Genomic DNA, 72,089 nt, shown 5'->3' on the forward strand with positions numbered 1-72,089 from the left:
TTGATGCATTTACTTCATTCCTACATTACTGCCAATGATTAGCTAGTTTCATGTTTTCAGTGCTGGCTGTCATGGCTTTTTAGAGGTCAATTTCCATTATACGACTTGGGCAAACACTGTCCACCATTGTCGTGGTTAAAATCCAAGTGAAGCACAAAATACAGAAACATATTTTCTGCTATTTGCAGGTTTAATGAACTCTCTTGAATGCCGAATGCTACACACCTAAAATCAAAAAGGTACTTCAAAGATGCTTGTATGATTGTAACAGTTACACTAGATGTCCAAAGGTTTGTGGACACCTTTTCTAATGAATGCATTCAGCTACTTGAAAGACATGAAGCTATTAGCACCATGCTGCCTAATGCCAGGCGTGGGCTAGAGGGGTATAAATCCCTCCAGCACTGAGGAGCTGTGGAGAACGGTGTTCTCTGGAATGATGGTGGAGGAGCTCCATCCAATATTTTTGTTTGGGATGAGTTGGGAGATTTCATCCAACATCCTGACCTCACTAACACTCTTGTGAATACAATCAAATTCTCACAGCCTTCCTAGAAAGCCTTCTTCTCTGGACAGTAGAGACAGACTCTTTTAATGCCTTTGATTTCAGAAGAAACAGTGAATGAGCAGGTGTCCCAATACTTTTGTCAATTAATGTACCTTACACTTAAAGCATTTAGGAGCTTCCGTTTCCATTCCATACACATTACAGTAAAAGATTTGAGATGTTTCCACACAGCAAGACCAAGACCACTCAGACGTCTGCGGTCAAACTAGATGTTTTATTTCTATTAAAATCTGGACGCAAAAATTGTTCACAAACGTACACCAGACATTCGTTTTTAAAGCTTTAAAAGAGGGGGAAGAGGAGGAGGAGGAGGAACAGTGGGAGAAATTAACAGAATTAAACAGAATACTGAATAGGAATGCCTGAGCAAACATCAGGGCTGTTACACACTGAGGCACCGTCCACGTAAAGAGTAACGGCAGAGGGGGAAACAGCAGAACACTCAGAATGAGCTTTACACAGAACACTACCTAACGCCTTCACCTTCCACACGAACGTTCACCAAACGTAAACATCAGCTCGGACACGTCTCACACACTCACTGCAGCATTTGGGAGCCGTTCAGCCACACTCTTAAAAATAAAAGCCACTCTTTGGAGAGATTCTAGAGAAAAAACACGGTTCCCTTAAAACCTGAATATTTCCAGTGACCTCATCATCAATTCTGCATAAACAATAAAATTGATGAATTTCTTTAGAAGAAAAACTCCCAAATGTTCGGAGCAGCAAAAAGCAGAAGCTGAAAACCAAGAAATCTGAGTTTATAAAGGAGAACACTGCCATAGTTAGTCAGCTATTAAAAACAATGAGAGCTACCTTAAAAAATCTAGCTCCCATACACACACACACAACCATACACACACACTCTCATTCACGGGTTTGAGTTTTTGGGGTTTTATTTGTAGGTTTTAAAACATCTGGCCTCATTTTGACCTCAGAAAAGACCCTCCAACATTCAAATTCTGCACTTAAAAATAGAGGTGCTGCAAAGGGTTCTTCCCACAGTATCATCAGTTCACTAATAGGCGGACCGCAGCCCAGGTCCGAACCCAGGCGCTGTCCCAGTCCTATCCACCTACTGAGAAAAAAGGTAGGTGGATAGGACTCTAATGCAGCCTCACCGTTCTTCAGCCAATCACCAACCTCTGCTTATCCTCCCCACCGCCACTGGTCTGGGCCTGATGGCTGCCTGGTTAAAAAGGCTAACTAACCCTAACCCCACCTCCTTTGGCCGGATCTGTAAAAGTCCCGAAGTTGTGACAATGACAGTGGGGCCTACACTGTTTCTAACTCATCCAGTTTAGTGTGAAAACTGACCATAAATACTGCTAAAATGTACTGAATTGTAATTGTGCTGTAATTTGTTTGGAAGTTTAGCAGTTAAACTCTATAAAATGTTGAAATAGCTACTAGCTACTTCTAATATACAGGAAATGACACTAAAGTTTAAAGCAAATGAGACATAATGAGGTTCTGGAGAAAATTTTCTCTAACTGGTCCTTACTGAATTTTAATTGGATGAACCGATTTTGCTTCCACAAAGAACTTTTACATTACATTGACGCTCTTATCCAGAGTGACTTACAAGGTTAGTCGTATTACAGAGTCTGGCCCAAGGTTAGTTGTATTACAGAGTCGGGCCAATGTAGTGTTAGGAGTCGTACCCAAGGATTCTTATTGATGTAGCACAGGACAGTCACCCAGACCAGGAATCGAACCCCAGTCTCCCACATGGTGTGGTAGCTCAGTGGTAGGTAGTGGTGTTACCTGTTGTGCCACACCAACCACGTTAACACACATCTCAATGGCTCCTAATGGAAGTAATCTGGTTCTTCTATGGCAGGGGAATTGAACTCAGATTTAATAAGAACCAGTTAGAGAACCTTGCATTGTGGTTCATGGCATCACTTAAAGAACCCTTTGTAGCACCTTTACAATATTTCAAGAGCGTAGAAGTGTATGTCCAAGACAAGAACCCTGCAGGACCTTCATTTTTAAGAGTGTTCCTCCACACATCAGACATGTACTCCTCAGAAGCACACTGCAGAGGACTGCTCTACTGCCTGTACATTGCATAGATGAGTTCGTTTACATTTTCTAGCTCCGCCCACCAAAAACAAACACACACACACACACACACACACACACACACACACACACACACACACACACACACACCCATGCCATGTGGCTATGACGCTTTGGCCCTGCTGTGTTTCTCCACACACACACACACACACTGCATATGAAGTATGGGATATGAGCTGTAATGTACAAGTGAGTCAGGAGGGAGAGCTGGACGACAAACTCGTAGAAGTTTAACCCGTAGGAGTTATTGCCGTTATTGCTGGCGTGGATTTTCCAATACTGATTATTGATTGATTAATAGAGGCGGGGAGATCCTGCTGCGAAACTGAGAGACTACACTGCAGCTGTGTTTGTAAGTAGATGCTGTTTGATCACCATAACACACGACCTGGAGTGTCCGACTGCTTTAATACAACAGTTTGTGAAATAAATAAATAATGTCAGAAACAAATATTAATTATTATAAAAATTCTATTATTTTAGTAAATATATTTTATATATAAATATATAATTTTATTTTTTTTAAATATTATATTATACACATTAATTATAAATAAATGTTATCTAGCATTTCCATCCTCTGAATTATAGCTAGCTCCTTCTCCAGACCAGCTAATTAAACCCTGTTTCCCACTCTCTCACTTTCTTCTCCGTTTGTTTGTTTGTTGTTGTTTATTTGTCTTAATCATCTTAATCCATTGGTTTGGTTTGAGCTCATCCTTGTTTTTTCTTCTGCTCAGGGCTTTACGTTACTTCTAGGTTCAGTATATATGACTTACAGTCTTAGCTCAGAACGCCAAGCGCTAGAATGCTTACCTGCATAATAATAACATGATCGCATAACATGATCCGAGTCTGATGAAGAGTTCTGGTTGTGAGTTCAGCCTTAATTTGCTTAAGAAAAATAATGACCTTCACATTTCTGCCACCTTCTGCCAGTGGTTAACCCTCTGGGGTCTATGAGCTTCGTCAGTGCAGTAAATATGATGTTTATATTAATATATTTGTGAAATATACAGTTCAGACAGTTCTGGATCTGTAGAGGCCACCCTCTTCCATGGCACCTCAATGCCAGATTGTACGAGACTATGAAGAAAGGTTAAGAATTTGTAGTCAATTTTTCTGCCCAATTATCAAACCCTGGCATTAGTACTATCACATGTGATGCTCCCGACACTCCGCTGACACATCTGCTACCAGCCACTGCCTCTTTTCCAACCGCCACCGATGCACCGGCATGGAGGAACCCAGCTCCGAGGCATCACTGAGCTGATGTGGAGACAGCAAGGCCGATTGTACTCCCCAGCCTCCCCAGTCATAGTGGCAGCTATTTGGGGTTTAGGGTCAGAGCATCACATGGGGTCTCATTACAGAGAGAGATGAGACTGTTCTGGACATGTTGATAAAATATCTGGGTATTATGGTAAACGCAAGTACCTTTAAAGGTGAATATGCTAAAATTGAGAAAATGCTCTTGACCCCAGAGGGTTATTATCAATATCAAAATAAATATAAATAATAAAATAAATATAAATAATAAAATAAATATAAATAATAAAAAAGCCACAGAAGTGCAGATTTGAAGCAGTCGAATGCAAATCTCCAATTATACAATAAGTTCCCTGTGGAGGAATTATTAATAATGTGAATTTGTAATTGGGTGTTTCTGCATTTTTACAGTACGAGGTTTTTGTTTGCGAATGAAGCAGAAATACAGAAACTCTCTATCTGGCAATAAGCATTTTTTATTAATTAATGTCATTATTAATGTTATTTTGAACTTAGATAAATTTAGATACTTCCCTTTTTAGCCTCTGTGTCTGAAAGGGGTGTGTCCAGAGTGTGATGCTCATATGACGCACAAACCTACTCTTTCCTGATTGGCTAGACGCAGAACGGCGGCCGTATTTATTTGTACAAAGCTGAAATCTGGAAACCTTTTCGCTGCGAGGCGAGGATGCTCTCAATGCAGCACAGGCGGCAGCTCTCTCCTTTGAAATGAACAGGATGCAGCAAGGCGAAGTGGCCTTTTATCATAAAAGTAAAAAAAAAAATTATTACTGTCATAAAATTTAAATAAATGTTTTCATACGCAAAACCTTTATTGCTCAATTAAAGCTTATATCAGTTACAAAGCAAATTCTGGGCTTCGCTCATACTCTAATGTTTTGATCTTCAAATGCACAAAAATAAATTACAACATTTTAAATTTAAAACTTTTAAATATTATATCATAACCAGAATATAAATACTGAAACCATAAATCTTTACCATGACACCCCATTACCCAATGACCTACATTCTCTTAACTTTAAAAAAAGCTGCTTCCAGTGAAACGGCCAAGAGCAGCTGGACAGAGGTGTGAGGACTGTAATGTAGGAGCCCCTGGATTTACAGATGAGCAAAGTTAATATGATGTTTTTTCAATATTGTTGTTATATGTCCTTTTTTTCAAAAAAACAGTTTGTGCTTTGATTCATATTTCATATCCTGTTAAATTACGTTTACGTTTACGGCATTTAGCTGACGCTCTTATCCAGAGCGACTTACAAGGTGACTCCTATTACACAGGTGGGCCACTGTAGTGTTAGGAGTCTTGCCCAGGGACTCTTATTGGTGTAGCACAGCATAGTCACCCAGACCGGGAATCGAACCCTGGTCTCCCACATGATATAATAGCTCACTGGCAGCAAGTGTTTTTATCTGTTGCGCCACACCAACCACCATATACAATATATTGGACATAAAGGTTCATAAACAATTGGAGAACATGGCAATATTTTATCATATTGTGATACAAAATATACTTTTTTTTTACTAAGCTTAAATATTACTGATCAACTGCACATTCCATTACAAACAGTGTAATTAGCCCTGTTTAATTAGTATTGGCAACTTTTTTATATATAAAAATCTCAAAAATCTAAATAGTAAGTATAGAAAAGTAGTTGGATAGCAGTTATTTAAATCTGCTGCTACTGGTGCAGTTGTTGATCTGTGTGTTAAAATATTGTAATAAATATTGTGCATCAATAAAATGTCTTTAAATGTCTTGATAAACTATTTCTAGCAAATTGTCCAGCTCTAATATAATCAGTAAACCAGTGAAAACAGAATGCAGGGAAGGATGTGGATATGTAAGACATTTTGTCACTGTTTTAATAATCTTAATAATAACTGACCGTAGCTGCAGAAATACCCAATTACAAAAAGCATAATCTTCTCGACTTCTAAGGGTTAAATTCAAATTATTTTCCAACTGTGGCAGAAAATACTGGAGAGGATTAGTGAACACAGCGTTGTGTCTGACAATAAATGGTGTAGTTATCCTCAGTGAACCCTGACGGAAGTGCACTACAAATGCAGACGATGTTTTAAAGTATTTCAGAACAGGTTAACGAACTAATATAAGTAATAATACTATCCACTAATGCATCAGTCGAGGGTGTTGGTGCGACAGTTTAGACGACCTGTTAGACAGAACACTTTTAGTGCAATACCTTCTAATAACACTGAACACACTGAACACCATACACACATAAATAATTAATAACCAAAAAAATCTAAATGATGACGTAAGGTGTGGGGCTCAGAGGGTGTCAGGTGTTAGTGAGCGGGAGGAGGAATGAAAAGAACACGATTATGATGGATATGGAGACAGGGAGGAGGAGGAGGAGGAAGAGAAGAGGGAAGGAGAGGGAGACAGGCCAAGCTTTCAGCCACCACTTTCCTCTTTGGGGCTTGCTGTCCGAGGCGGCCGGGGTCTCTACCGCGTTGCAGCGACAAATCACCAGCGGCCTTACCTGAGAAACACTCTCCTGATGGAGGAGGAGGAGAAAGAGACAGAAGGAGAGGAAAATTACAGCTGATGTTGTAGGTCAGCCACTTTACTCAGCTTTTTATTTATCTGTGCTCTGCAAAAAATATTCTCAGCAAGGGAAATCCTCTTAACTCCAGTCTAAATATCTGATATTTCTCATTTTTATATTGTTGGGTAATATTATAGGATTATTCGACTTATTTGCCCCCGTAATTTAATCTGAGTTATCTGCCTTAAAACCAGTAAGTAAAACTAAATTACAAATGAGGTCATTAATCTTATAATTACAAAAATATTTCTATTATAATCTCAAAATGAGAATTAGCAGATATTTAGACTGTTCAATTAGAGGATTTCACAAGTCAAATTTCTCATAGTTTGAAGTGTGTGATGCTTGGTGGTGATGTGTGTAAATCTGATTATCTGATATATGAATTTGCCATTCACTGTATGACGCTTCCAAAATATCCAGTAATACTTCATAATATGTACTTATTATAATGTCATAAAAAATTATCAAATAATAAAATATTATAAAAAAATATTATTTGTATAGCAAAGCAGCTTTACGAGAACCCAGACATAAGATAAAAAAATAAAAATTAAAAGACAAATAAGATAAAAAAGATTAAAAAAAAAGATAAAAGATGTTATACATCCCAAATAAACCCGACTAAGACCACAAATTGCAGAAAGAAACCCTTGGATTTATAAAGGGGACCCATCCTCCTCTGGTCAAAACTACTAATAAATAACTAATAAGTGGTGTAACACCACATAAGTCCATTCAAGTGTACCGATATGATCATTAATATGCTGAGCAGTAGTGATAGAAATAATAACAAAATAACAAACAGACAATTTACAGTTAATTCGAGTCCATTTAAATAGAAGCTTCAGTCTAGTCTGTTTCAGTAAAAAAAGGCCTTGATTAAGTTGTAAGAGCTTCAGTAAAAAATAAAAAGCATAGACCCTCATTTGTATAGCAATAGCTGGCACTGGCTCCAGCTCCACCTGCTAATCCATTTCACTGTGGCCAGTGTGGACGTGGGCGCGGTCCAGCTGCTCTGTATATCTAATGTAAATGCAGTGAGTGTGTGAGGAGTCGAGCACCTCCAGTATGGTTCTGTTGTGTGTGCGATGGGGACTCAGCCTCAGGCTCCAGCGGTGGGTCCGATAGCTCCGCCCTCCGTCGTCCTCACTCTCTGTTGTGTCCTGCCGTGTGATTCGCTGCCGCTTCCGCTTCCGAGAGCTTATTCGCTGAAGCGATCCTGCCACCTGTAGTCTGGAGTAGAGTGACTTGCTTGAACTCTCTGACATGAGGATGATGTAACACAACATAATCAGAATCAGAACCAGAATCGGATTAACTGGCAAAGTATGTGGACACACACGAGGAATTGTGTGACAATGTGTATATAATCACACAAACTGCACAAAATATACAGTATACACAGTATACACAGTATGTATGTAATAGGAAAATATTGATATATCAAACTTTTGCGATATTATGTTTTACAATACTGTATCGATTCTCAAAAACACAGTATTGATTTTTTTTTAACAATTTTAATAAAATTAAAGGTCTGGTATTATATATACTTACATATACTTATATATAAACAATTTATTAATTATAGAGAAAAACACGAGTAGTAATGATCTAGCAGATATTAATGGTGAGCTGTATCTGAGGGTGATGCCATGAGGAAAGAAACTGTGCCAGGAGTCAGACATGGTTCATATTAGAGCTAATAGAACGGGACTGTGCTGGAAACAAACCTGTGTATCATTTCTTCAATTATTTTTTAAGATCAGTGCAGTGAGTTAGTGTCAGTGCAGTTATAAAGCATGTGTTTCTAATAAAATGGCAGCTTATTATATATTACTGTGCAGAATATTTGCATTAGAGCATCAGGTACCTGCTGTCTGTATCCTCTATGTCTGCATCTGCATCACTCTCTCCTTGAGGATCAGACTGCACACACTCCTCCTGCAAACATGAGTCATAGACATGAGCAAAGATACACACACATTTTCTCCACTCTCTTTCTCTTACCCACACACACACACACACACACACACACACACACACACATCCACTCACATCCACAGAAGCACTCAGAAAAAATCACTCTCATTCCTCATAAACTCACACCTACCTACCTCTGTACCATAGCCCTCAGAGTATCTGGCCACTATCGCCCTGTTTTTGCCACATTCGCTGCACTTCAGCCCGCTGTCCTACACCAGTAAGAGGCACAGAGAGACCGGTCAGAGTTGCACCCCAGAGCAGCTTTACTCATCACTTGCACAAGACTTTTGCACAGCATTTTAATTTTGTTTTCCATTGATGCATATTACACAATTGCAATACTACAATACTACTAATATAATAGCATTAAATAGTCCATCCTAGCAGAGCACCCTCTGGCTTCTTTCTCTGGTATTGGTACTCGGATTGGAGTGGTACTGCAACATACAGTATTACAGTACTTAGATCAGATCTGTATTGGCCAATATTCAGTATTAAGGTACTTGGATTGGATCTGTATTGGCCCATACTCAGTATTAAGGTAATAGAGTTGGATCGGTACTTGGATCTGATCCATATCAGCTAATACTCAGCATTAAGGTACTTGGATCTGATCTGTATTGGCCAATATTTAGTATTAAATTACTTGGATTGGATCCGTATTGGTCAATACTTCTGGATTGGATATATTGGTATTGGCAGATACTCAACATCAAGGTACTCAGAAGGGATTAGTACCAGCCAATATTCAGTATTAAGGTACTTGGATTGGATCGGGATTGGCCAATACTCAGCTTTAAGGTATTTTGATCGGATCTGTATTGGCCTATACTCAACATTGAGGTACTCGAAATGGAAGTGTCAGACAATATTCAGCATTAAGGTACTTGGTTTGGCTCGGTATTGGCCGATACTCAGCTTAAAGGTATTTGGATCAGATTGGCATTAGCCGATACTCCGTATAAAAGGTACTTCGGTCAGATTTGCATTGGCCGATACTCAGCTTTAAGGTTTTTTGATCGGATCAGTATTGGCCGATACTCAGCATTAAGGTACTTGGATTGAATCTGTATCAGTCATTACAGGTCCGATCCAAGAACCGTAATACTGAGTATTGGCCAATACTCAACATTATAATACCCAGAAGGGATCTGTATCAGGCAATACTCAGTATTACGGTTCATGGATCGGATCAGTATTGGCCGATACTCAGCATTAAGGTACTTGGATCAGATCTGTATCCACCAAATTGCAATATTAAGGTACTCGGATTGGATCGGTATTCGCTGATACTCAACATTGAGGTACTCGAAATGGATAAGTGTCAGACAATATTCAGCATTAAGGTACTTGGTTTGGCTCGGTATTGGCCGATACTCAGCTTCAAGGTATTTGGATCGGATTGGTATTGGCTGATACTCATGAGCATTAAGCTACTCAGATTGGATCGGGAGTAAAAACTGGGACATCCTTTGTACTGTAAGTATCGACTAATTGCTGATGGGACTGACTGTAGCAGCTCAGACCTAGTGGTTTAGTACCAATCTAATCTACAGTACCTGCACGATAACATGCATGTATTTTGGATTCGGTATATCCAGAACCACTACTGTTGGAGTTACAGGTGACATGTTGGCACGTCGTTCCATTAAAACACTCACCGTCTGCGGATGCTGCTTGCAGTAGGGTCCCTTCTCACACAAACACACTCCGTCAACCTTCCTACACTCCGCGGCCATCTCATCCTACAGAGAGAGAGAGCCATAGAGAGAGGCTGACTTCTTCATGCTCACATGCATTTCCAGTACTGACTAATCAGCCCACATTCAGGTGCACACCCACACACACACACACACACACCCCCACACACACCTCTGTACCTCACAGTCATTGTCTGAGTTTTCAGAGAACGGGCTGTTGGAGTCTCTCCGCCGCACCACCTTCATCCTTGCCCTCCTCACTCCAGCATACAACCTGGACATGGTTCAGACATAGGGGTACGCAGGGGTCACTCCTCCATAGGGTTATGTGGGCTGACCAAGTTACATCAAAGCCATAATGTCCAGCTCACTATAGGCCTTAAACGGTCAGTTTAAGTTAAGTAAAAAAAAAAGAAGCCCATTAACTTACAGGTGGACCTCTTAAAGTCAAGGGCAGGGGGCTTGGTGATGGAGAAAGGTGACCAAGACAAGGGTCCAGTGGTTCCAACTCTGTCCCAAGCCAGAGCCAAACAGCTGCTGATTACGTAACAGCCTGTCACCGCGCACTACTTTTATAATGTTGATTTCTCGCCCGTGTAAAATCCCCCAAACAAACATCTCACCGCAGTTACCAGCAGAAACATCCACATCATCAAGCAGTTACATAATTAAAGGCATGAAGCACCGACACGAGCTAAGAGAGGGGCAGAAAGCCCGCCGCTGCCTCGTTCCCCTGCGCTTACCTTCACCGGGGAAACCCCATCATTTCGGCTTTTATCTGCCCGCTAAAGCAACAAATTCACTCCTACTGTCAGTGGAGTCGATTTCGAGCCGATAAATAAATAAATTAATTAAATAAATAAAAAATCACGACGGATTTGCTGTGCTTGGATTGAAAACGGAAGCCAGCGAGAGCTGGGTATTGTAGTCCGGTACGCCAACGAGGCGGGGGCGCGCACGCAGTAGATTGAACGTGAACGCGTGTGTGGGCGGGGAGACGATGACAGACGTGGCGATCAGCCAATCAGCGCACGATTATGTTCTGTTTTGAAAAACAGGGGTTTTTGTATGTAGTTTTTTTTGTATTAGAGAAATTAATAAACACGTAACGTTTACGTATATATATATATAATAAATATACATTTATTTATTTATTTATTAAATATTTAGTAAATAATATAATTTTTAATTAAATATTTGGTAAATAAATATACATTTATTTCTTTATTAAATATTGATTAAATAAATACACATTTGTTTATTTATTAAATATTTATTTTAAAAATATACATTTATTTATTTAATAAATATACATACATTTATTTATTTAATAAATATACATACATTTATTTATCGTAAATAAATAATGCGATAAATAAATGTACATTTACAATTAAGGCATTTAGCAGACACTTACTTTACTTTGTATGGACTAGGATCCAAAAATACCTGTTAGCTTAGATACTACTAAAAAAGTAAAGGTGCACGTATTTGTCACTGTACAGCGAAATGTGTCCTCCGCATTTAACCCATCTGGTAGTGAACACACTCACACACACACACGTGTTAGGGGCAGTGAGTACACACACACACACCCAGAGCGGTGGGCAGCCAACTCCAGCGCCCGGGGAGCAGAGAGGGTAAAGGGCCTTGCTCAAGGGCCCAACAGTGGCAGCTTAAATACAGAAGTCAGTTTGGAGACACAATACTCAGCACCACACTTCACTAATTCCCACTAATAAATATTTAAACCACTTTTAATTTAATAGAAAAGTAAAGCTATATTTATAAACGCTATAGAGCTTGCAAATAAACATTTAATGCACAGTTAAAGTGCAGGAATAAGGAATAAGTTCCTTAATACAAACAGTTACACTGTTTCATTAATTTTTTCAAGTGTTTATTTTTTGTACTTTTTTATTACAGATATTCATTAAATAAAGCCTGCAAGTTTGCAAGCTTTTGGAGATTAAAGCTAATTCAGTAATGAATAAAGATGTAATTAATGGGTATATTCTCATTAATGTTATATTTAAACCTAGATCAGTTTGTAGAGTAATCCAGAACCAGCAGCACATTCAGTGCATTACTCATTCCACCGCAGATGCACCACAGCGGGTTATTCCTACCTGAGGCCATCAAACTCTATAACTCCAGCCCAGGGCCGCCCCAAGCCTTTATTGGGCCCTGAGCAGATTTTCATTTGGGGACCCCCATACCACCACCTCAGTACCAGATGCTTCATCATTTCATAGGGAGAGAGATATTGCGCAATACGCTGAAGCACCCGGGCCTTTATCCACCACCCAAACAGCAGATAACAGTGGCAGCAGCCAACAGCTGGAATTGATTAAGCTAGTATTGATCCAGCTATGAAAATCACTGTTACCTGTATAATACCATTTCAATTTATTATTCAATGCTATTTTTAAAATATTTATTTTTTATCATAATATCTGGGTGCTAATATCTGGTTATTTATTGTACAATTGTACTGTTTATAATAATAGTAATGTAATTCATTTTAATATGTGTGAAATAGCTTTATGCAGTTTGTTCCATATTTGTCAATTTACTATATTCATATAATTTATTACATGTACATATTTACATTTTTTCACTTTTTGTTTGAAATGTATATATATATATATAATATTTTATTTATTAATTGTATATAAAAATATATTTTTTATTAATGAATTGTATTTATTAATTTTACATTTTATATGACAATTCTGATTCTTTAAGAAATTAGGAAGTTTCTAAGAGAACTGCTCGTAGGATTTCTATACGCTAATCAAAAGAGTAAATCAACACCCTGTGTGGCTGTAAGAGAGCTTCAGGAAGATCATCAGACTCTGGAGTGGTGGTGCACAGATACCTGCACTAACGTGACCCTCACATAAGAGACATCAGAAGAAGACCTTCCCTGCATCCTCACCCCAAATCCAAGGTTTGCAGGAAGTCTAAAATACTAAACTTTTTGGCCACAATGCGAGGAGGCATGTCTAGAGCTGCTTGATCTGGTTGGTTCACGGTTCCAGTGTTTGAACTCCAGCAGGTTCTATGGAAAGATGTCTGGAACGCCACCGTCTTACGGCAGGGCTAGATAACCTGCTTTCTGATGTGTAGTGCCACACAAACCCCCAGAGGAGGAGAGAGAAGCACGTTTAGCAGATCCTAATCAGAACTGTCTGAAGCGTCTGGCTCTAACAGACGCTGGGCTCTCCACCTCCCAGAGCCAGCGGCTAATTAAGCATCATCATACACAATTATGGCCTGGGCAGATCCAAATGAGCGATTCCTATCAGCCCTCCTGGGTTTACAAGCAAATTCCAACATCTTTAGGAGGGCAGACGCATTAGAAAAGCCAGACAGAGATAAACTACAAAGTAAAAGTCCCTCGCATTCAAAAGACTGCAGTCTAGACACTACAGGCCTGTGCTGCTACTGGGTTATGCACAGTATTTCATCTGCATGCAATTTTTCTGCATATTCCTCCCAATAAAACCCATTAATTATGTTTATGTGAGTTTATGTACCTCTCTTTACCCCTTAGAATTCAACAGGCTTTTTTTTATCACTGTGACTTTAAGGCTGATATATATGTAAATGACCTCTGTTCTGATTAGTTGCCCTCTGCTGTACTTCAGTCAGTGAGGTAAATCGGGTTTACTGTGATACAGGCCCTTAAGCAAGCTTTGCAGACTGTAGGCCTGTTGAGCCCGTCCATATGGTTTGGCTCCTCTTTGCAATTGTGGTGAACCATGTCGAGCTAATAGCACCTAACAGATGGGCTCTCTTTCAAGGCTCCTACGCCGCACAGTCTACAGCGATGTATGGATGTCATTATAGAGCGAATTAGTCAATTTTATAGTGTTGTGCTTCATTTGGACGCAATAACATGGAGAACAGACTGAAAGGTCTGTTTAACCAAGCTCCAGAGGCCAACTGAGATGTATACAGCTCTTGGATCATGATATGGGAACAGCAGCCCAGCAGCAAACAATAAACAGCCCATCTGTTTAATTATATACTGTATAATCATCCATTACTGCAAAAAACTAGTGGAAACTAGTGAATTCAGCCTATGTTTGATATATGATATGCATAAAATCCCTGCTATGAGACTGAGATATGATTATTAAGATTAATATCCTGTATTTGACTTGTTTTAAGTCATTTATTATATATTATATATATTATATTGGTAGATAATTGGCCTTTTTAACTCTGCAAGATCTTCAAAGCTGGTATCTGTGGTATCTGGCACCAAGATGTTCCAGCAGATCCAAGAAAACAGGACCCATCGGACTGGGCCACCTTCTTCCATCACTCTGAGATCCATTGTAGATGCTTTCAGCGGTGGACAGGGGTTAGCATGGGTACTTTGGGGTTCTGTCCAGATGGGATAGTCTTCATAACCCTTGAACACAGATGAGCCTTAGGTGCATCAGGTTGGTGGTCTGTCCCTCCTCGGACCATCGTTAGTAGGTACATAGCACGGCTGACTAGGAGCCTCCCGCAAGCCTTGGAGCCACTTGGGGACGCTCCAACAGTCCACAAGAACCGACTGTTCAGTGACCATCTAACAGAGATTCCAGATCTTCACATGCAGCACTGTTATACCATAAGCCACCTTATTCAATTCATCTGGGAGTGGTCATAATGTTGTGGCTCATTGGTGTATATACACCTAGTTTACCACCCCATACCACCCCATCAAGATATATTATATGTATTATTATTGATGGACAATCAGGATGGATGGAATATATATATATATATATATATATATCCTCTAGCCCACGCCTGGCATTAGGCAGCATGGTGCCAATAGGTTCATACTTAGTCCTATTCTATTGGCAGTACTTCTTCTTTATAGGCACTAGACAAGCTGTGTGTGTGTGTGTGTTCGCATTTGAACATCTGTATCAGCAATGTATGCAGCTTAAAGTAGCTGAATGTGCCGATTAGAAGGGGTGTCCACAAATATTTGGACATCTAGTGTATACTGCATATATATCAATGGGATTATTTGATGAATGTAATAATATAATCAGATAAACACTGAGTTCCCGTCAGCGTGTATCGTTTTGAGAATGGGACTTCCATGTCTTTCAGCAGACAGGAATACAGAGAAAGGAGGGCATCATGAATCAGGTTGAAGAGAGAGAGAGAGAGAGAGAGAGAGAGAGGAGGGGGTGTGTATACTCAGGCAGCAATATAAACAGGAGATGCTGGTGTGATAAGGAAATTAAGGAAAAGGGTGCAACTCAAATAAACATGGACTTATACAAACACATACACAAACACACAGAGCTGCTGGTCAGAGCAACCATTTAGAAGGTCAATCACATACTGCACAGTTGGAGACAGAGTAGCCCTTCTTTTTCTCTTACACACACACACACACTGGAGGACTGTTGAAGATCTTCGGAGCCGAGGAACCCGACAAACTCTGAAAAGCAAAGCCAAGCCAAGTCAAGCCTGGAGAACTTCTTCAGAAAGGACATGACACCAGAGAAGACAACGAGCAAGCAAGGTTTCTGATGGAAGCCTGTTTCTGCTAACAGCAGCCTGGAAAGAACTTCAGATCTTCAGAGAACTTCAGAGATCTTCAGAGATCTTCAGAGCTTCAGCTTGTGCAGTCAGACAGAGGTTCGTTTGTGCCTTGGGACATCTAACTTGAACTGAGGGCATTTCTGGGGCATATGTACATATGGTGAGCAGAATCCACAGGGCAGGGTCTGAAGCTTCCTATGAAGTCTAGATGAATGGACAAACAGAATGCTTGATGAAGAACTTCAAACGTTCCAATTGAATTGAGTCTGGCATCAGAACGTTCCACCAGTAACTGTGGGCACCATCAAATGCTGAAGGTCTCCCACAACCATTTCCATCCTATTTCTATTTCACGCTTGACACATCCTGCCAAGAAGAGCCAATGAAACAACCAGAATGCTCCCCGCTGGACCAGTCCTGGACCTCATGTCTGAAGCGTACCCCCTGTTTGCAGATAAACACTCTAGATTTCTCCGACCTGTGGGATGAAGAAGATCTAGACCTGGGCATTGCTGATGATGACTCTTCCAGGTGCAAGTCATCACGCCAACCACCCAACGTGAATTCTCCAAAACCTCCACCAGCCCCACCTTTGGCCCCTCCTCTTCTTCTGGCCAGTCCAGTACCTCTTGAGTCAAGCCGCCGGACCTTAAGGCTTCACTGGAGGGAGCTGTTGAGCCTGCAGCCGCTGCCTAGAGTCGGCCGCTTTGGGCAGCAGTCTATTTGGGCTGGTTTGGAACCAGTGCATCTCGATACCAACAGGCTGGAGTACTTGTTTGAGAGCAAGAGCAGCAGCACCAAGGCGCTGTCTTGTCTGACGGGCGGAAAAAAGGTGAGGAGAGTGATCCAGTGGTTCTTGTCTCTTGTCCTGGAGCACCCCTCGAATACCCCTCCACTGCATATTGTGGTGTTTATCAGGCCTGTTGCCTTGCTATTTGTCCTCAGGGATGTTCCTGAAGCCACATTAAGGGTTGTTCAATTATTATATTAGCTCATATGAAGTTATCAGATTAGATTGCTTAGGGGTCGAGTGATCTAAGAGTGGCGGTTTATAAATCATAGCAATAAAACATTTGTAATCATAATATTAATTGGCTATATTTGGATGGCTTGTTTTTTTTAAGGTAGCAAACTATGTCACTGCTGATTTTACTTGCACTGCTAGCTTGCTAATTAGCAGGCTAAAGGCTACACGGCTACACAGTCTAACCACTGTCTAAGTGGCTCTATCATCAGGAGATCACAGCCAGTCCATAGTGATGCCACAGCCATCTGTAAGTGTATGTATAACACCCCTTCTGATGAACGCATTCACCTACCAATTGCTGACACAGACATGCAAATGCTTCTCTCCCTGTAGAGAAGAAGTACTGCCAATAGAATAGGACTCTCTGGAGCAGATAAATAAACACGATGAACCAATTGGCTCCATGCTGCCCAATGCCAGGTGTGGGCTAGAGGGGTATAAAGCCCCCCAGCATTGAGGAGCTGTGGAGCAGTGGAATGATGGATGGTGGTGGTGCTCCATCCAGTACTTTAGTTTGGGATTTGGGGAGTTAAGGGGTGAGGTTGGGTGGTGATCATGCAGTGGAGAGATAACGTTACCCATCCAGAGCTTAGCGTAGTGCAGCATGATCTGCTCAGGTGTGGACCTTACTGTCAACCTTAACAACTCTCTTTCCGCTTGTAGCAAAAGCAGCAATGTGTTTCTGTCCTGACGCTGAAGCGCAGCAACATCATCACCATAGTCCTGAGCAGCCTGCCTCCACCCCACCTGCTCCCACCAGCCATCTACAGCATGGACTCCAGTGTGCTGGACAGGGAGGACGTACAGGTAGATCCTTCATGCTTCATCTTCTGAATCCAGTGATCATAAACAGCATTTCTATTTCTGACACTAGCAATCCAAGATTAGGAGTCCCGCCTTATGACTGATGTCAGGTCTGTGCCTCTTCTCATGCAGAGGCTTCAGTCGCTGATTCCCTCAGAGGAGGAGCTGAATTCAATAAAGCAGGCCAAAGGTCAAGCACCCCACTGTCCTCTGGCTCCAGCTGAGCAATGCCTCGTCATTCTGGGCAGCGTCACTCACCTGAGCTCCAGGCTTCAACTCTGGGCCTTTGCACTGGACTACGACACACTGGAGAGGGTAAGGAGGAGAGGGTGTATGAAGGGTGCAAATTTCACAATTCCCCATCACTGTAAAGGCAGCCATTACAGCTGATCTCTTTAATGTTAGACATCACTGAGCTGGATCTCAGGGTCTCAGCTGCCTCATGTCTCTGTATGAGCCCAGGGTTAAAGCTCAGACGGAAACCAAGTATATTAAGCTGACTTAACGGTTTCGCTGCTTTGATGACAGTGTTTGTTGTTACGCTACTTGGCTTCATGCTTTGCTTGGATGTTTGGGAAAACAGGAAATTGCGGAGCCTCTCTTTCATCTAAAGCAAGCAATGGAGCAACTAGCAGCCAATCAGACATTCCGCTGCATACTTGCAACAGTGCTGGCCATCGGGAACTTTCTAAATGGATGCAAAGTAAGTTCCTCTTTTGATATTGTTTAAAATGTACATTCATATTACTTCATATATAATATTTACATAATATACAATTCTATTTAAAAAAATTTTTTAGAGCATTTGGAGAATATATTGTTTAAGCAACACATACTGTACATATTAGGATGAAATATTTACCAATATATTTCGCAATATATATAAAGCAATGCTCCCATTGGACCACATACACACACACACTTAAACTACACACACATGTTCAGGGAACAGAGGTCCCTCAACGTAAAAATACAATGTGAAATACCCAGGTACCTGGGTTTCATATAAAATAAATGGTATGGATTAAAGACGTGTCTGTGATATTAATTTTGTTAATGTTCTTTTTTTTGTATTGTATTGACCTTGAGCAAAAAAGAAGGAGGGGCTAGGAGATATAGGGGGACTCCAGCCTCAGAGGGGGGTTCATTTGTTTGGGTTCAGTCTGTGTGGCTTTGCAGGCCGCAGATCTTGAGGGCTGACCTTGAGACCTTTCATATCCTTTATCTCACTATACCTCTGTCCTCTGCCTGCAATCAAACCCTCACAGCAATGTCCCAACATCTAGTGTGAAGTCCTCCCAGCAGAGCAGAGGCTGTAAATATGGATTTGATAGCACATGCACTGTTCTGTTATTCTCGTGTCTCCTCAGGCTCGGGGCTTTGAGCTGAGTTACCTGGGGAAACTCTCTCAGGTGCGAGACACACACAGCCGCCAGCCGCTGCTGCACCACGTGTGTGTGTTACTGCTCCAGCTGTACCCGCAGTCCTCAGATCTGTACTCCGACATCACAGCTGTGACCCGGGCCAGCAAGGTACTGATCAGAGTGTGGCTATATTAGCAGAGGAAAGGCACACACACACACACACACACACACAGATAATACTGGAATATTAGAACTGTTTGATATTGTATATTATTATTATTATTATTATTATTATACTGTAATTATCCAGCCCATCTTTACTGTCCTCCTCAGTTATGGGGTGCTTTAATATGATGGATAATACACAAATATTACAAAACACACAAAACACATGTAGCTGAGACTCAGGGGAGGGAGACGTGTGATATGGGCCCTCACGGATATTACACATCATTATTGTTATTATTAAATCCAGTCTAGCATTAATGAGCCTCATCAATAAGCAGCCTGCATCGCTCTGTCAGTGCGATTACTCACAGGTCCAGTCCAATCTCGATCAGCTGGAGTCCCTCTGCAAAGCATCATGGGAGCAGCTGCGTCTGCTGGAGAAGGACGGCGAGAAGAAGGGAGGAAGAGTGGAGAGGACAGGTGCAGGAGAGGGATCCCTCCGCCAGAGACTGCCTCACTTTCTGAAGGAGTGCGGGGAGAGGCTGAAGGTGCTCCGAGCGGTCCATCGGAGGGTCATCAACAGGTAGCCAAACCTCAGGTCCATCTCGGCCTAATGACTGATATACTATGTAAGCTGGAGCAGATAGACATGATGAGCCTATTGGGACCATGCTGCCTAATGCCAGGGGTGGGCTAGAGGGGTGTAAAGCCCCCCAGCATTGAGCTGTGGAGCAGTGGAAGAACTGTGTACTGTGGAGTGATGGTGGAGGAGCTCCATCACTGGGATAATGAGGTGGGGTGGTGATCAATCATCCAACATCCTGACCTCACTAACACTCTTGTCGCTGAATGCAATCAAATGCACAGCAATCCTCACAGCAATGCTTCTCCAAAATCTAGTAGAAAGCCTTCTTCTCTGGACAGTAGAGATAGATACTCCAATAAAAGCAGGATAAACCCTTTTCAATAGCCTTGATTTCAGAGAAACAATCGAAGAGCAGGTGTCCCAATACTTTTGTCCGTCTCACAGAAGCGTAAGGAAGACGCCCTGGTTGATATTTGGGCTGTTGTGTGTATCCCCACTCTCTCTCCCCCAGGTTTCACTCGTTCCTGCTGTACCTGGGCTACTCTCGCTCCATGGTCAGGGAGACGACTGCGGACGCCTTCTGCAAGACGGTCAGTGATTTTGCTCTGGAGTACAGGGCGACCCGGCACACCCTCCTCCAGCAGAGAGAGAGGGAGCAAGAAAGGGAGAAGGAGCGAGAGAAGGACCCAGAGAGGGGACGAGATGCCCCCAAACTCAAAGCCCAGGCTCTGCAAAGCCAATCTCAGGTGAAGTGCAGGACGTTTCATTTGGTTATCAGAGCAGCTCAGTGTGGGGTACCTTAGATTTTACGCTGGAGCTACGAGTAATAAAAGCGTAGGCCTGTAGATACACCAGTCACCCCTCACAGCCCCAATGCTAACATTATCCTCACAGCCCCAGTGCTAACATTATCCTTACAGCCCCAGTGCTAACATTATCCTCCCTCACAGCCCCAGTGCTAACATTATCCTTACAGCCCCAATGCTAACATTATCCTCACAGCCCCAATGCTAACATTATCCTCACAGCCCCAGTGCTAACATTATCCTCCCTCACAGCCCCAGTGCTAACATTATCCTTACAGCCCCAATGCTAACATTATCCTCACAGCCCCAATGCTAACATTATCCTCACAGCCCCAGTGCTAACATTATCCTCACAGCCCCAGTGCTAACATTATCCTCCCTCACAGCCCCAGTGCTAACATTATCCTCACAGCCCCAGTGCTAACATTATCCTCACAGCCCCAGTGCTAACATTATCCTCACAGCCCCAGTGCTAACATTATCCTCCCTCACAGCCCCAGTGCTAACATTATCCTCACAGCCCCAATGCTAACATTATCCTCCCTCACAGCCCCAGTGCTAACATTATCCTCCCTCACAGCCCCAGTGCTAACATTAACCTCACAGCCCCAATGCTAACATTATCCTCACAGCCCCAATGCTAACATTATCCTCACAGCCCCAATGCTAACATTATCCTCACAGCTCCAGTGCTAACATTATCCTCACAGCCCCAGTGCTAACATTATCCTCACAGCCCCAGTGCTAACATTAGCCTCACAGCCCCAGTGCTAACATTAGCCTCACAGCCCCAGTGCTAACATTATCCTCACAGCCCCAATGCTAACATTATCCTCACAGCCCCAGTGCTAACATTATCCTCACAGCCCCAATGCTAACATTATCCTCACAGCCCCAGTGCTAACATTATCCTCACAGCCCCAATGCTAACATTATGCTCACAGCCCCAGTGCTAACATTATCCTCACAGCCCCAATGCTAACATTATACTCACAGCCCCAGTGCTAACATTATCCTCACTGCTCCAATGCTAACATTATCCTCACAGCCCCAAAGCTAACATTATCCTCACAGCCCCAATGCTAACATTATCCTCCCTCACAGCCCCAATGCTAACATTATCCTCACAGCCCCAGTGCTAACATTATCCTCACAGCCCCAGTGCTAACATTATCCTCCCTCACAGCCCCAATGCTAACATTATCCTCACAGCCTCAATGCTAACATTATCCTCACAGCCCCAATGCTAACATTATCCTCACAGCCCCAATGCTAACATTATCCTCACAGCCCCAGTGCTAACATTATCCTCACAGCCCCAATGCTAACATTATCCTCACTGCTCCAATGCTAACATTATCCTCACAGCCCCAATGCTAACATTATCCTCACTGCTCCAATGCTAACATTATCCTCACAGCCCCAATGCTAACATTATCCTCCCTCACAGCCCCAATGCTAATATTATCCTCACAGCCCCAGTGCTAACATTATCCTCACAGCCCCAGTGCTAACATTATCCTCACAGCCCCAATGGTAACATTATCCTCCCTCACAGCCCCAATGCTAACATTATCCTCACAGCCCCAATGCTAACATTATCCTCCCTCACAGCCCCAATGCTAACATTATCCTCACAGCCCCAGTGCTAACATTATCCTCACAGCCCCAGTGCTAACATTATCCTCCCTCACAGCCCCAATGCTAACATTAGCCTCACAGCCCCAGTGCTAACATTATCCTCACAGCCCCAGTGCTAACATTAGCCTCACAGCCCCAGTGCTAACATTATCCTCCCTCACAGCCCCACTGCTAACATTATCCTCACAGCCCCAGTGCTAACATTAGCCTCACAGCCCCAGTGCTAACATTATCCTCCCTCACAGCCCCAATGCTAACATTATCCTCACAGCCCCAATGCTAACATTATCCTCACTGCTCCAATGCTAACATCCTCACAGCCCCAATGCTAACATTATCCTCCCTCACAGCCCCAGTGCTAACATTATCCTCACAGCCCCAGTGCTAACATTATCCTCCCAGCCCCAATGCTAACATTATCCTCCCTCACAGCCCCAATGCTAATATTATCCTCACAGCCCCAATGCTAACATTATCCTCCCTCACAGCCCCAATGCTAACATTATCCTCACAGCCCCAGTGCTAACATTATCCTCACAGCCCCAGTGCTAACATTATCCTCCCTCACAGCCCCAATGCTAACATTATCCTCACAGCCCCAATGCTAACATTATTCCCACTGCCCCAGTGCTAACATTATCCTCACAGCCCAGTGCTAACATTATCCTCACAGCCCCAATGCTAACATTATCCTCACAGCCCCAATGCTAACATTATCCTCACAGCCCCAATGCTAACATTATCCTCACAGCCCCAGTGCTAACATTATCCTTACAGCCCCAATGCTAACATTATCCCCACAGCCCCAATGCTAACATTATCCTCACAGCCCAGTGCTAACATTATCCTCCCTCACAGCCCCAATGCTAATATTATCCTCACAGCCCCAATGCTAACATTATCCTCCCTCACAGCCCCAATGCTAACATTATCCTCACAGCCCCAGTGCTAACATTATCCTCACAGCCCCAGTGCTAACATTATCCTCCCTCACAGCCCCAATGCTAACATTATCCTCACAGCCCCAATGCTAACATTATTCCCACTGCCCCAGTGCTAACATTATCCTCACAGCCCAGTGCTAACATTATCCTCACAGCCCCAATGCTAACATTATCCTCACAGCCCCAATGCTAACATTATCCTCACAGCCCCAATGCTAACATTATCCTCACAGCCCCAGTGCTAACATTATCCTTACAGCCCCAATGCTAACATTATCCCCACAGCCCCAATGCTAACATTATCCTCACAGCCCAGTGCTAACATTATCCTCACAGCCCCAATGCTAACATTATCCTCACTGCTCCAATGCTAACATTATCCTCACAGCCCCAGTGCTAACATTATCCTCACAGCCCCAGTGCTAACATTATCCTCACAGCCCCAGTGCTAACATTAGCCTCACAGCCCCAATGCTAACGTTAGCCTCGCAGCTCCAGTGCTAACATTATCCTCACAGCCCCAGTGCTAACATTATCCTCACTGCTCCAATGCTAACATTATCCTCACAGCCCCAATGCTAACATTATCCTCACAGCCCCAGTGCTAACATTATCCTCACAGCCCCAGTGCTAACATTAGCCTCACAGCCCCAATGCTAACGTTAGCCTCGCAGCTCCAGTGCTAACATTATCCTCACAGCCCCAGTGCTAACATTATCCTCACTTCTCCAATGCTAACATTATCCTCACAGCCCCAATGCTAACATTATCCTCACAGCCCCAATGCTAACATTATCCTCACAGCCCCAGTGCTAACATTATCCTCACAGCCCCAGTGCTAACATTATCCTCACTGCTCCAATGCTAACATTATCCTCACAGCCCCAATGCTAACATTATCCTCACTGCTCCAATGCTAACATTATCCTCACAGCCCCAATGCTAACATTATCCTCCCTCACAGCCCCAATGCTAACATTATCCTCACAGCCCCAGTGCTAACATTATCCTCACAGCCCCAGTGCTAACATTATCCTCCCTCACAGCCCCAATGCTAACATTATCCTCACAGCCTCAATGCTAACATTATCCTCACAGCCCCAATGCTAACATTATCCTCACAGCCCCAGTGCTAACATTATCCTCACAGCCCCAATGCTAACATTATCCTCACTGCTCCAATGCTAACATTATCCTCACAGCCCCAATGCTAACATTATCCTCACTGCTCCAATGCTAACATTATCCTCACAGCCCCAATGCTAACATTATCCTCCCTCACAGCCCCAATGCTAATATTATCCTCACAGCCCCAGTGCTAACATTATCCTCACAGCCCCAGTGCTAACATTATCCTCACAGCCCCAATGGTAACATTATCCTCCCTCACAGCCCCAATGCTAACATTATCCTCACAGCCCCAATGCTAACATTATCCTCCCTCACAGCCCCAATGCTAACATTATCCTCACAGCCCCAGTGCTAACATTATCCTCACAGCCCCAGTGCTAACATTATCCTCCCTCACAGCCCCAATGCTAACATTAGCCTCACAGCCCCAGTGCTAACATTATCCTCACAGCCCCAGTGCTAACATTATCCTCACAGCCCCAATGCTAACATTATCCTCACAGCCCCAGTGCTAACATTATCCTCACAGCCCCAATGCTAACATTATCCTCCCTCACAGCCCCAATGCTAACATTATCCTCACAGCCCCAGTGCTAACATTAGCCTCACAGCCCCAGTGCTAACATGATCCTCACAGCCCCAATGCTAACATTATCCTCACAGCTCCAGTGCTAACATGATCCTCACAGCCCCAGTGCTAACATTATCCTCACAGCTCCAGTGCTAACATTATCCTCACAGCCCCAGTGCTAACATTAGCCTCACAGCCCCAGTGCTAACATTAGCCTCACAGCCCCAGTGCTAACATTATCCTCACAGCCCCAATGCTAACATTATCCTCACAGCCCCAGTGCTAACATTATCCTCACAGCCCCAATGCTAACATTATCCTCACAGCCCCAGTGCTAACATTATCCTCACAGCCCCAATGCTAACATTATCCTCACAGCCCCAGTGCTAACATTATCCTCACAGCCCCAATGCTAACATTATGCTCACAGCCCCAGTGCTAACATTATCCTCACAGCCCCAATGCTAACATTATGCTCACAGCCCCAGTGCTAACATTATCCTCACTGCTCCAATGCTAACATTATCCTCACAGCCCCAAAGCTAACATTATCCTCACAGCCCCAATGCTAACATTATCCTCCCTCACAGCCCCAATGCTAACATTATCCTCACAGCCCCAGTGCTAACATTATCCTCACAGCCCCAGTGCTAACATTATCCTCCCTCACAGCCCCAATGCTAACATTATCCTCACAGCCTCAATGCTAACATTATCCTCACAGCCCCAATGCTAACATTATCCTCACAGCCCCAATGCTAACATTATCCTCACAGCCCCAGTGCTAACATTAGCCTCACAGCCCCAGTGCTAACATTATCCTCCCTCACAGCCCCAGTGCTAACATTATCCTCACAGCCCCAGTGCTAACATTATCCTCACAGCCCCAGTGCTAACATTATGCTCACAGCCCCAGTGCTAACATTATCCTCACAGCCCCAATGCTAACATTATCCTCACTGCTCCAATGCTAACATTATCCTCACAGCCCCAATGCTAACATTATCCTCACTGCTCCAATGCTAACATTATCCTCACAGCCCCAATGCTAACATTATCCTCCCTCACAGCCCCAATGCTAATATTATCCTCACAGCCCCACTGCTAACATTATCCTCACAGCCCCAATGCTAATATTATCCTCACAGCCCCAATGCTAACATTATCCTCCCTCACAGCCCCAATGCTAACATTATCCTCACAGCCCCAATGCTAACATTATCCTCCCTCACAGCCCCAATGCTAACATTATCCTCACAGCCCCAGTGCTAACATTATCCTCACAGCCCCAGTGCTAACATTATCCTCCCTCACAGCCCCAATGCTAACATTATCCTCACAGCCCCAATGCTAACATTATCCTCACAGCCCCAGTGCTAACATTATCCTCACAGCCCCAGTGCTAACATTATCCTCACTGCTCCAATGCTAACATTATCCTCACAGCCCCAATGCTAACATTATCCTCACTGCTCCAATGCTAACATCCTCACAGCCCCAATGCTAACATTATCCTCCCTCACAGCCCCAGTGCTAACATTATCCTCACAGCCCCAGTGCTAACATTATCCTCACAGCCCCAATGCTAACATTATCCTCCCTCACAGCCCCAATGCTAACATTATCCTCACAGCCCCAATGCTAACATTATCCTCCCTCACAGCCCCAATGCTAACATTATCCTCACAGCCCCAGTGCTAACATTATCCTCACAGCCCCAGTGCTAACATTATCCTCCCTCACAGCCCCAATGCTAACATTATCCTCACAGCCCCAATGCTAACATTATCCCCACAGCCCCAGTGCTAACATTATCCTCACAGCCCAGTGCTAACATTATCCTCACAGCCCCAATGCTAACATTATCCTCACAGCCCCAATGCTAACATTATCCTCACAGCCCCAATGCTAACATTATCCTCACAGCCCCAGTGCTAACATTATCCTTACAGCCCCAATGCTAACATTATCCCCACAGCCCCAATGCTAACATTATCCTCACAGCCCCAGTGCTAACATTATCCTCACAGCCCCAGTGCTAACATTATCCTCCCTCACAGCCCCAATGCTAACATTATCCTCACAGCCCCAATGCTAACATTATTCCCACTGCCCCAGTGCTAACATTATCCTCACAGCCCAGTGCTAACATTATCCTCACAGCCCCAATGCTAACATTATCCTCACAGCCCCAATGCTAACATTATCCTCACAGCCCCAATGCTAACATTATCCTCACAGCCCCAGTGCTAACATTATCCTTACAGCCCCAATGCTAACATTATCCCCACAGCCCCAATGCTAACATTATCCTCACAGCCCAGTGCTAACATTATCCTCACAGCCCCAATGCTAACATTATCCTCACTGCTCCAATGCTAACATTATCCTCACAGCCCCAGTGCTAACATTATCCTCACAGCCCCAGTGCTAACATTATCCTCACAGCCCCAGTGCTAACATTAGCCTCACAGCCCCAATGCTAACGTTAGCCTCGCAGCTCCAGTGCTAACATTATCCTCACAGCCCCAGTGCTAACATTATCCTCACTGCTCCAATGCTAACATTATCCTCACAGCCCCAGTGCTAACATTATCCTCACAGCCCCAGTGCTAACATTAGCCTCACAGCCCCAATGCTAACGTTAGCCTCGCAGCTCCAGTGCTAACATTATCCTCACAGCCCCAGTGCTAACATTATCCTCACTGCTCCAATGCTAACATTATCCTCACAGCCCCAATGCTAACATTATCCTCACAGCCCCAATGCTAACATTATCCTCACAGCCCCAGTGCTAACATTATCCTCACAGCCCCAGTGCTAACATTATCCTCACTGCTCCAATGCTAACATTATCCTCACAGCCCCAATGCTAACATTATCCTCACTGCTCCAATGCTAACATTATCCTCACAGCCCCAATGCTAACATTATCCTCCCTCACAGCCCCAATGCTAACATTATCCTCACAGCCCCAGTGCTAACATTATCCTCACAGCCCCAGTGCTAACATTATCCTCCCTCACAGCCCCAATGCTAACATTATCCTCACAGCCTCAATGCTAACATTATCCTCACAGCCCCAATGCTAACATTATCCTCACAGCCCCAGTGCTAACATTATCCTCACAGCCCCAATGCTAACATTATCCTCACTGCTCCAATGCTAACATTATCCTCACAGCCCCAATGCTAACATTATCCTCACTGCTCCAATGCTAACATTATCCTCACAGCCCCAATGCTAACATTATCCTCCCTCACAGCCCCAATGCTAATATTATCCTCACAGCCCCAGTGCTAACATTATCCTCACAGCCCCAGTGCTAACATTATCCTCACAGCCCCAATGGTAACATTATCCTCCCTCACAGCCCCAATGCTAACATTATCCTCACAGCCCCAATGCTAACATTATCCTCCCTCACAGCCCCAATGCTAACATTATCCTCACAGCCCCAGTGCTAACATTATCCTCACAGCCCCAGTGCTAACATTATCCTCCCTCACAGCCCCAATGCTAACATTAGCCTCACAGCCCCAGTGCTAACATTATCCTCACAGCCCCAGTGCTAACATTAGCCTCACAGCCCCAGTGCTAACATTAGCCTCACAGCCCCAATGCTAACATTAGCCTCACAGCCCCAATGCTAACATTATCCTCACAGCCCCAATGCTAACATTATCCTCACAGCCCCAGTGCTAACATTATCCTTCCTCACAGCCCCAATGCTAACATTAGCCTCACAGCCCCAGTGCTAACATTATCCTCACAGCCCCAGTGCTAACATTAGCCTCACAGCCCCAGTGCTAACATTATCCTCACAGCCCCAATGCTAACATTATCCTCACAGCTCCAGTGCTAACATTATCCTCACAGCCCCAGTGCTAACATTATCCTCACAGCTCCAGTGCTAACATTATCCTCACAGCCCCAGTGCTAACATTAGCCTCACAGCCCCAGTGCTAACATTAGCCTCACAGCCCCAGTGCTAACATTATCCTCACAGCCCCAATGCTAACATTATCCTCACAGCCCCAGTGCTAACATTATCCTCACAGCCCCAATGCTAACATTATCCTCACAGCCCCAGTGCTAACATTATCCTCACAGCCCCAATGCTAACATTATCCTCACAGCCCCAGTGCTAACATTATCCTCACAGCCCCAATGCTAACATTATGCTCACAGCCCCAGTGCTAACATTATCCTCACAGCCCCAATGCTAACATTATGCTCACAGCCCCAGTGCTAACATTATCCTCACTGCTCCAATGCTAACATTATCCTCACAGCCCCAAAGCTAACATTATCCTCACAGCCCCAATGCTAACATTATCCTCCCTCACAGCCCCAATGCTAACATTATCCTCACAGCCCCAGTGCTAACATTATCCTCACAGCCCCAGTGCTAACATTATCCTCCCTCACAGCCCCAATGCTAACATTATCCTCACAGCCTCAATGCTAACATTATCCTCACAGCCCCAATGCTAACATTATCCTCACAGCCCCAATGCTAACATTATCCTCACAGCCCCAATGCTAACATTATCCTCACAGCCCCAGTGCTAACATTATCCTTCCTCACAGCCCCAATGCTAACATTAGCCTCACAGCCCCAGTGCTAACATTATCCTCACAGACCCAGTGCTAACATTAGCCTCACAGCCCCAGTGCTAACATTATCCTCACAGCCCCAATGCTAACATTATCCTCACAGCTCCAGTGCTAACATTATCCTCACAGCCCCAGTGCTAACATTATCCTCACAGCTCCAGTGCTAACATTATCCTCACAGCCCCAGTGCTAACATTAGCCTCACAGCCCCAGTGCTAACATTAGCCTCACAGCCCCAGTGCTAACATTATCCTCACAGCCCCAATGCTAACATTATCCTCACAGCCCCAGTGCTAACATTATCCTCACAGCCCCAATGCTAACATTATCCTCACAGCCCCAGTGCTAACATTATCCTCACAGCCCCAATGCTAACATTATCCTCACAGCCCCAGTGCTAACATTATCCTCACAGCCCCAATGCTAACATTATGCTCACAGCCCCAGTGCTAACATTATCCTCACAGCCCCAATGCTAACATTATGCTCACAGCCCCAGTGCTAACATTATCCTCACTGCTCCAATGCTAACATTATCCTCACAGCCCCAAAGCTAACATTATCCTCACAGCCCCAATGCTAACATTATCCTCCCTCACAGCCCCAATGCTAACATTATCCTCACAGCCCCAGTGCTAACATTATCCTCACAGCCCCAGTGCTAACATTATCCTCCCTCACAGCCCCAATGCTAACATTATCCTCACAGCCTCAATGCTAACATTATCCTCACAGCCCCAATGCTAACATTATCCTCACAGCCCCAATGCTAACATTATCCTCACAGCCCCAATGCTAACATTATCCTCACAGCCCCAATGCTAACATTATCCTCACAGCCCCAATGCTAACATTATCCTCACAGCCCCAGTGCTAACATTATCCTTCCTCACAGCCCCAATGCTAACATTAGCCTCACAGCCCCAGTGCTAACATTATCCTCACAGACCCAGTGCTAACATTAGCCTCACAGCCCCAGTGCTAACATTATCCTCACAGCCCCAATGCTAACATTATCCTCACAGCTCCAGTGCTAACATTATCCTCACAGCCCCAGTGCTAACATTATCCTCACAGCTCCAGTGCTAACATTATCCTCACAGCCCCAGTGCTAACATTAGCCTCACAGCCCCAGTGCTAACATTAGCCTCACAGCCCCAGTGCTAACATTATCCTCACAGCCCCAATGCTAACATTATCCTCACAGCCCCAGTGCTAACATTATCCTCACAGCCCCAATGCTAACATTATCCTCACAGCCCCAGTGCTAACATTATCCTCACAGCCCCAATGCTAACATTATCCTCACAGCCCCAGTGCTAACATTATCCTCACAGCCCCAATGCTAACATTATGCTCACAGCCCCAGTGCTAACATTATCCTCACAGCCCCAATGCTAACATTATGCTCACAGCCCCAGTGCTAACATTATCCTCACTGCTCCAATGCTAACATTATCCTCACAGCCCCAAAGCTAACATTATCCTCACAGCCCCAATGCTAACATTATCCTCCCTCACAGCCCCAATGCTAACATTATCCTCACAGCCCCAGTGCTAACATTATCCTCACAGCCCCAGTGCTAACATTATCCTCCCTCACAGCCCCAATGCTAACATTATCCTCACAGCCTCAATGCTAACATTATCCTCACAGCCCCAATGCTAACATTATCCTCACAGCCCCAATGCTAACATTATCCTCACAGCCCCAGTGCTAACATTAGCCTCACAGCCCCAGTGCTAACATTATCCTCCCTCACAGCCCCAGTGCTAACATTATCCTCACAGCCCCAGTGCTAACATTATCCTCACAGCCCCAGTGCTAACATTATGCTCACAGCCCCAGTGCTAACATTATCCTCACAGCCCCAATGCTAACATTATCCTCACTGCTCCAATGCTAACATTATCCTCACAGCCCCAATGCTAACATTATCCTCACTGCTCCAATGCTAACATTATCCTCACAGCCCCAATGCTAACATTATCCTCCCTCACAGCCCCAATGCTAATATTATCCTCACAGCCCCACTGCTAACATTATCCTCACAGCCCCAATGCTAATATTATCCTCACAGCCCCAATGCTAACATTATCCTCCCTCACAGCCCCAATGCTAACATTATCCTCACAGCCCCAATGCTAACATTATCCTCCCTCACAGCCCCAATGCTAACATTATCCTCACAGCCCCAGTGCTAACATTATCCTCACAGCCCCAGTGCTAACATTATCCTCCCTCACAGCCCCAATGCTAACATTATCCTCACAGCCCCAATGCTAACATTATCCTCACAGCCCCAGTGCTAACATTATCCTCACAGCCCCAGTGCTAACATTATCCTCACTGCTCCAATGCTAACATTATCCTCACAGCCCCAATGCTAACATTATCCTCACTGCTCCAATGCTAACATCCTCACAGCCCCAATGCTAACATTATCCTCCCTCACAGCCCCAGTGCTAACATTATCCTCACAGCCCCAGTGCTAACATTATCCTCACAGCCCCAATGCTAACATTATCCTCCCTCACAGCCCCAATGCTAACATTATCCTCACAGCCCCAATGCTAACATTATCCTCCCTCACAGCCCTAATGCTAACATTATCCTCACAGCCCCAGTGCTAACATTATCCTCACAGCCCCAGTGCTAACATTATCCTCCCTCACAGCCCCAATGCTAACATTATCCTCACAGCCCCAATGCTAACATTATCCCCACAGCCCCAGTGCTAACATTATCCTCACAGCCCAGTGCTAACATTATCCTCACAGCCCCAATGCTAACATTATCCTCACAGCCCCAATGCTAACATTATCCTCACAGCCCCAATGCTAACATTATCCTCACAGCCCCAATGCTAACATTATCCTCACAGCCCCAGTGCTAACATTATCCTTACAGCCCCAATGCTAACATTATCCCCACAGCCCCAATGCTAACATTATCCTCACAGCCCAATGCTAACATTATCCTCACTGCTCCAATGCTAACATTATCCTCACAGCCCCAGTGCTAACATTATCCTCACAGCCCCAGTGCTAACATTATCCTCACAGCCCCAGTGCTAACATTAGCCTCACAGCCCCAATGCTAACGTTAGCCTCGCAGCTCCAGTGCTAACATTATCCTCACAGCCCCAGTGCTAACATTATCCTCACTGCTCCAATGCTAACATTATCCTCACAGCCCCAATGCTAACATTATCCTCACAGCCCAATGCTAACATTATCCTCACTGCTCCAATGCTAACATTATCCTCACAGCCCCAGTGCTAACATTATCCTCACAGCCCCAGTGCTAACATTATCCTCACAGCCCCAGTGCTAACATTAGCCTCACAGCCCCAATGCTAACGTTAGCCTCGCAGCTCCAGTGCTAACATTATCCTCACAGCCCCAGTGCTAACATTATCCTCACTGCTCCAATGCTAACATTATCCTCACAGCCCCAATGCTAACATTATCCTCACAGCCCCAGTGCTAACATTATCCTCACAGCCCCAGTGCTAACATTAGCCTCACAGCCCCAATGCTAACGTTAGCCTCGCAGCTCCAGTGCTAACATTATCCTCACAGCCCCAGTGCTAACATTATCCTCACTGCTCCAATGCTAACATTATCCTCACAGCCCCAATGCTAACATTATCCTCCCTCACAGCCCCAGTGCTAACATTATCCTCCCTCACAGCCCCAATGCTAACATTATCCTCACAGCCCCAATGCTAACATTATCCTCACAGCCCCAATGCTAACATTATCCTCACAGCCCCAGTGCTAACATTATCCTCACTGCTCCAATGCTAACATTATCCTCACAGCCCCAATGCTAACATTATCCTCACTGCTCCAATGCTAACATTATCCTCACAGCCCCAATGCTAACATTATCCTCCCTCACAGCCCCAGTGCTAACATTATCCTCACAGCCCCAGTGCTAACATTATCCTCACAGCCCCAATGCTAACATTATCCTCCCTCACAGCCCCAATGCTAACATTATCCTCACAGCCCCAATGCTAACATTATCCTCCCTCACAGCCCCAATGCTAACATTATCCTCACAGCCCCAGTGCTAACATTATCCTCACAGCCCCAGTGCTAACATTATCCTCCCTCACAGCCCCAATGCTAACATTATCCTCACAGCCCCAATGCTAACATTATCCCCACAGCCCCAGTGCTAACATTATCCTCACAGCCCCAATGCTAACATTATCCTCACAGCCCCAATGCTAACATTATCCTCACAGCCCCAATGCTAACATTATCCTCACAGCCCAGTGCTAACATTATCCTCACAGCCCCAATGCTAACATTATCCTCACAGCCCCAATGCTAACATTATCCTCACAGCCCAGTGCTAACATTATCCTCACAGCCCCAATGCTAACATTATCCTCACTGCTCCAATGCTAACATTATCCTCACAGCCCCAGTGCTAACATTATCCTCACAGCCCCAGTGCTAACATTATCCTCACAGCCCCAGTGCTAACATTAGCCTCACAGCCCCAATGCTAACGTTAGCCTCGCAGCTCCAGTGCTAACATTAGCCTCCCTCTCAGCTAATTATCCTTAGGATAAAGGATAAAGGATAAAGGTGCACGTATTCCTTAGGTAATCATTAGTCTCGCAGCTCCAGTGCTAAACTATTCGGCGTCTTTTCTGAACTGTGTATTGCTTGTCCCTGTATCTGCAGGACAACGAGGAGCAGTCAAAGTTGGAGGAGGTGTTGAAGACCCCCACAACATCCTCTCGCTTTGACTTCACTCTGCCCCGCCACCGCAGCAAGACCCCAAACACTAGAGGTAGATCTCACACAGATAACCCCTCGTTCCTGAGGGTTTAGTAAGCGTTACTAACGCCTGCAGCCTGATTCTTTTCAGATTCTCTCTCAAGAAGACTGAAGTGGTGAAAGGAGCTCTCCACTGACGGAAAACCCTCTACGTTCTCCAGATCCATCGCAGTTAAAGCAAAGCTAGAGGTAGAAACTTGAACTTGACATTAGGGCCCTATTTTACACCCTGCTCAAGGAGCGCCCACCCCGCCAACAGTCTGTTTTCATGGCTTCCGCCTCGTGAATATCTCTACGCCGATGGGCGTGGTGAAAACAGCCTAGACAGACGTTCGTCAACAGTCAGACGTTCGTTGCTATCTCAGCAGTGAATTGTCAACACAGGCGCGTGCAGCCCGACGCTCGTACACCCCCCAACCGCTTTACACCACTGAAATAGCAACCCGCCAAGGTCAGACTGACCGCACCTGGCTCTTAAAGGGATGGCGAGCGACACCCTGATTGGTTTATTACTGCACGTTACGCCCAAAACAAACCACACCCATGATTAATTAAGAGACTCAGTACATGACTTTTGCGCTTTTCGAGCCGAGCAAGGCGAACTTTTCCCCTCGTTACCATAGCAAAGACACACCGACACGCCCTAAATCAGGCTGCATGGTTGCCGGTGTGGTGACACATCCTATCCCCTTTAGGACCATTTAGGAGTCAAAATGTTAGCCAGCCGATGTAGCTAGCATTCTCCTCGTTACCCAGCCGATGTAGCTAGCATGCTACTGGTTACCCAGCTGATGTAGCTAGCATGCTCCTCGTTAGCCAGCCAATGTAGCTAGCATGCTCCTCGTTAGCCAGCCGATGTAGCTTACATGCTACTGGTTACCCAGCCGAGCTGGCCCACCCCCTTTGACTGTATTAACTATCATGCTATTACTTAGCCAGTCGAGCTGATCCCCCTTGGATTGTATTAGCTAGCATGCTACTGGTTACCCGGCCTATGTAGCTAGCATGCTACTGGTTACCCAGCTGATGTAGCTGGCATGCTACTGGTTACCCAGCAGATGTAGCTATCATGTTACTCATATGCCAGCTGATGTAGCTAGCATGCTACTCATTAGCCAGCTGATGTAGCTAGCATACTACTCATTAGCCAGCTGATGTAGCTAACGTGCTACTGGTTACCCAGCCGAGCTGGCTCACCCCTTTTGACTGTATTATCTATCATGCTACTAGTTATCCAGTCGAGATGATCCCTCTTGGACTGTATTAGCTAGCTGCTACTGGCTAGCTGCTACACCCCCCTTTACAGTGTGTTTTATCTAGTGGTAGTTGTTTTGTTTTTATCGCTTTATTATTTTTTTCGGATCCCAATTATCTTCTGATCTTGCACAAGGTTAGCACGATAGCGGATAGCAAGCGCACGAAAGCTAGCTTTACCTGTTGGTATCAGCTTTATACGCCGGCGTAGCAACAACAGTATTATATAGTTGAATTTGAGCTAATAAGGGATTAGCATTTACGATCAATTAATCGTAGCAATTGATCACGTGCACGATTTTAACCGATGGAACAGTCGGGGGAAAGGATGTGTAAAATAAGGCCCTGAACGTTTCAGTCTAGAACACTGCTGTAACTTGAATCCTCCTTTTTCTTGAATCTCTTTTTTATTTATTGATGTTTTAATGCTATATCTGCTAAATACTAATAAACACATCAAAGTCTGTTGTGTCCTTCTTTACCGCTGTGTATTCGAGCTCTTTGCTCGGTACATTTGCTTAAATCACCAATTTTAACGCTTTATTCTAGACCTCGCTTGAGAAGCATAAGAAACGGGTTTACTGAGACGGCTCTGGAAGGTTCTAGCTCAGGGCAGGGCGGGTCATGCCCTGGAGGTGCTCGCTCTGGCACACTTGATTCCACCTGTAAGCTTATTAGCCCTGGATTAGCTGTCAGGTGTAATAGGCAGAAGACACTGTGAGTGAGCGAGAGGCCCATGTTAGACTGTCCTGCTCTTATTCAAGTGCGAGCTTCACCAACTAGACTCCACAAGACCTCCTGAGGTAGCTGGAACACCAAGACCTCCATGAGCATCAATGAGCCTCGGGCGTCCATGGCCTTTTCACTGGTTCTTGGCCCTTTTTAAACCACTTTTGGAAGTTACTGACCACTGCATACTGGAAACACCTCACAAGACCTGCTTGCTGATGTTTTGGAGAAGTTCTGACCCAGTCACTGTCTAGAACCTCAGAGTTTGGTTCTTGTTAAAGTGTTGTCAGAGGTTCATGTCAGTCACTTTTAATAAGGTGTGGCCAGAGGATAATATTTGAAAGCTATTAAATAATAATAATAATAATATTATTATATTGGGCACAAGTTAATATTATTATATTATTCCATGGCTTAATATATTAGCTATCTCATTACCTCAACATATCTCCTGTGGCCACGCCTATTAAAAAAAATCATCTTAGCGATTTGGGGTAAGGGTTTTAATGTTATGCCTAATCAATGTATATCATATTAAATGCTTTGAGCCCGTCTTAGTTTTTTTTTTTAAACTGCCAATAAAATAAAAGCATAGTAATTTATACTTTGTACTTGTTGTACATAATTATATATTTTTTAATTAAATAAAAAATGAAATAAACAAATAATAATAAACAAAGAATGAAGAATTTGAAGAATTTTCAGGCTTTAATTAAATAAAAAATGAAATAAACAAATAATAATAAACAAAGAATGAAGAATTTGAAGAGTTTTCAGGCTTTAATTAAATAAAAAATGAAATAAACAAATAATAATAAACAAAGAATGAAGAATTTGAAGAATTTTCAGGTTTTAATTAAATAAAAAATTAAATAAACAAATAATAATAAACAAAGAATGAAGAATTTGAAGAATTTTCAGGTTTTAATTAAATAATAAAAAAAAACAAATAATAATAAACAAAGAATGAAGAATTTGAAGAATTTTCAGGCTTTAATTAAATAAAAGATTAAATAAACAAATAATAATAAACAAAGAATGAAGAATTTTCAGGCTTTAATTAAATAAAAGATTAAATAAACAAATAATAATAAACAAAGAATGAAGAATTTGAAGAATTTTCAGGCTTTAAAGAGTTAATCTCCCTCCACCGCTGTGATGTCGGTCAGTGGGGGGCGCTGCCACCCTCCCACCACAACAGCGCCCGTCAACAGCCCAACTGTAGCTAGCTTTTTGCGCATGCGCATGACGCCATCTCGGGCACTCGCCTCTGTAATCGTCGTGAGCGAGCAGACACGGATCAAAACAGTACTGCGTCGAGTTTTAATCATTTTTAGTCTTAAGCTCCTGGTGAGTATTTTGATTTCGAGAAAATTTTTTGGGTGATTTTTAATTTTTATTTTTTTCTGAACTGAATCTTTGGAGCCTTTTTTGGTTTTTTTTATTTTTAATGTTTTTTGTTTTTTCTGGGCGAGGGTTCTGTGATGTTGGTGGCGTACATTTTGTGATGCCGGGGTAGAGCAGCTTTGAGATGGCGACCACTTTTTTATTATTATTGTTTTTTATTTTTTTCTTATTTTTTTTTTATCTCTCCTTTGCAAGACTACTACTCCTACTACTTCCTGTAGAGCAGATTGTTGGTGCGGAGCTTATTTTTTGGAAGGTGGTTTGGAGGATATTGAGCTTGGTTTGGGTTCCCTCGTCTCCGTTCCTCCGTGTCTGGGATTAGGAGTCATTTTAAAGCCTTTTAAATTGATTTTTAACTTTCAGACTGCTTTTTCCAGCCTAGCCTGCCTTCCTAGTCTGCTTTTGAGGTCAGCCTAGGCGTTCCGGACCAGCCTGTCCGCTTTAATGGCATTTCCATTTGCTTTCAGTGGGGTTGTTTTTGGAGGCACTTTCCATTGGGATTCAATGCTGTGCACATTTTTCCCTCTCAGGCGATGTTTTTGTGGACTGTGGAGCCGTCTGTCATAATCAGGACGCACCCAATAATCCTAATAATAACAATAATCATGTTGTATTTGCATGGACCAGCTTTTAAAACCATTGGTTGTGTAACTTTACTGGTAATCCAACATCTCTGCAAATCAAAAACGCGGCTCATTGCTCCATTATAATGTTATTAAAGTGACATAAAGGTCAACTGGATGATGGGAAACACAATAAACAAGGATTACCTGCTGATCCAGGGCGATTTCTCATTTCTCAATGTTCTGACCGTGAAAGAATAGAGGAGACTAGAGGCGAATAGTTCCCCCCTCAGGTGTTTGGCAGTGGAAATCCTGAGAAATGGCTCTTGTTATACTGGGAATGCACTGGTTCAGGAGTCTGGGTAGTGTTTAGAGACATATCTAATGCAATTTCGGATATAAACACGTCCCCTGAACCTGGAACCCGGCGTTAAATCAGGTGTATTTCCACTCCAAATGTCCCGTCCTTCTCTCCTCTAGACTCCAGAATTGTCTCTTGTGCATCCCTAGTTTTGACAACCGGGCCGAAACGCGTCCGGCCGATGCGTCAGTGTTGAACCTGTGCTCCTAAACCAGGGGTTTGTGCTCACGCCAGGTCTGGGTCTCCCTGATTTCACTACAGTAGAACAGAAAGGAGGAGTAGTGGTGTAGGCCCGAGTTCTGGATGACCTTGCATCATAGCCATGTGGCTGTCCCCTAGAACGAGGGTGTGGAGACCCTTCAGATTTAGCTGGTTTATCAGCGAACTGAACTTGCTTCCATCACGTCGATAATAAATAAACGTCATGATTTCCACGTAAATTAATAGAGTTTGAGGTGTGAACAAAGGCATTTATTCAGAGCGGTGGAAGACCTTCCAGCTCTGATCTGAATCGGGGGGTGTTCGTCGCTCTTCGCCGTTGGATCAATGGATCTTCTGTAGTTTTTAGATGTGATGATGGTGGTGACATACCAGACATGCGTTTTCTTCGGATGTTATACTGAGCGAATGGGTTGTAGGCCAAAACTCAGATCTCCAATTCATACAACTTGGACCATCTCATCACGAAACCCATTCACAGCCACCTAATTTAATAACGGCTTTCTGTGAAATACCTTATGGAGGCATTAAGCTCCTTCAGCCTGTTAATTCCCATTCCCATTCACCACCTCTCTACGGTTCACCGGAACACCGAACCATGCTGAATGACTTTGTTTACGTCCCAAACGTTATGTAGGAAACGGTACGACCCGGTGTTGGCACTGGAAGGTTAATTAAGCCCAACTCTCCAGAGCACCCAGACTGGCCTGTCAGCCCAAACCTGCCTCTAATGAATGGGCATGTTTTGCAACCTTGGTCCTGCTTAGTCCAGACACCAGCGCACAGCCCAGTGACTATTTGCATTGCAGTAAAACTCTGCTGTGTTTGCTGTGGGTGCTATGACTAATCATGTACTGTCCCCTTCTTGGAGCTTCAGAAGTGTGCTTCTTATTTAAGCTTGTCTTATTTCTGTCCCATTTCGTTTGCGAGGCAGCTATTCAGAACGGCGGTGATCCGTAAGTCCGTGACTTCCGTTTCTACGTCAGAATGTTAAAGAATTGCTTGTGTTCTGTAGTTTAGCTGCAGCTGTGAATGAGCTCCCTTCTTTCCTACGGGTGCTAAACAAGCCCTAGTAGACCTGAGACCTCACCACCCCGTCACGCCGTAGGTTTTAGGTTGCTTAGTTGTAAAAGTGAATGTTTAGTAGTAGAAATGTTGACCTGGGTGCCTTCTTTTTTTCCTATCCTCCTGCGCATCATCGTAGCTGTGATTGAATATTTAATATTCTGGGAAGTTCTGATTGGATCCAGGCATGAATTAATGAATCCTATATGGCCCAGTGGAAGGAGCAGTCTGCTGTACGCTATCAAATCAGAGCACAGTCCTTGTATAATGGTTATTTCACAGAAATAACAGCAGCAGTCAGTTCGCAGTGTGTTCCTCTATACACACACCAACGATACAGTGGTTTCATTTCAGCATACTGAAGTAACTGATGGCCAATTCATCATCAGAGCCAAAATTACACACCGCAATGCAAACAACCCCCAAATCAGACTGGAGCGGCTCATTATGCAATGATGCAATTTCTAATGATGATTGGCTGTAGTTGATCAATTAACCTGAATTGTTTGAGGTAGAGGTGGGCAGTATCTCCAGAGGATGGTAATATGCGTAGTATGGGCTATCTTCTAAGATTAGATTGGAATCTGCCTACGCTCAATATCTCTTAATAATTCAGTGGTTGAGAAACTCAGATTTCACAAATTGGTGGATTTTTGGGGGATTTGTCCTTGTTTTCCTACAAAATTCCCGTCCTCAGCTTTTACATTAGCTTAGCTGTCCACTCCAGCTAACGGTAATGCAAAATACAGCAGTGATATTGACGATTGGCTTGTTGGATTGGCTTGTAGATGGTGCCAGGCCATCTACAGCTTTATCTATGAATACTGCAGACTTCCTGACCTTGGATAAAAAAAAAAAGCAGCAGATTCCTCCTGCCAGTGAATAGCCTTCTAGAAAGATAACCAGTAACACTGATAAAGGATGCACCAATAGCGGCCTGGGGTGGGGTTTCAGAAGACCAGCAGGACCGTATCTACTGCATTTGTATTATTGTTGTTATTTTCCCCTGAAATTATGGGAGTTTACAAGGTTTCTGAATGATCCTAGCTCACTGCAGGTCAATTTGTTTTTCTCCACGTGTTGGGGGGTGCCGGTGGTTGTTGCTTCTTTCTACCACTGGGTGCCAGCAGCACCACGTGTGTCTGGGCCACTTGGGTGACCTTGGAATTGGGGTGGGGCAAAGTGTTATTAATGTATGGCTGCCTCTTAACTTAACACCCACCTCCCTCCCAGTATCACTCTAACCCAGAATACACTGCTTAGCGGCAGCTCCCCAGTGATCAATAACAACCAACCCTCTTTTCTCCAACAGAATCAGGCAGACAGACGACTCGACCCGAATTACAGACAGAATGGAGTGAGTGCTGGCTATTCACTTCCCCCCCAAACATGCCCTGTAACTGAACTGCTGTGTAGAAGATCCTGGACACACATTATGGAATTGGCCTAGCCGTACTCCGCCCACCTATGCACCTATATTCTTTGTAGCCCATTGGACAGGCTCTGCACAACCTGGACTCATGAGAAATCCATCTTTAGCTCAGCCCTGGCTTCTCTGAGTACCTTCATCTTCTTTCTCCTCCTGCTGAGACACCAGCACCCTGACCGACTCCTCCAAAAAGGCCCACCATTGAATGCATCGACCCTCTTGAAAATAAAGGTGCTACCTTAAGCCGCAAAGGAAAGACACTGTGAGCGTTAAGAGCCCTAAATTATGAAAAATTAAAAACCTGGTCTTCTGGTCCTTTAAGGAACCAAGAATGGTTCTTCTGTGGCATACCTTAAAGAACCCTGTGAGGCACCTTTATTTTTAAGAGTGTTTGAGACCAATTACAGCAATATTCCCAAGTCCTTTTGGGAAAATCAGCCAAACATGTATCCAGACAGGGCTAAATCTGATCTCAGGGCTTGTTCAGAACAGTGCTGTAGGTAATGGAGCTGAAGGAGGAGGAGGAGGAAAAGGAGGATGAGGTGGAGGAAAAACGCAAATGTAGACGATCTAAATAGTAACTTAAAATCTGTAAAATATGCTCAGGACCTCCCATTCATATCTGTAGAGCATGGTTTGGACACTAGGGTATGGTACAAGTTGGGTAGAACCGCTTAATTAAAAACAAAAAAGACCCCAAAAGCAGTTTGTTCCACTTAGTAAGGTATAAGTACCCCCCAAAATGAAAAAACAAATAGGTACTGGTAGTTGGTATAGTCTGAATGTTAAGCAGTTAAAACACACATTCTTGCGTAAGAAAGCAAAAGACGTCTCACGTATGGCCGCAAAACAAAGAAATCTGATAATAAAAATATTAAATATGTAAATTAGGACACTCTTGTACACTCGGGCTGTATTTAAACATGAAAGCTTACGCCCAACCCTCCCAAATAACAGACTGAGAATCACCTTCACTGATTGTAAAGAAGCAGGAGGCTCTTCTAGCTTGTGGGCAGTGAGGCTGCATGGCACCTCCATAAGCCTTTCATGACAACTGCTATAAACCTACATAAAGCATTTATAAAGGCTGACCCTGGAAAGTGATGGAGGCTTGATGGAATAAGCCTTAGTAAATATTTGTGCCTGTGTTTGATGTCATGAAGCCGTATCCGTGGGTCATGTAGACTTGGTGCCCAGTGGTTGTTAAAGGAACCTGGAACACTGAAGGAGACCAGTGAGTGCTTAAATGGTTCTCCTGTATGATGGAAATCCTCTTGTAGATGGTTCTTCATGGGACCGTTTGCCTCCATATAACACCAAAAAGGCTTCTGCTGCTGTTACAAGCTATTCTCTAGACCATGAGATGATGATAATGAAAAATACCTTGAAAAATAATAAATAAATAAATAAATAATCATCATCAAAAAATTGATCATAGAATTCATATGCAATCAGCTCCTACTGTGGACACAGTAAATAAGCACCATTTGAAATCAATAACACTCCCAAAAATGGCTGTGAACAAACATAAGGTGGGCGGAGCATGGCTAGGTCAATTGCCAATAGGTCAATCATATAGAACACCCCACACACACATAATAGCCCAGACATGCATTACAGTGTACAGTAATTCAGTGAAAAGAATGGCTAATTATGGTTTTATATACCTCTCCTAATATAATAAGTGTTAATAAGGTAAATATACAAACCTGAAGTGCCCAGATGTGGAAATAACCCAAATAACAAAACAGGAACGGCAATAAAATCAATACTAATTGAGTTTTTAATATTCAGCATCAAGCTCTACACATCACACAACACATCTGTGTTGCACAAAACGGGCCGAGAAGACGTTTTATAGGATGTTTAAAACCGCACTTGCACAGATTTGCTCATTTACACTAAACTCCAGGTACCGTTAACAGTATTTACAGAACTGCTGTCCAAAATATCTGCTAAAACAACTGCTAAAGAGCCTGTGAGCAAACACTGTAATTCAGCACATACTATTCTCACTCATTCAGACCACTCCTTAAATTTCATCCACAAAAGGACCATGTTTACATATATTTATGTAACACCATTATTAATCAGTAGACTAGCCCTCGTAATGCAGTGCCTTGCAAAGGTATTTAACCACCTTGCATCAGCAGTTCTAGTATTTTGATTGTAATTGTATTTGTAAAAGACTGAAACTCAGAAAAGGAAACATTGGATTGGATGGATGAGATTATAGAATTATGTAGTAATAGATAAGGTTTCATGGTGGGATGAGATAAAAACAGTCCACAGCAAGCTCCATCCCAACAGTGAAGCATGGGGGTGGCAGCATCATGCTGCAGGGATGCTGTTTCCAAGCACGAGGCCAACGCAACACTGCAGCGGTTGAACAACAGAAAAGGTGAATGTTGTATAGCGGCCAAGTCGAAGTCCAGATCTCGGTCCAGTCTGATCTGACCAACCTTAGCAAATCTGGAGTCAGTGTTTATCCCCTCCCAAGCAGTGAGCAAAACTGGAAACTAATAGACTGGATTAGTTCTACTAATTATTAATTTAATTTTATTAGATTTTATTTATAGATTAGATATTTATTTTAAAAGTATCTGCTGACAAAATGATGAATTTGACACTTTATTAAAAATAAAGCAATATATATATATATATATGAGGTGTGTATGTGTGTGTGTATATATATATATATATATATATATATATATATATATATATATATATATATATATATATATTATAAAAAATTGGCATGACAGGTACTTTTGAGTATTTTTGCAAGGCACTGTCTCTCTTAGATTGGTTTACTTAAGAACCAGAGGTGTTTTACACAGGTTCTTTGACAACAGCCCATAATATCCTGCATAGCTTCAGACCCCTGTTAGCTTTTCTCACCCCAGCACCTAAAAAAACTTTACTCTACTCCCAGTGCTCAGATTCCTCAAAACCAGTGGCCCAAATCCATCAGTGCTACACTTATTTATCTGTTATTGATTGTATGGCTGAATACTGTGGGCTGCCCAAACCCAGGACCACTGTCCTGCTTCATCATTCACGTTCAGATAAATACAGCCAAGCTAGTGTTGATCAACACTGATGAACTAAAGCACAGCCTGAATACCACTGAGTCCACCCATGCACATACACACCGCCAGGTTCTGGGAAACTACACACCTGATTTTTGTGTGGTGGGGAGATGTGTCCTCTGACGATGCTGATGCTGACTTTGCTTTCAGTGTGTTTACGGGTGAGAAGCTTTATGGGAGATTTCAATGCTTGTGTGGGTTCGAATGTGTTAATAGGAACATTCCAGGCCAGCTTCAGAACGGTCCGCGAATGAAGAAACCCATTTCACACTGTGACTGTTTTATACAAATGATTATATACAGCACCGGTCAAAAGTTTGAGCACACCTGGCTGAATGTGTGCTGGTCATCGTCTTAAAAACTTTTGATCCAAATGCTAGGGTGGCTATATTTTAGCTTTAGTCAAAAGAAAAAGGGGTATCCATGGGTATCTACAGGTGTCCACCGTAGTTAGGATAATGTAGCTGGGAGGTTTCTGTAGGTCTAAGCTGTGAGCTGAACTGAAAGGAGCTGATTGGGTCATACAGGCTGTTTATTGGTCTTTTGCTAAATGAGTAAATGCATGTGTATTAATGTACATGATCACACACACACACACACACAGAGCCACGGTTCTACATCTTAGGCCTACCTAAACCCCCCCAGTCAAAACATCCTAAACACTTTGGATACCCAGTGTCCCCCCAGTGTCCTCTGTTTTCAAAACTGGGATATGACCACCCTCGCATTTGGGTCATCAAAAGATATTAAGCTGATGATGATCATAATCACACATTCAACCAGGTGTGTCCAAACTTTTGACTGGTACTATACATAATAAATGCATAGTTTATCATTTATTTTATAATGTAGAGTTTTTACATTTTAATAACAACTGTCTTTGTCCAAGTGCGTCTGTTCATCAAGCTCCTTGGCCCTTGTTCATCAAAGTTGTGTACAGTCAAATCTGAGCATCCAGCAGTTCTGTTATTGATGAGTTTGGCGATCTGTGGCCCTCCTTAAAGTCACTGATCTGTGCTTTCACTTAGAGCTGGGCAATATGACGATATTTTATCGTATCGTGATACACAATATACTTTCCTCAGCATATGGAGGATAAGGTCAGTGCTTAAATAACATGGATCAGCTGCACGTTTCATTACAGACAGTGTAATAAGTGCTGTTTAACTGGATGTGGTGCAGCAGATTTTGAGTAAAAAGAGTAAAATGTATTGAAATAGTAGTTTTTATAAAACTTTCGCTACTGAAACGTGAAAAATGTCTTTAAATATTGTGATTTTTTTAAAATGTTCATTTCACTTTGCCACTGATACAGTGAATAATCACAGCCCAGACCTACAAAACACAGCTTGCAGTAGCAGCTTCTCATACTGCAGTACTATTACTATTACTTTTCATTTGCAGACAATAATTAAACTGTACAGTCACATAATTTCTTAAACATAATTAAGCAAATTTTATTAATTTAACCTTTTCTTTCTTTATTATATATGCAATCATTCTAATTTTAACACTATACAGCCATTTAATCACTGGCCAGAAGGGGGAGTTACTGTGCAACCCCAAACTCCACCTATGAGAACAGCAGTTGGCTCATGAGCTGCTGTTTGCTCACTGTGGGAGGGTGGATCTGTATGAACGAGGGCGAGCTTCATGTTCTGGGCTTGTTGTTACGCAGCTTTGATGAACGAAGGCCGTCGCTGGTGCTACTGAAGCTCCTACGTTAGCCTTGTAGCTCCAGCACAAAACTAAAGGAGCAGATTTCGGAGAACAGTGGTCGGGTTCGTGGACGGAGATTAAGCATAGTCCTACTGCACTACTCAGCTTTCTCAGTGGAGATGCTCCACTGGACGGAAAGTGTAGTCCAAGACTCTGCTTAATCTCCCAGTAAGCCCAGTGTCTTCGCTAATCCACTCCGTTTAGGCTGAGGGAGGACTGTGTGGTCCTCTGTTGGTTTATTAGTATCCTGAGGTATGTATGAGGTAGGTTCCCATATTTAATCATTTACTGTTTATTTAAAATTTCTGATGTTAGTTGCTAGCTCATGCTCGGCCGGTGAGCGGGCCCACTGTGGCTGCCGTTCTTGCTAGAGTAGCTTAACTAGCCCATTCATCGTCTTTCCTTTATCCTCCATTCCCTCTCCTGTCTTTCTTGTCCACCCCTGTCCAGTCACTCGCCGACCACCTCCAGCCTAATGGCGAGTAACGTGACCAACAAGACGGACCCGCGATCCCTCAACTCGCGCGTCTTCATTGGCAACCTGAACACCATGCTGGTGACCAAGGCCGACGTGGAGGCCATCTTCAGCAAGTACGGCAAGATCGTGGGCTGCTCTGTGCACAAGGGTTATGCCTTCGTCCAGTACGTCAATGAGAGGAACGCACGGGCCGCCGTGGCGGGGGAGGATGGGAGGATGATCGTTGGACAGGTGCTGGGTAAGGACATCAGACTTTTGTTAATGTTGATGGTTCTGCAGAGCTCTGATTCGGTTCTGCACAGATCGGACAGTTCCACCAAGGGGAGTTGGGTCTCTGGAGAGTCTGAGAGCTGATCATGGAAGGATTCTTCAGTTCTCCAGAGAGCCAAGTCTCCACCATTACATAGTGATGTGGTCCACTGGCACCACGATACTCCTCATTGGGCTTACTAGAGGCTGAAGTATCGGGTCTAGACCGTCTGGAAAACCAGCGTCTACCTAGCTGAAGTAAAAGGCTGTGGGTTTGTTGGTACGTCTACCCGTGGTGTACTAGGGATGATTGGCGGTAACTGGAGCCAATGAAAGACCTGGCTGAAAAGGCTTTTAGCTCTGGTTGAGGAGTAGAAGTGTTTGGGGGGGGAGTCAATACTTAACCCAAGGTTTATCCCTGACCGATGGTTAGGAGGCTCCATATTTTCTGGTGTTAAAGGAATGGAACATGGGCGATTGTGGTAGCCTGCAGTTGACCTGTGGATGCTGGAGGAGGTCCGACGGGCAGTAATGCCATAGAAGGTCACAGGAATCAGCATCACTACCCCGTGCTGATGAGGTCCTGGGCTCATATTTACTTCACATCTAGTAAATATGGGGTCTACATCTTAAGGCTGGAGCCCTTTACCAGGCAGGGTCTCAGGAGGTGCTACAGGAAACAGAATACAGGTCATTTTCTACCACAGAACCGATATTTGGGTCTCTCCCCATTGTTTTAAATGCCATGGACGAGTTCTCTGCAGCCAGTGGCAGCCTGGCAAAACTAAGCCTGGTTGTTTTTCTCTGAAAACTGAAGGAATGACTAACGGGGCTCAGCGCTGTGTGTGAAATACTGTTTTACTGTCCTTCTCAGACATTAACCTGGCAGGTGAACCCAAACCCCACAGATCAAAAACCATCAAGCGCTCGGCAGGAGATATGTACAGGTCTGTATCACACACTCTCTCTCTCTCTCTCTCTCTTACACACTCTCTCTCTCTCTCTCTCTCTCTCTCTCTCTCTTACACACTCTCTCTCTCTCTCTCTCTCTCTCTCTCTCTTTCTCTCTCTCTCTCACTCTCTCTCTCTCTCTCTCTTACTCCCTCTCCTACTCTCACTCTCTCTCTCTCTCTCGCTTATTCTCTCTCAGTTTCTCTCTCTCTCTCTCGTTCTCTCTCGCTCTCTCGTTCTCTCTCTCTTGTTCTCTCTCTCTTTCTCTCTTTTACTCTCTCTCTTTATTTTGGTTCAATGCAGTTCACTTCAGCTGTATCATCATTACACTAATCCAGGGCTGTACAGTACAGCCAAACACTGCTAGGCTAAGTCTGGTGGGGCAGATCATGAGGGACATGGTACAATAGTGCAGGGACAATAGATAAGACACCAGACAGGGTGCGTAGACAATAGACAAAGTATAAAAACGGTAAATAAAATTAATATAAAAATAAATATGCAGATATGTGCAAGAGTGTGCATGAAGGCTGTGCGATTAAGGTCCAGACTAAGTTGCTACACTATATTATAATAATAATAATAATAATAATGAATATGTAGAGCAGTGAAGAACTGTGTGTGTAATGTCTGGTGTTGTAGCAGCATGGCATTTGTAAACGAGGAGGGGGTTCCAGTTAAACTCCCGTCCCGAGCTCATCATACTCTCCCCTCTGTTGCAGCAGTTCTTCATTTGAGCTGGACTACGACTTCCAGAGAGATTATTATGACAGGTGAGAACATTTCCATCTCTCTCTCTCTCTCTCTCTCTCTCTCTCTCTCTCTCTCTCTTCAATTCCTTTCGGATTAATATCCATCCACCTGCAGAGTGGAACAGGTCCCCTGCCCAACATCCTAATGGACGATTAGTTCTGCGTTTCATAATTTGCGGGCAGTTCACCTCGCTCAACCTCCCTCACTCACTCTATTGGCCGTGCGATCTCGCGTGTACTAGAAATACGGCTTGTAACTTTTAGAGACACAGATGTGCAAATGCACACACAGCTCATCTAGTCTCTTCAGAGAATCAATTCCAATAGAACAGGACAGATAAGCATCATGACCCTGTTGGCACCATGCTGCCTGATGCCAGGCGTGGGCTAGTAGAGGGGTGTATATAAAGCCCCCCAGCATTGAGGAGCTGTGGAGCAGTGGAAGAGCTGTGCTCTCTGGAATGGTGGATGGCGGTGGAGCTCCATCCAGTACTTTTGTTTGGAATGAGGTTGGGTGGTGACCTCACTAACACTCTTGTCGCCGAGTTCAATCAAATCCTCACAGCAGTCATTCTCCAAAATCTAGTAGAAGGTCTTTTTCTCTGGACCGTAGAGACAGTTACTCCAACAAAAGCAGGACCAGCTCTTTTTAATTGCCTTGATTGCTGAGGAAACAATGAATGAGCAGGTGTCCCAATACTTTTGTCCATATAGTGTGTTAGGCACTACCTGGAAAGGTGAGTTAATATAAGATCAATATTAAGATAAATCAGCGTGTGTGTGTGTGTGTGTGTGTGTGCTGTTTTAGGGTGTACTCCTACCCGTCCCGGGTGCCCCCTCCGCCTCCCCCACTCTCCCGGGCAGTGATCCCCTCGAAGCGGCCGCGGGTCAGTGTGAGCGGAGGAAGCCGCCGAACCAAGAGCAGCTTTTCCACAAAGAGCAGCCAGCGTACCTCCCGCACCAGTTAGTAAACACACACACACACACACATGCACACACACACAGAGGACTGCAAATTATTTATCTAATCAGTTAATCTGATTACTATTATTTGATTAGAGAGTGTGTCACATATCATCAGACTATAATGGAGAATTATACAGTGCTTTTGTTTACAAAGAGAGAGTGTGTGTGTGTGTGTGTGTGTGTGTGTTTAGTGAGGACTGACGACCTGCAGACCATTAAAAAGGAGCTGACCCAAATCAAACACAAGGTGGACTACCTGCTGGAGAGCCTGGAGCGCATGGAAAGGGAGCACAGCAAAAAATCGGGTACATTACACACACACACACACACACACAGTGCAGTACAGATTTTGTCATGTGATCTCAACTTGATTTGTTTCTTGACTTTGGTTCAGAGGTGAAGAGCATTAAAGCAGGTGAGACATCTCCTCAGCATTCCAGCTCGAAGAAGGAGCGAGAGAGCGTGGAGATCAACGACTATGAGGAAGAGGGGGACCTTCTGGAGGATGAGGAGGTGAGTGGAGGAATGGACAGACGGTTAGATTAGTCATGGGTCATAAGGTCATGATAAAATTGTTTAAAAAGCTCATTCAAGTGCTGCAACACCCCTTAAAATCAGCAAACAAGAAAAATAAAAGATCATTTAATGAAGTTTTGAGAGATAAAAATAAAAACAGAAGACAGAGGCAGTTATAGGCAGAGTATGTACATTATTATTTTTAATAGTTTATGTATTTTACAGCCTTCTGGTTTTACTATATTTCACAGAATATGAAGTGTTTTTTAAAACCACACTGAAAACAAGACACAGAATGATCCTCAATACAAGGCTGTTTTGTTAGTTACTGCAGTTCAAAACATCCAGTAGGAGGCAACAATATTAACAGTGTAGACAGTGGCGATGGCGCAAATGAACTGAAATCAGCCGTGAATGCAGGTGTTTGGTTGATATTTCTCAGACTATCAATATACTGACATATCTGTGATTGCAAAGCAGCATTGTAGAAAGCGGTGCAGTTAGGTGAGGTCTAAGGCGAGGTGACAGCCAGTAGAAGTTACACAATACAGCACAGTAATACAATACAATAATAAGGGTGGTCCATTATAAAAAACAAGTCGTTCAGCACAGCAAAAATAAATAAATTACCTATAGATAATAACATCAACTATAGATACAAATATCTTCCTTATTACAATGATGCATTAATGAACTATTAACTATGTTATAAAATATAAGTTAATAGATAAATATATATAAAACTGTACTGTAACCTCACTACAATAAGTCAAGAATATATATATATATATATATATATACAGTGAGTCCAAGAAGTATTTGATCCCTTGCTGATTTTCTTCGTTGGCCCACTAATAAAGACATGATCATTCTATACTTTTAATGGTAGATGTATTCTTACATGGAGAGACAGAATATTAAAAAGAAAATCCAGAAAATAAATCTAAGGAATATATATTAATTGATTTGTATTTCATGGAGTGAAATAAGTATTTGATCCCTTAGTATTCATTAGCAGTTCTGGCTTTTACAGACCAGTTAGACACTCCCAATCAACTTGTTACCTGACCTGAAGCCACCTGTTCTCACTAATCACTTGTGTGAAAAACACCTGTCCACAGAATCAGACAGATCACACAGATTTCAAGTCTCCAACATGGGTAAAACCAAAGAGCTGTCACAGGACCTCAGAGTCAGAATTGTTGACCTTCACAAAGCTGGAATGGGCTACAAAAAGATTAGTAAGGTGTTGGATGTGAAAGTAACAACTATTGGTGCAATTATCAGAAAGTTTAAAGAGTATAACATGACAATCAACAGACCTCGGCCCGGTGCTCCAAAGAAGATTTCGCCTCGTGGGGTGGCAATGATGCTGAGAACAGTCAGAAATCGTCCTGCAACCACTCGGCAGGAGTTAGCAAATGACCTGAAGGCAGCTGGGACCACAGTTTGCAAGGAAACAATTGGCAACACTTTGCGCAACAATGGATTCACATCCTGCAGTGCCCGAAAGGTACCCCTGCTGAAGAGAGCACATGTGGAGGCGCGCCTCAAGTATGCCAATGATCATTTGAAAGATGAACCAAGTTATTGGGAGAAGGTTTTGTGGTCAGACGAGACCAAAATTGAACTTTTTGGCCTCAACTCCACCCGCCATGTGTGGAGGAAGAAAAATGCTGCCTATGACCCCAAGAACACTGTGCCCACCATCAAGCATGGAGGTGGAAGCATAATGTTTTGGGGGTGTTTCTCTGCCAAGGGTACAGGGCTACTTCACCGCATCACTGGGAAGATGGATGGAGCCATGTACTGCACAATCCTGAGGGACAACCTCCTCCCCTCTGCCAGGGATCTGAAAATGGGCCGTGGTTGGGTCTTCCAACATGATAACGACCCTAAACATACAGCAAAGGCAACAAAGGATTGGCTCAAGAAAAATCACATTAAGGTCATGGAGTGGCCCAGCCAGTCGCCAGACCTCAATCCGATCGAAAATCTATGGAGGGAGCTGAAGGTCAGAGTTGCCAAGCGACAGCCCACCAACCTTCATGATTTAGAGAGGATCTGCAAAGAAGAGTGGGCCAAAATTCCCCCTGGTGTGTGTGCTAAACTTGTGGTTAACTACAACAAACGTCTCACCGCTGTGCTTGCAAACAAAGGCTTTGCCACTAAGTATTGAGTGTGTTTGGCAAGAGGGATCAAATACTTATTTTCCTCATTGAAATACAAATTAATTAAAATATATTCTTTAAAATTATATTCTGGATTTTTGTCTTGATATTCTGTCTCTCCATGTTAGAATATATCTACCATTAAAAGTGCAGAAGGATAGTGTCTTTATTAGTGGGCAAACAAAGAAAATCAGCAAGGGATCAAATACTTCTTGGACTCACTGTATATATATATATATATATATATATATATATATATATATATATATATATATATATATATATATATATATATATATGATCTGTGTAATGGGCTCATATTAACGGGTGCATATCAGAGTTCAGCCAGTTCAGAGTGGAAGGGGGGAGGTGTAAAAAAACCCTACAAATATATTTGTATATACAAATCACTATATACAAATAATCACTGTAGAGGACCCATAGAATAAATGTACAAATTTGCATATTACTGCTTAAATGTATTGTAGTTTAGGCCAATAATAATATTTGTTCCTTCACTAAATATAGAAATAATACCTACGTAACAAATGTAAATATTTAACTATACAGAGTGTGTGTGTGGGGGGGGGGGGGGCAGTTCTGCAGCTTTATTAAAATGATTCATAATTATTACAAATAGTCATTTTAAATACTGAAAACTGTTCTAAAACCAGACCTCTCACCCAAAAGAGGTGCATCCTAAGAAGAGAAGTTTTATAATAGAACATTATGCTTCAGTGCAGGTGTCTCAGATCCAGAGTAGGCTAACTAATGGCTTTCTTTACATTTGTGTGTGTGTGTGTGTTTGTTTGTGTGTGTGTGTGTGTGTGTGTGTGTGTCCACAAAGATCAAGAGTAGGGAACGCGAGGATGATGATGAGGAAGATGATGGGGAGCAGGAGGAAGGGGAAGATGATGGAGACAGCACTAACGGAGATCACTCTTAAACATGTTTTCTCCTAATCACACACACACACACTCTCTCTCACACACACACACACACACACACTCTCTCTCTCTCTCTCTCTCTCACACACACACACACACACACACACACACACACACACACACACACACACACACACACACACACACAGACTTTACAGTGGAAGGTGCGTGTCTACAACAGTGCCACACACAGGCATGCATGCTTACCAGTAAACCCATGTTCCTCAGTTAAATCACAGAAAGCAGGAGACTCAAATAGAGAGGAATCAAATCCACATTTCCTGATAATCGATTCCTAGTTGATCTATTTTTCTCTCTCTCTCACCCCCCCCCCCCACACACACACATGTCCATCACAGCTCCTTTTTCCCGTCTCATCTTTTATTTAATTCCTGCTTAGTTTCCACTTGTCCAACATTAAAGCTTCTCTTACTATCATTTCTAGTTGCACTGCCATCTCTGGCCAGTTGGTGGCAGTGTAACGCACCATTTCAGAGTTAAAGATCAGCTGGGTTTGATTGTAAACTGATTTTACAGGGTGAGGGACAGCGAGCTGCTCATCAGCCATCAGAAGCAGAGCTAGAGGAAGAACAGTCTGTACAGAAAATCCCTTTTAATTTCGTTCTGTCTTGGTTTGTACTGGTGAATTTAGTGGCTGTAAGCGGAGCAGAAGCTTCAGAGCCGCACGAGTCGTGTTTTTGTCGCAGTTCGTTTCTACTTGGTTTTCGTTTTTTGGTCTGTGTAATAAATTTCAATAAAACTCTAGAGGTGTTGTGTGGTGTTTCTCCACTTTTCTCTTAGGAATGCTCCACGTCGCAGGGTGATGAATGTCAGTATCGGGTGCCGGAGGCGTTCAGCTGGTTGGAATTCCAGTTGCGCTGTCATGAGAGACGTTCATGAGAAAGAAGAAACATCTTGAAGTGTGAAGCCTAAGACCAGGTTATTCATTTCAGAACACACTTTATATTAGGTTTATTTAGTGCAAAGAAATTCTGCTGATCCAGGGGATCAAACCAGCAACCTTCTGGTTCCGAGCCCACTTCTTTACGTCCTTTTAGACACTAGTCTTAAAGCTGTTTTTTACTGCCTTTGCAAAATCGAAATGAATACGTCCTTATTTTTAACCAGGTAACCGCCACTGCCCGCATACTTCTATACGTCCTTTACTGAGGCTTGGGTGTTAAGCAACACGTCCACTAGAGGGCAGTTCAGAGTAAGGTAACATCAAAGAGATCGTTTGAATTTCCTCACTTCCTCTCTTCAAAAAGTGTCTGGAGATTCGCTTGATCTATTGGCTACACTGCCCTCACGACTTCCTGCGGTACTGCTCAGGTTCGTCCATATAACATTTACATTTACACTGAAGGCATTTATAGACTCTCTTCTCCAGAGAGACTCACAGCAGAGCTTCACTGCTCACTCCTAAATACCCTTAGCTAGTTTATATCAGCTAGGATCCAAAGCTCCTCTAATTTTAGACTACTAAACACACGTCAATATGGAGACCATAGTACTCTTCTCTTCGCCTGAGTACTCTCAGAAGAGGAGGGTCTTCAGTCTGGGTTTGAAGACAGTGAGTGTTCGGACACCCAGGGGAAGTTCGTTCCACCACTTCGGTGCAGGACAGAAAACAGTCTGCATGCTCGTCTTCTGTGGATCTTAAAGGATGGCGGGTCGAGCCGAGCCGTACTTGAAGCTGAAAGGGCTCTTGGTGCAGGTTGTATCTGTATGCTTTTAGAAAAAGTGCATGGTACAGACTGGAGGCTCCGTCCACACATCTCCAGTTACTCTCATAGTCTTGAGCTCTCCTACATCAAGCTGGTGTTTTGATCTATGGAAACGCTGTTCTCAGCGACCTAACGTTTAATTTATGAAGCTGCAGAACTCATGAAATATGGCCGACAACCGGGCTGATTTTGCATGCTCAGCAATTTTGGGGTAAACTTTGTTTACAGCTGATTTCAGCTTTAGGCTTTAATCACGCTGTAGTGTGGAAGTGTCTGAATGATCAATCATGGTCAATCAATTGATTGCAAACATTAAAACTGTCTCAGTTATTTTAGGGATATGAATCAGTAGTTTAATGGTTTTGGAAATGAAAATGAAATGTTCCTCTTCTTGACTGTAGGGAGAAATACCAAAATCTCACATACTGCTGCTTTAATCACCACACACTCGCCTTAGAACTCGGACCTCTCCCAACATGGCCTTTCATCTGTAGTATAGAACTATATACTATATACTCAACTCCAGCTCCTAAATCCAGCCTCCAGCCCAACAACTGACCTCTTATTGAGCCTTTTTTCCCCTCAAATGTTTACCTGGTAGCACAGGGTGAGCAGTGTTTTTCTAAGCTCTTGGACCGTCTCCATCTCGCTTGGAGAATAGGTGTGGCGTGAAGCTGGGTTAAGAAAACATGGGTGTGCGGTGGAGAAGGATAGGCAGTCTTGAGAACACGCTGGCTTTGACTTACAGGCAACCGTCTTCCCTGCAGTCACTGAGACCCAAACTGCTGTATAAGGGGGTTTCACACTTCCACATAAGTGCAGGCAGACAGACCCACTATCACTGCCCCCTCAAATACATCTGCTAATGCTAGGTTCTTTAGGTCTCTGAAATAAAGCTTTCCCAGGTTATTGGGGTGTTTTATCCTGCCTTTGTTGGAGTAATCTCCACCTTCTAGGGAAGAAAGAAGGCTTTCTACTAGATAGCCGGGCCCCGGCCCTGAGCAGAACCATAGGGCTGCATAAGTGACAACTGCCAGCCCAAAGGACCAGTCAGATTCACTGTCATTTCATGATTGATACCCTTTTGCTCTCCACCGCTCTCATTTAGCTAAGTGCACGCCTCCTAAAAACTGTACTGGTTCTTTCTTGGTTCGGCAAATAAGCGCTAAGGTGAACCCAACGCGAGCTGTGATCATATTAACGCTGATCCAGTCGCATTTTCTGAATTGCAGTACATTAGACTGATGAACCAATGAGAGATGACGATGTGCTCCATTACTGGAGGGGGTAGATGGTACAGATGGCACAATGGCACTGTGTCCAGACTGAGCATTCATTAATTAAGCTGTGTGTGTGTGTGTGTGTGTGTGTGTGTGTGTGAGACGCTGACTGAGCAGAAAGGCCAGAGGCTGATCTGGAGCACGAGTGACCGAGTGGCAGTCGGACAACCGGAGAAAGGGAAGGAATGAATTGAGGAAACAGCAAGAAAACAGAGAGAGAGAGAGAGAGAGAGAGAGAGAGAGAGACATCAGTGAACAGAGGAAGAAATATGGATGCCAGCATTCTCAAAAATGATACCATGCTGTTTATTCCCACACAACCTACATTATAATGTAATTATTATGCATTATGTTCTATTGTAATTCTATTATACAACAGCTAAGTCTGACCTCGCGATGTGGCTGAGAGGCGTCCGACAAACAGGAGGCCGATTCAGGAGTCAGGAGACTGGATCTTTAGTGTTGGAGTTTATTCACGTGCAGACAGAAAATCATACCCGATCATGGACAGTCTAGTCTAATCCGACCCAGCCTAATCTGATCGAATCCAGTCTGATCAAATCCAGTCTGATTAGGGATATTTCGAGAAGACCTTAAATACACTGGGAACTGTGGGAGGGGAAAGGATGATGAAGAAGGGGCGTTTAAGGAGGAGTAGGAGGGGGATTAAGGTGAGGGGAGTTGATGGTCATCATGCAAGGTCATCGGTCAACAAGGTCATCGGTATGAAGGGGAGTGACCACTTCAAGCATTTGCTAAGTTGAAACCATAGGAAAGTAATGTTAGAAAGGGCCATATTCTCTCTCATCCCTTCTATTGCAAAGTCATATTTAAAGGGCCCATGTCATAAAAAACTTTGCTTTAATGATAATATGTAAACGCTCCTAAATAGCACCCATTCCCAGGTCACAAAACCCCCCAAACTTTTTAATGTCTGAAGAGGCTTGGCAAAATCAAAAAGCTGGACAAGAAATGAACTGATACATCCTCAAAAGCAAACTACACTCACTGAGTCATTTATTAGGAACACCTGTCTAGCCAGCCAATCATGTGGCAGTACTATCAGCCAAGGACAGAAAGCTGAGGCTGCAGTGGCTCAACACAGGCTCACCAACACTGGACAGTAGAAGACTGGAGAAACATTACTCTGAGTTTCTACTGAGGAACACAGGTGGTTGGGTCAGAATTTGGTGCCTGAACAGCCCAGGCTGGTGGAGGTGGTGGTGTAATGGTGTGGGGAAGGTTTGCGTACTGTTGTTGATCCAGCATGATGATGCACCATCTCACAAAGGAGACCATGAGTTCAGGGTTCTTCAGTGCTGGTTCTTCCCAGTAACCAAATCTGAATCCAGTAGCACCAGATGTGGCAGATTGGGAGCAACAAGGACCAGAATCTCAGAATCAGAATCAGAATCTCTTTATTTCACCAAGTATGTTACCCATACAAGGAATTTGTCTTGGTGAGAGCAACACGTATGACAAGTAACAAAGAAACACAGAACACAGTCTTAAACTAAAGGAAAATGACACTAAACAATAAATAGGATAGGGGATAAATTAAAAAAGTAGAAAGTACTAAAGGTAATAAAGGTAATAAAGAGCTGAAAATATATTTACAGAAAAGAAAAGAACATCTGTACAGGTGTGCAAATAGTCATAGTGCAAAATAGGCAGAGTATCTCAAAGCAATGAACTGAGGCTGTTTTGAGAGCAAAAGGAGGCTCTACACACTTTTATAGTACAGTATTTCTAATAAAGTGCTCAGTGAGTGTATCTCAAAAATAATGAATAAACACTATATAAGTAAATACTACAGGAATTGTGTCTCCCACAAATGTTTGCACACCCAACTAATCCAGTGCTCACACCTAACACCTCTTCTGGCAGATATCACAAGCTGCAGACACTTTTAGTAGCCAGCTAGTCTCTCTGTTCTTGTCTCAGGACTTTCCACCCACTCCTTCTAAAGGAACGCTTCTAGCTCTGTGATATTCTTGGGTATTGATATTCTTACCCACAGATCTTCAGTGGTGTTCAGGGGTCTACCGGGATCCTTCTGAAAGCTTCAGCTTGCGTTTCTTAAAGCAGTTCATGTTGGATGTTGAGGCATGTATCTATTGTAGAAGTCTGATCCTTTTCGGCCTTCGTTTCTTGACTGATCACTTTGCTTTGTGTCACTTCGCTTCTTTGCAAAACTGCAATGCATGCCTTTCTGGCCTTTAGGGGTTTAGCTTTGCCTTTCTTGCCAGCATACGAGCAGTTCTTTTGGAGTTCTCTTGGTGATGGTTGAGATGTTGGCTGACCTTCTCCTGAACTGCTGTTTCTTGAGGATATTTTAGACAGTGGAAATTGCAAGCTGGAAGTGCTCTAGGACCCTTTTACAAGGAGATGGAGGTGGGCAGATACAACCACAACATGTGGGTGCTCTAAGTATCACACCTTCTACCTATTTAACCCGTTTAATCATTGCATTGCAGATTGATACTAACCCATAACTGGCTGTGTAATTAACTATGTGACAAGTGAAGTACTGTTTATAATACTGTAATATTTGGACATGAGTTAAAGAATAGAGTTAGTTGATGGACTCACAAATCAAAGCCCAGTTCAGATCCCAGCTTGATTGCTTTGCCTTTCTTGTCGGCATATTATCAGTTCTTTTGGTGTTCTCTTGGTCTTTCAGATGTTGGCTGAACTTCCCTTAAACTGTTGTTTTTTAATGGCATTTCAGACAGTGGAAATTGCAAGCTGGAAGTGCCTAAGTACCATTTTGCGAGGAGATGGAGGTGGGCGGATACAGACAATATGTTGTATGTGGGTGTTTCACTAAACGCCTCCACCTGTTTAGTCATTGCATAAAAAAGTACCAAGTTTGATCCTAACCCATTATTTGCTTTTATTAACTACTTGACAAGTGAAGTACTATTAATGATTTCCACCAAATTAACTGGACATGAATTAAAGAATAGAGTTAGTTGATGGCACACAAATCAAAGCCCAGTTCAGATCCCAGCTTAACTGCTTTGCCTTTCTTGTCAGCATATGAGCAGTTCTATTAAAGCTTCCTTGGTCTTCCAGATCTTGGCTTTTTCAAGACAGATCTTAAAGACATTTCAGACAGTGGAAATTATGAGCTGGAAGTGCTTTGACATAGTTTTAGGAGGAAACTGGAGCTTTAAGTGTCTCGCCAGGTGCACCTGCTGAATCTACCATTGCATAAACAAGTAACTAATGGAATACTAACCCATTACTACTTGTTATGTAATCACCCACCTGAGCTGGTCTTACTGATCTTGGCTTGACCTACACAGAGATCAGGTGTCCAAATACTTAATTTTTATTATTATGCAGCCATTGACAGACCATGGAAACTGTGAGCTGGAAGTGCTTTGATATGGTTTCAGGAGAAGACAGCGGTGGGTAGATGCAACAAATATGTTGTATATGGGAGTTTTAAGTATCTCGCCTTATGCACCTGTTGAACCTACCACTGCGTAAACAAGTGACCAGCTGAATACTAACCCATTACTTGGTATGGAATCACATACTTGACAGGTGAAGCACTACTTGAAATGTATTATTTGGATCAAACGAACTGGACATGAGTTAAAGAATAGCGTGGATAGACACAAATCAAAGCCCAGTTCAAATCCCAGCTGAGCAGGGGGAATCTTCTGGAAAGTGGAGGGTAATAAAAGGGAGATATGTGAACAGCGAGCCAAGTACAGAAGGGAGAGTGAGAGAATGAAAGAGTGACGGGGGATAAAAGTGGACTGAAGCAGAGAGAGCCAAAGAGGTCATGAGCCTGAGACAAAGAGAAAGAGCAAAACAACAGAGAGAGAGAGAGAGAGAGAGACAGCGATAAAGCAAGCACTGGCTGGCCTGGAGGTAATTTATTGGGCCTGGAACCCTCTGAGAATCTGACTGCTTTCAGGAGGGGGTGTGTTGAAATACCTGGCTCCTTTCCTTTTCGAGCATGTGTTTATTCAGCAGCATGCTCACGTTGTGCTGAGATCAGACTACACAAATTCAGCCCGATATTGACAGAGCCGACAGATTTCCAGCATCGGAGAACAGGACCTTTGGTGTGACATAATCAAAGAACAGCGATGTCATGGCTGTGACACCACATGACAGCCTGACGAAAAGCCTGCCATGTCAGATGTCCGTTGACGTTGAGAGTGCTGTATTTACTGCTCTCCTGATTCCAATTATAGTTATAGTTATTGCGACGCCACCTGATATTACAACACGTCCCCCCTATGTCCAAATATTTTTGGACACCCCTTCTAACGAATGCATTCAGCTACTTTAAGTTGCACCTATTGCTGACACAGATGTGCAGATGCACACACACAGCTTGTCTAGTCCCTGTAGAGAAGTACTGCCAATAGAATAGGACTCTCTGGAGCATGAACATGAACCTATTGGCACCATGCTGCCTAATGCCAGGCTGGGCTAGAATATTGAGCTGTGGAGCTGTGTTCTCTGGAATGATGGTGGTGCTCCATCCAATACTTTTGGGGAGTTGGGGACGCTCTTGTTGCTGATGCAATCAAATCCTGGACAGTAGAGACAGTTACTCCAACAAAAGCAGGATCAGCTCTTTTAATATCCTTGATTTCAGAAGAAACACTGAATGAGCAGGTGTCCCAATACTTTTGTCCGTATCTGGGAATATTCAATTTCCAAATCCAGTTAATTTTTTCTCCCCTAAACTCAAGAATCACACATGAGTGCATGAATCTAACCAAACAATGCAATGGATTGTGGGTATCCCATGCTTGTTTAGTGTACATTGTTTGTGAGGTGCTTTGTGGGATCGCTACAGTGCACTGAAAATACGTAGTACGTTTTCGGACATCACTACAAACACTTGCAACACAGCCAGCAAGCTGATTGGTCCATGTTCTTGAAAGGCGGGACTTTACCCATAAACACACACCATGTTGAGCGTTACGAGAACTCCCTTTCATGTCTCTCCTCTGTCGATCTCTAATAATTCATAACTCTCTCAAATATGAAGCGTTACCAGTCTCCCAATCAAAACACGACACAATTTGGGTCACGATAAGGGCCTACCGTGATATGGCGAACATCGTGAACGACAAAATATCGTGTAGTCTGATCCTGGCATTAAAAGATGGCTTTTTAACAGGACAATGAGGAGTGTGGTGTGTTTCCCTGCCCACTGAAGCCTGGCCTGTATCACTGCTGCTCTGTGAACGGCTACATAGAAAACCCCGATCCCCGATTAGAGCCCCGATGCCACCAGGGGGCCCTATAGAGCACCAATATATCATGATAAAAAATCGATATATTAAAAAATAACATTGAATAAAAAAACGAAATGCTATTACACAGCTAATAGTGATTTCATATTAATTCATTTTCATAGTTGGCACACTATGGATACTAGGTTGATCAGTTCCTGCTGTTGGGCAATACAGTGACAAATACGTGCATGTTTACCATAAAAAGTAAATGAGCGAGAACTAAATAAGGAGAGGGAGATGATTGGTTGCCACATGCAGACGCTTTAGAGGGGAATGAGTTGTGCTGTCCTTTCTGGCCCACTGTCCCAGTGGCACTTTACAGCCCAGAGAGAGAGAGAGAGAGAGGGAGGAATAGAGGGGAGGCTGGGGCACCGAAAAGGTGGAGAGAAAGATCTGGAGAGAGAGAGAGCAGAGGAGGGATTAGAGAGCTCTCCTGAGGAGAAACCGGATCTCTCCCCAGGCCTCTGCTCTGTTTTTCTCTTCTTCCTATAGACATCCTCTCCTTCATCTCCTCCTCCTCCTCCTCTCTCGCACACTCACACACATGCCTGCCTTCACTCTCTCGCTCTCTTGCTGTCGCTATTGTTGAGGTTTAAACAATGCTGTGTTTTTCTTTCCCTCATTAGATCCAAAGGCGGTGTAATCACCCATGAATGTCCCACCATTATGAGATGATCCACCTCAGATCTTTAACGAACAGCTGAGAGAAGAACAGTCTCCAGAGATATCTCTCTCTATTCACTGTATTAAAATATAGTTAAAAACTGGGACGAGGTGGCTCCAGCACAAGGGCCTTTGTGGGGACCCTCATTTAGATACCGCCACAGTTATCCCCATACTTTTTCATACGACCATCGTCATTGCAACTCTCCAAAAATTTCCAATCATAAGGAAATATAGACAATCATATCAGAACATTATGACCACCCCTTGTCTAGAATGATCTCGGCCCAGCTTAACTTTCCATACAGGAGCACTGTGTAGTTCTATTAGTCCAGACTGTCTCCATCAGTCTGCAGCCTCCTCCTTACACCCTGTTTGTTCCTCAATGCTCAGGACCCCACAGGGCGGACCACCACAGAGCAGACTGTAGTATCTGGGTGGTGGGTTATTGTCTGCACTGCAGTGACACTGACTGGCATGGTGGTGGCGAGTGTGTTAGTAGTGTGTGTTGGGCTGCTGGTACAAGTGGATCAGATGCAGCAGTGTTGCTGGAGTGCTTAAACACTTGGAGCAGCGTCTTGTGAGCACTGATGAAGGGCTAGAGGATGACCAACACACACTGTGCAGCATCAGATGAGCTTCTATCTCCGACTTTATATCTATAAGGTGGACCAACTAGCTAGAGGTGTCCGATATCCATATATGAAATGATATATTTGAAAATGGCCTATTTAAAATAAGCTGACATATATATGCCACATACACTGTTTGGACAAAAGTATTGGGACACGTCTTTTAATCATTGGATTCAGGTGTTTGATTCAGTCCCATTCAGCCACAGGTATAAAAAACTCCAGCCTCTAGTCCTGCAGTCTGCTTTCTACCACACATCAGTGAAAGAACGGGAGGTTCTGAAGAGCTCACTGAACTCCAGCGTGGTTCTGTATGTAATAGGAGACACTGCTGCACCATCAACAACAAGTCAGCTGGTGAACTTTAGACCTTCCCTCCTAGATCTTCCTCCATCAGCTCTGAGTGGTGTTATTATTGAACAGTGGAAGAGTTTAGGAGGAACAGCTCACAGAGAGCAGCTCAGCCACCGAGTGTCTGTCAGACCACGTAAAGTTACAGAGCGGGGTCAGGGCCGAGTGCTGAGCTCAGAGCAGAGTGCAGAAAAGCCTCCAACTGACTCAGTAACTGCAGCAGAGCTCCAGACCTGCTGCTGCTGGTAGAGGTCAGAGCAAAGGGGGTCCGACTCCATATTTTATTAATGCTTATGGGTTAAGAAAGGGATATGTAGGTGTCTCAATACTTTTGTCCATGAACACTGTAGGCATATCAATGATGTTCAAAGATCAATTATTTATAAAATTGATTATAAAATCTGCTTGAATTCAAGGATGAAACAGGCTGGAAACCTACTGTCCCGCAAAATTCATAAATCTTTCACACATGAGGAGTGAAGCTATGGTTTGGATGGGGTGGAGCATCACGACTCTTTTCCAGACTCATGCAAATTCCATATCGTGTCATCAGAATTCGTGACTGCAGGGCCTAGAGGCATAAATGGGAGAGAGAGAGAGAGAGAGAGAGAGAGAGAGAGAGAAAGACAGAAAGACAGAGAGAGAGGCAGTGTTGACTACATCTATGAACCACTGCTGATGTCACGGTTGCTGCTGCACTACAAAGTAGGTCAGCCACCATTGTGACGTCACTCCCAGCGGAGCCCCTCGCCAGCCAATCACAAAGCCAGACACAGCCCCTCCGTCTCCCCAATGGAAAACAGATGGACACGCCCACCCTGCCCCCCCTCACTGAACACTGCAGCTGTCTGCACTCTCACACACCACACACACACACACACACACATACACACTCAAATTGTTCTCCCTGTGGACCACACCAAAACACACTCCTCACCCACTGCTCCAGAACTGCGGCTTCCAGCCCACCAAAACAACCCGACTGTGGCTTCAATAGTTCTGCAGCAAACCCCAAAACCGCATGCCTGGTCAGTCTGACATGGCAGCAGAGCCTCATGAATTATGGCTGCATGATGATCAAGACAGAAAGGCTGTCCAAAAGTATGTGGACACATGCTCTCTCAGGGTTTCTTTTGAAATCAAGGGTATACGTCTGGAGTTTGCCCTTTTTTTGCAACAGTAACAGCCTCTACTCTTCTGGGAAGTCATGACACTAGATGTTGGAACATTGCTATCAGGATTTGATTGCATTCAGACACATGAGCGCATTAGGCGATTCGTTTTGACACTCCAACTAATCCCGAAGGTATAGGATGAAGCTCCATCATCATTCCAGAGAACACTGCTGCAACGCTCCAATGCTCAATGCTGGGGTGGCTTTACACCCTCTAGTCCATGCTTAGGCATTGGGCACAGTGACCTTAGGGTCATGTGCTTATGGCTGGTCCAGAGTGTCCCGCTCTTTTGGCAATGCTTGTCTATCAGTTCTATTGTCTTGTGAACATTTACAGATTGTAAACTCAAGCTACGTCACTTGTTGTTGTTGTTGAGCCCCACAACTGTTGTGCCATCAGCTATATTGATGACGTGATTGTTGTAATGCTTGGCAACGCCCCCCTAATAGTACCACCACGAATCACAGGTCAAGAACTACAGTTTTGGCTTACCTGTAGTTTCAGCTCATCAGATGAGGCAGTCTTAACTAGGACACATGCATTGGGTGACATGGCCAGGGTAGGCCATAAGTAGGCCTAATTTGATTGGACCATAGCAATGTTTACTTCTGAGGATCAAAGGGACATTCGAGCTTTAAAAAATGGAGCTGCATAAGTACATTAACATGCACCCATTTACCAAGACCAAGAAATGACCCTAACGGCCTATATGGCCAAATCATCTCCTTTAGGTTTAAGTAAACCCACTGCAAAGCTGACCCTAATCCCAAACTCCAACTTCTGTTCCACTAGTAACCAGTAACCTCTCATTCTAACCACATCTCCATTTCCAGCAACAGCCGTGTGTTTGTTCTTCTGAGCCCATGCTGAAGGTTTCAAGATAACCTCTGGAAAACTGGACCTTGTCTTTATTTGCTCTCCATTTGTCCTACTGGATCGTTCCTACTGGTACTTTCCTTTTACTAGGGGGCACAACTGCTACCATTCTAAACACTGGATGGTGTTTAGAACGTGCTTTGTTGTGTTGAAGCTGAGCTTAACTACAATAACAAACAGCTAGATGTGATTACTCCCAACAGGCTGGATCAATACATTTATTACATGTGATTTTTTGAGTGCTGAAACTCATTACGAGGATCATTTGTGTTGTGTCAGTCACAGTCTGTAGCGCTTAATGTTGTAATAATTGTATTTTTTTAAACAAATATATAATAATTAAATATTATTACACATCATTGCATTAATGTATTGGAAATGTATTACATTTCCAGGATAATTATTTTAATTCTTTATTATACTTTCAGTGTGAAAAATGTATTACATTTCTAGATTTATTAGGAAATTATTACAATATTAAGTGGTACACAGTGTTAAATTGAGTTCTGTTGGAGTGGGGGTGTCTATTTATCCAATTTACACATAAAGTATTGAAGTGATTGAGGTACAGATGTCAGAGATGTCTAGAAATCCGCCAATATGTACTTAGAAAGGTTTAGAAGTTAAACAAGGTATAAATTCCCTATAATAATTACATAGTACATGGCAATCACAAGGGGCCCAAGCACTGTGCGGCATAATGGATTCAGTAGAGCACAAATTATGGTCCGTGTTTCTAGACTATCCTCTAATTATAAAAGATGTAAGGTCTCAAAATGAGATGTTTGGACATGACTTTGATTTGGGTATTTGTTGAACTGACTATACTAAGTCATTACACAGCCGTGTTTCCTGTGCGTAGTCTCAGGGTACACCAGAATCCCCCAGAATGTGCTCAGATAGGATGCACTCAGATTTCTAGTTTTGCTACCTGACATTGTTTTCTCTTGCCAACATCAGACTGATGCTTCCTAAAACCCCAAAGCATCAAGAAACCTTCCAGAAACCTTCTCCACTGAACAGAGACCACCTGGTTCAGCTGATCTGAGACTAGTTACACATGTTGTTTGTCAGTGCTGATATTTTCAGGACCCAAGGCGTGTTTCTTTTTGCTGGGTCCCCTTTATCAGTCCTAGCAGAAATAGATAAGACCAGGGAACATTAATGGCATCGTTGGTTTTGGGGGTGGGGTGGGGGGGGGGGGGGGGGGGTGCGCTATTAGGCTGCTCTGAGCTCACTGGCTCTTTGCATAGACTAATGCTTAATTAAATGTGCCAGCTGCTCCCAGAGCCCACCACTGTTGTCAACAACGCTGAGCTAAATGTCTTGCATGTGGAGGCTCCAGGCTGGACGATCACCATTTGCAGCTTGGTCCATGCTTCTGTGTAACAAATGCTGCCCCACACTTGTAACATTTAGATGAATCTGGCATGAGAGCAGGACCAGATAAACATTCTGAGAAGTGTGTTTAGACAGAGCTAGATGTGCTACGGTGACTAACGGTGCTTATTCTGTGTTTGCAGTGGTTGTGGAGTCACTGGGTGGGCCCGCATCAGCATCAAATCATATATTTAGGCTCAAATATTCATATTTTCCAATATCCAAATGAAGTTTGGTGTGATATTGTGGTGTATTATAGAGAAACCTACTGAATCAGATTTCTTTAAATTGGTGGTGAATGGAAACAGGCATCGGCTTCCATAAATACAACACAAATATAGGCATTTTATTTACTATCCAAACCCACTAGTGAACATACCAGGGTTGAACAAATTATCCAAATCTACAAAATTTTGTCCAAACATTTAGGACATTTAGTTTGGAGTGCACTGAAATAAGTGATGATGAGTAAAATAAGCTAGTTGAGGGGCAGAGCTGGTTTGTACTGTTGATTTTTATAATTACAGCAATAAGCTAAATGATAACTCACATAAAAAGGACATCTCGTTCATTTTGTTAAGCCAATTCTCACAACTCATGGAAACCACAGAAAATGTATGTTAAAAGTATCACATTCTCACTAATTTGTGATAAGAATGAATTTATCAGAATTGCAATTAATTCAATTCCACTTCATGTAATTCAAATACTAATTCTAATTCAAATTAATGAATTAAAACTCACACAGCCCTGAAACTACACATATCTTCTTAGTTTTATATGTATGTTTATATGTAAATTATGGTAAAATAGGGCTAAAAAATATAATGTATTTGGGTCAGGATTGCCATATTCGCATTTTTCTTGCCAAATTGGGCTTGCTTCAAAAGACTGGTTGTGTTTTTTAATTACTATGTAAACATCCGATAAAATAGTATTGAATAAGTATTTATTTTAAGTATTGAATTTAAAAAGTACCATAATGTGTTTACTGTATTTGACTGTATTTACATTTACAATTATGGCATTTAGCAGATGCTCTTCTCCAGAGCGACTTACAGAAGAGCTTCACTGTTTACTCAAGAATAATATAAATAACCTCAGCTAGTTTAAATACACTAGAATTCAGAGATACCTCTAATCTTAGACTAATCTTAGTACTCTCAAAAGAGGAGGGTCTTCAGTCTGGGTTTCAGGACAGCGAGCGTTGGACTCTCTGTGCTGTTCGGACACCCAGGGGAAGTTCGTTCCACCACTTCGGTGCAGGACAGTAAGAAGTCTGGACGCTGGACGCTCTCCCTTATAATTCAGTTTAGCTTTATTGTTGTTTTTATTCCTGTTTTGCTTTTATTGTTATTTTAAGGTGTCGACCAGAGCCTTGGGCCTTGGGGTTCTTCTCAGGGTTTCTTCCTAGTGGCTTGTTGCCACTAGCTTGCTCAAAGGAGGCTCGGACCCGGGGCTTCGGGCCTCTGTGAAGTTTCTTCGCTGTAAAAAGCTATAGAAATAAATTTGAATTGAATAGAATATAATTAAATTGAATTAGATATATTAGCTTGTGGCTGCAGCGTTTTTTTTTAGTTTTTTTTTAGAACATACATCAGACACAAATATTTCGTTTTAAATATTGTATTAATATTTTTATAATGTTAAATACTCTGATTAACTGAATATTAATAGTACTATATATTTTCAGATACACCTTGTTTTACGCTGTATTGACAAAAAATACTGACCTGTAGCACTGTTGTATAATATCTCATTCCTAAATAGTGGTCAATTCTTACACCCCTACTGTCAATCTACTTACACTTGTCCTCCAGCGATGCTTGATTTGCTTTTATTTTTTCGCTTATATTTATCCAAAATAAGAGCTGTGATTATTTAATAAGGCAGTTCCCCATTCCTGATCATGAAGGTAACCCCCCAATACTGTTCAATTGGTCTGACCCATTTCTGAGTTGCCTGTATTTCCACACCGGGCAAAGACAGACATGATGAATTACGGAGAACCAGTCTGTGTTGGTTCTTTCTGAAAAGTTGTGGTGACACCATGGAGGTGGAGGGTGTACCTACACCAGTGAGAGGGAGCAGCTCCTGCCTCACCGCCGCTGCCTCGCAGCTGTAACCAGAACCTTGGAATGCGGCCGCGTTTTGTTCCACCAGCTACTTCAACAACTGGCGCATACCATTACAGGAAAGGGGGGTGTCCCGGTGGGAGAGGGCGCATTTCTGTCGATACGTATTCGTTGTTTTACCATTTTACACGTAAACTTACGCGCTGCTGTGACTGTAAAACACACATTTACGCATTGCTGAATGTAATCTGTCGTTAAAACCCTACTCTAACACCGATGTCACCGTGTAACCCCCCCCCCCGGTAGAGATGGAAGTGGCCTCGCCCGCTGTATTTGATTGACGGCTCCATATTTTCTGTTAGATTTCTGTTGGGCGGCTGGAGAAAGGACGGCGCTGCGGTGTGGCTAATTTCTCTGAGGTAAAATTTGCAAAATTAACGATTTTTTCCGCGAAAAAGTGACACAGATAAACTCCTAAGGGACGATAAGACAAGATTGTGGAGAAAAATTTACATCACCCAGGCGAAGGAGTCCAGAGTTGTGTAATTTACACACAGAGGCAACTTGAATTCCCAATTTCGTCAATTTCAGCTCACAGCGAGGTAAGCGCAAACATAATTAACCCTTAACTCAACTTTAGAAATCAAATATAAGGTTAAAGCGTTAATTTAAAGCACGTCTGTGTGCTAGAACTGCTGTTTTTAGTCCCTAACCCTCAGGACTGAGGGCAAACCCCCCTCAAAACATAGTAAACATGAGCCTTGAAGAAGCTGGCCGTTAGCTGGAGCTCACACGATTAAACAAATATAGAAATAAGGTGGAAATGGAGGTGATATTAGCCTCTAAATCCACATATGAGCTGTATGTGTTGGTGCGGGCTGCATATCTCCACATGTGGACCCGCATGTGGCTGATAACGCTCAGCCCAGTGTGCTGCTGCTGCTGTCAGAATGATCTCAATGAGGTAAACGTGTGTGTGTGTGTGTGTGTGTGTGTGTGTGTGTGTGTGTGTGTGTGTTGTCTCACGTAAAACCTGATGGAGAGAAGTCAGGGGGTCGCGGTCACCCCCTTTCACTTGAGACTTCTCCTTTGACAGCTCGATTGAAGCTTGTTTGGTTCACTAACACACACACACACACACACACACACACACACACACACACACACACACACATATATACATATCTATATCTACACACATGGTCTCACGCGGTTGAGTTGAGAAAATGTGTGTTTTTCGTTTTTAGCTTCGTTTTTTCTTTGTTTCTCTCAAGTGAATCATCATCATCTGAACCGAATCACTGTTCTGAATCGAGCCATATGGTCACGTATAAACACAAACCCACAGGGATGCAGACTGAACAAATGACCCGGTTCTGTTGAGGGGCTCTTTATACTTTTTTTCGTCTCTTTGTTTGTCTGACAGCAGCGAATCGCGAATGAATCGTTCATGTGAATCGATTCTGTCTTCTGACTCGAGCAACGTATATACACGGTAACATAAACACACAGGGCTGTAGATTAAATAAGTGACCTATATATGCATATATAATGATGTATAACTGATATGAATCGGTTATAAACCAGTATAAACTACACTATATATATATATATACCAGTATGTATGCATAACCAGTATGAAATAGGTTAATATTTATTCTAAAATACGCTTTAACATTTTTACATTAAACTGATTCCTATAATTGAGTCTTTTTTAATCTAAACAATTTAGATTAATGTAAATGTCAAAAATCATACAAATATAAAATACACAACTTTAATGATTGCTCTAATAAGCTATAACATATAACGTATTATTACAGTAATGTATGTTTATTTTGTCATATATTAATCTGTATGATTATATACTCTGATGATAAACCCTCTAGAAATATCTGTAGTATTGTTTCACAGTGAATCACTCATTTGAAATGATTCCCTGTTCTGAATCGAGCTGTTCAGGATGGATACAATCACACAGCTATAAAATACACACCTGTTATGATTGCTGTTGAGCTGTATAATGCATATATAATAAGCTATAACATGCAAATTACACAGTGGTCTTATTCATATGCTAGTTTACATTATTATCATTAATTAAGGTTATAAGTATCAGTCGTAATTGTGTTGTTTTACTGTGTTGTTCTTATGCTGTTATTTGTGTGTTCTGAATCCGAATCATCTCATTATAATAAAGTTAGCGCTTGACTTGTGAATCAGTGAATCGTCTACAGAAAGAATCGATTCCGTACACTCAGTGGAGCTCATGGTCTAGCCCCTCGCTCTGTCTCTGTTTCTCGTGCGTGTTTTTTACCCGCTCGTGTGGAGCGTGGAGCGAGCGTTTGGCTCGGCTGTGTGTGCGCGTGTGCGCGCGCGCGCGTGTGTGTGTGTGTGTGTGTGCGCGCTCCCGCGAGGAGAATTGCGTGTCAATGTCAGGCAGAGGTGTGTCGGGCGCGCGGAAACAGAACAACACAAACCCAGAACCGAATGAGGAGTCTGGAGGAGCCGCGGTTTAACAGGGCGTTCCTGCAAGCTGCGACACGAGCTCGCTTACAGACACACGGTTAGCGACAGACATGTGGACTGGACCTCTCTGTCTGTCTGTCTGTCTGTCTGTCTCTGTCTGTCTCTCTCTCTATATCACACTCCATCTCTGTCTCTCTCTCTGTCTGTCTCTCAATCTATATATCACACCCCATCTCTGTCTCTCTCTCTGTCTGTCTGTCTCTCTCTCTATATCACACCCCACCTCTGTCTCTCTCTCTGTCTGTCTCTCTCTCTATATCACACTCCATCTCTGTCTCTCTCTCTCTCTGTCTGTCTCTCTCTCTATATCACACTCCATCTCTGTCTGTCTCTCTCTGTCTGTCTCTCTCTCTATATATCACACCCCATCTCTGTCTCACTCTCTGTCTGTCTGTCTGTCTCTGTCTGTCTCTCTCTCTATATCACACCCCATCTCTGTCTCTCTCTCTGTCTGTCTCTCTCTATATATATCACACTCCATCTCTGTCTGTCTCTCTCTGTCTGTCTCTCTCTCTATATCACACCCCATCTCTGTCTCTCTCTCTCTGTCTGTCTGTCTGTCTCTGTCTGTCTCTCTCTCTATATCACACTCCATCTCTTTCTCTCTCTGTCTGTCTCTCTCTCTATATCACACCCCATCTCTGTCTCTCTCTCTGTCTGTCTCTCTCTCTATATCACACTCCATCTCTGTCTCTCTCTCTCTCTGTCTGTCTGTCTCTCTCTCTATATCACACCCCACCTCTGTCTCTCTTTCTGTCTGTCTCTCTCTATATATCACACCCCATCTCTGTCTCTCTGTCTGTCTCTCTCTCTATATCACACTCCATCTCTGTCTCTCTCTCTCTCTGTCTGTCTGTCTCTCTCTCTATATCACACCCCACCTCTGTCTCTCTCTCTGTCTGTCTCTCTCTCTATATCACACTCCATCTCTGTCTGTCTGTCTGTCTCTGTCTGTCTGTCTCTCTCTTTATATCACACTCCATCTCTGTCTCTCTCTCTGTCTGTCTCT

At 43.3% G+C, this 72,089-nt stretch overlaps 3 protein-coding genes across 10 annotated transcripts in view; 2 read left to right on the forward strand and 1 right to left on the reverse strand.

Moving 5' to 3' along the window:
• Positions 1-763: 763 nt before the first annotated feature.
• LOC140546932 (uncharacterized) lies at positions 764-11,155 on the reverse strand. Of its 5 annotated transcripts, XM_072670403.1 has the most exons (8): positions 10,958-11,151; positions 10,645-10,724; positions 10,395-10,488; positions 10,176-10,259; positions 8,646-8,723; positions 8,402-8,472; positions 7,590-7,761; positions 764-6,474 (listed from the first exon to the last, which is right to left on the reverse strand). In XM_072670403.1, the coding sequence occupies exons 3-8, from the start codon at positions 10,458-10,460 to the stop codon at positions 6,256-6,258; spliced, it is 690 nt and encodes a 229-aa protein (XP_072526504.1). In that variant the 5' UTR covers positions 10,461-10,488; positions 10,645-10,724; positions 10,958-11,151; the 3' UTR covers positions 764-6,255. The 5 variants fall into 5 exon arrangements, with proteins under 5 accessions (XP_072526504.1, XP_072526505.1, XP_072526502.1 ...); XM_072670404.1 differs by lacking the exon at positions 10,645-10,724; XM_072670401.1 differs by having other exon boundaries at positions 10,645-11,151.
• A 26,313-nt stretch (positions 11,156-37,468) lies between these two features.
• Positions 37,469-53,879, forward strand: LOC140546448 (heterogeneous nuclear ribonucleoprotein C). 2 transcript variants are annotated; one of them, XM_072669715.1, is made up of 9 exons: positions 37,469-37,578; positions 41,156-41,200; positions 46,537-46,802; positions 47,688-47,760; positions 48,490-48,537; positions 49,325-49,479; positions 49,674-49,787; positions 49,877-49,995; positions 53,017-53,879. In XM_072669715.1, exons 2-9 carry the CDS (start codon positions 41,196-41,198, stop codon positions 53,113-53,115), a joined length of 879 nt encoding a protein of 292 aa, XP_072525816.1. In that variant the 5' UTR covers positions 37,469-37,578; positions 41,156-41,195; the 3' UTR covers positions 53,116-53,879. The 2 variants fall into 2 exon arrangements, with proteins under 2 accessions (XP_072525816.1, XP_072525815.1); XM_072669714.1 differs by having other exon boundaries at positions 37,470-37,578; positions 48,487-48,537.
• A 15,044-nt stretch (positions 53,880-68,923) lies between these two features.
• ndrg2 (NDRG family member 2) overlaps positions 68,924-72,089 on the forward strand; it is a 40,775-nt gene continuing 37,609 nt past the window's right edge. The window contains exon 1 of one of the 3 annotated variants that reach the window (XM_072669602.1): positions 68,924-69,153. The gene's annotated coding sequence lies outside the window, so the exon portion shown is untranslated. Of the gene's footprint in view, positions 69,154-70,966; positions 71,118-72,089 lie in introns of those variants that run through there. The other 2 variants (XM_072669603.1, XM_072669604.1) reach the window with 2 other exon arrangements.

This window comes from Salminus brasiliensis, chromosome 24, assembly GCF_030463535.1.
Source record: "Salminus brasiliensis chromosome 24, fSalBra1.hap2, whole genome shotgun sequence".
Classification (NCBI taxonomy): Eukaryota; Metazoa; Chordata; class Actinopteri; order Characiformes; family Bryconidae; genus Salminus; species Salminus brasiliensis.

What these genes read in the sequence shown, in the direction of transcription:
- LOC140546932 (XM_072670404.1), bottom strand. Translation starts at nt 10,460, where the DNA reads ATGAAGGTGGTGCGGCGGAGAGACTCCAACAGCCCGTTCTCTGAAAAC. An exon ending in ACTCAGACAATGACTGTGAG is followed by an intron (nt 10,260 to 10,394) that starts GTACAGAGGTGT and finishes CTCTCTCTGTAG; the next exon opens with GATGAGATGGCCGCGGAGTG. An exon ending in CTGAGGGCTATGGTACAGAG is followed by an intron (nt 8,473 to 8,645) that starts GTAGGTAGGTGT and finishes TCATGTTTGCAG; the next exon opens with GAGGAGTGTGTGCAGTCTGA.
- LOC140546448 (XM_072669714.1), top strand. An exon ending in CAGAGAGATTATTATGACAG is followed by an intron (nt 48,538 to 49,324) that starts GTGAGAACATTT and finishes GTGCTGTTTTAG; the next exon opens with GGTGTACTCCTACCCGTCCC. An exon ending in GGAGCACAGCAAAAAATCGG is followed by an intron (nt 49,788 to 49,876) that starts GTACATTACACA and finishes ACTTTGGTTCAG; the next exon opens with AGGTGAAGAGCATTAAAGCA.